At 33.1% G+C, this 72,089-nt stretch overlaps 2 pseudogenes; both read right to left on the bottom strand.

The window, feature by feature from the left end:
• Positions 1-3,465: 3,465 nt before the first annotated feature.
• Positions 3,466-4,587, bottom strand: LOC149563912 (protein BPS1, chloroplastic-like; annotated as a pseudogene).
• A 21,269-nt stretch (positions 4,588-25,856) lies between these two features.
• LOC149563911 (floricaula/leafy-like protein pseudogene) lies at positions 25,857-36,652 on the bottom strand (annotated as a pseudogene).
• Positions 36,653-72,089: the final 35,437 nt, after the last annotated feature.

The following is a 72,089-nucleotide window of genomic DNA, read 5'->3' as shown; positions in this document are numbered from 1 at the left end:
GAATCATAAGGTGCATTGGACTTCTCCACTTGGAGTTCTAAAAGATAACACTAGTGGTTCTTCAAGGAGAATCTTGGTTCTGCTAGCATTGAGGGAGTGACTTGTTGCAATTTTGGTGAAGTATGCTTTATAGTATTAATTAAGGAAGGAGAATCTATGGAGTTGTTATAAAAACTATGCTTATTTTTGGAATGAGGGGTCCTATGGCGATTTAAAAGTTATGATAGAATCTTGTACATGAAAATAGGAATAAGTTTAATTATAAATAAATATAATTATTAATTCAATTTAATTATAATATTTAAATTTATTGATTACCATAATTTATTATTTTCACTATCAATTCCTTTATTTATTTAAAAAATCATTTACTATGTTATGACTCATACAATTGACTAAGGAGAGTTGAATCTAGTAGAACTATTATAAGAATTAATTTTGTGTAAAAAGGGGTTCCATAAAAAGTTAAACAATATGATACTATGCAATAAAATAAGAATCACTTTAATTAGAAATAATAATAAAAATCACAATTCAATTTAACTATAATATTGAGTTATATTTTTTATGAAAAAATACTTTTAGAGTATTTGTATAAGATCCAACCTAAAAGTAATCATACACTAGCTAGACTATGATTAGAAAAATTACATGCTTGATATTTTTAGTATACTAATTGTACAATCTCTTTGTTATTAACATACATACATACATACATACATACATACACACATACACATACACATACACATACACATACACATACACATACACATACACATACACACACACACACACACATAATAAAATAATCATTTTTACTTGAAGTAGATCAACTCAAATAATAAGGGTGTTATCCAAATGTGTGGAACACCATCTCCATCTAACTAGAAAATCCTTCAAAGTTTGAATATCAAAACCTAGGAAAAGCATTAGAAAAAACTAGGCTTCACTATACATATCCTATTTTCCAACCCCCACCCACTAGGGCTAACTAGGATAATTGGAAGATTTATCCTTTTCCAACACTCTCCCAAACAATGGAGAGCCCTTAAAACAATTAACAAAAGATCCTACTCACCAAGAATTTCATAGTAAAATACATCTAGACTCCAAGCCTCTAAAGTTGAAACTGGTTCCCAAAAGGAACTATCTTCTATTGAAGGTAAACATACCCTCCCAAGCAAAACCCATCACACTCCCATTATGAGAATGTATCCAAGGAGACACCTCAAGGTGGCTTGTGATTACAACACAACTAAATATTTTATAGGTGATAAGAGACTAGAAAACCCACTTATAAGGGAGACCCGTACCCAAAAAAATAGCTTAGGACCCCATCAAGAACACCACGTAGCATAAGAACTATCTCAATTCCCTCATTGTCAAGCTCCATCTCCATGTTAAAGACTATATCTTCTAGAAAAATACAAACCAAAACTCTCCCCCAAAACTACCTTGATGAACAATTATTGAAGATGATACATATTTGAAATGAAAACTTTCTTTTCTCTCCTCCTTAAACACCACACACATTTCAAATGTTAATTTCTTTGTACAAAGGGGCCAAGGGAACAATCTTGTATATTATACCTTCTTGTTCAATAATCTATTGTACTAACCCTCCTCTACATTTAAAACAATGCTACATGTTTGAACTCTTTACATATATAATTCCTAATATAGTTCATACATAAAATAAATTTAAAACATTCTTTTCCTTTCTGTTAAATATAGAAGTCAAATCCCAATTTCTAAGCTCTTCAAAAAGGTCTATCAACATTTCATTCTAAAATTTACTAAATTTTCCTCATATATACTTGTGAACTCTTACTAAATTTTCTAATATACTTCTAAATTCTTTTCTAAAATTTAAACAACATTTACAATATTTTGGATTTATATTTATTTTTAATTTTTATAAATAAATATATGAATGTTAGAAACCTGCTTTACTAATTTAAAATATTGAGATGCAAAATATATATATATATATATATATATATATATATATATATATATATATATATATATTTATTTATTTATATTATTTATTATATATTTAAAAAAATTTAGAATCTTATAAAATAAGGCATATAAAATAAAAAACTTAATTATTAATTAGATATTTCTACATTTATTACTTATTTACAATTATTTTATAATTTTAAAATTACTTATTTGTATATTGAATCCTTAAGATTGATAATAATAGTGTTAACTAGGAGATTTTTTTATAAGTAATGGGTCAAAGCCTAGATTAGTTATTATAATTTTTTTTTATTATTATTTATCCATTAAGCTTGAGTAGAGTCAATCCCAAGACCTCCAAGATAAGAGGTTCGTAAGTTACCTATTGTGTTGTAGATTCTTACCTATTAACTAGGAGATATTTTACTTGCCATGTTAAACTAAAAAAAATCTATATGAATGCACCAATGTGCTATTAATTTTCTTTCCCTCACAATCCTCAACACATCCAAAATAAAATAATTTATACATCTTTAAGTTTTACTTTGTTTGGTGTGTTCTACTTTAGTGTTTTATTGTCCATAACATCATATATTATTTGTTAATAAAATGATTGTCCCCACATGTCCAAATCAATACATTGATATAGTGTGACAAAGATATAGGGATACACTATGTTGTGGTATAGAATTTTATAAGTGTTCAATCATCAATCCAAAACCTTATGGAACCCCTTTTGGTCTTATGTATCTAAAAGTAAAGGAGCTCTCAACAAACTCAAGCATTGGTCCTTAGTTTCCCAACATGAAGACCAGTTGTGGTGATCTTCCTAGGTTTGACTTACCTAACACTTGGAAAATTGCTAGACCTTAGGGATTTAGGGCCCATAAATCAAGTTACCGAAAGGATGTTTATAATTGATGTGATTTCTTAATAATCCTAAGGACCTAGAGATATTCTTCGGCAAGTGTCCATAAGGTTAGCAATTGCACCTAATAAGGTTCAAGTGATAAGACGATAGAAAATTATAGGCAAAACTTAAATGTAAAAAATTAGAAGAATTCTTATATAAAATGCCATAAAGGTCAAGTGACTATGATTCTCTCTCTTAACCACATCAAAAATGTCAAACATGAAGTATAACATACATGCACACCATACACATGCAAGTATGAGGTGAGTAACCATAGAAACTGCATATAAATAATCCATCTATCATCATAAGATAACTGAAAACATTGTACATAGTAGTATCATAATCAAAAGAGTAATCATGAACACATGGAATAGAGTATCAAGTAGCTTATCAAATTAATCAACTATATATGAAATAACATCTAATCAACCCGATAACCGAGTAACACTAATCATAAAACAGACTAAAAGAATTTGGCAATAAAACATGAAAAGTAAACTAGGGATAGGCATTACAGTAACTTGCAAGTCTAGAATACAGTTCTCTTCTAAAAGCATGAGTAGGAAAACTCTGTCAGTTCAATCTTGGCCAACCCCGTCTTAAAAAATTTCTCTGTCATCAGACGCCCGCAGGTTTTCAGCCAACGCATTTCTACCATTCCATACAATCTGGAAAAATTCATTGACCTCATTCTTTAAAGAGTCTAGCCCATTGGAAAGCATCTCTACATTGTACCTTAATTATTTAACACCCTCTTTGATGTGTGCCACCTCCTCCAATCCTTCAAGGACCTGCTCTGCTTTGCCTTTTCCTTTCAGAATGCCTAGGTATGAGGTTTGAATGACTGATTGAATGTTTTTAACTGATGCATCCAGGTCCTCCAATTCTTTCAAAACAAAAGCCTTGCTAACCCCACTCTTGATGTCCTCTTTTAACTCCTCCTCCAAACTCCTAAATGATGCTGACCACAAGAATCCTTCAAGAATGTCCAGTACTCCAAATGAATCATCACATCTTGACAAAGCAGATGTAAGAATACTGCATACAAATATGGTTATCACCTTTACTCCATACATTGCTCTCATGAGAAGCCTGCCCTTGCTGGAGCATTTCTTCTTCCCCAAGTGAAAACTTTGGTTCATGCTGTGTAAAATGGCAGTACAACTCTTAGCTTTAGAAATTACTTCGAACTTGCCACTTTTCCCCTCTACTTTGCTTTCTTCTATCAAGTCTTGTAGGGTGACTTTGGCACGAAACACTTTGTCATATGGTGGAACTCTAGCAGAGAAATCCAGCAGTTGTAATACATATTGTACCGAGAATTTATATGTTTCAAGCTTTAAGGTCTCAGCACTCAACAAATTACGAATGCCAGGCAATTTCAAACTATCATCCATATACTCATCGAAACATTTATTATCCCACTTTATTAAAGGAAATTGCAGATCAGCAATGAAGGACCTCAAATCCTTGTGTGTTGCACATAATACCGCAATGGCTTGTTCCATCCATGCCAAATTTATGAAGCCTTTTGGCTTCGACAACTGGAGTTGCTTTAATCTATCTGCCAAAGAGCTTTCAAAATCCTTCAATGCTTGACTGTGTCTTAAATTGAAGCTCTCTAAGAGTTTCCGTATGACAATACTGAAAGGGTTTCCAAAGAACTAGGAGAAGGAATGATCATCATGAGGTCGACTCATGTTCAGGCAATTTTGACCAGCACCAACAAAAATTACCGAGGGCACCGTCTTCACAAATATCAGTAAGACAAGGTCTGCCTCTTTACAAAATCAGAATATTAAAAACCCAATGCCTACCTCTTTACAAAAGCTTACAAGGAACAAGATTGCAACACCAACTCCAATTCCTGCAACCAAAAACAAACAAGAACGCTTTTTAACACAAAAGAAAACCAGGAAAACTACCTAATCAACAGCAAACCACATAAAAGAGAATCGCTTCTTAAGCAGCACCAACGTACTGGATACTAATGAGGAAAAACAATCATATCAAGTAATATATTCCCAAATCCGCATGATACACATTGGCCGTCAAGTAATATATTCCCAAACCAAGAAGCAGAGAGCACACCAAAATTGAATATTACACAATTCACTCTATTCCGTGTTCAAGAAACCCTTCTTTTACTTATCTTGAGCAGGATTTGTGGGAGCCATGAACTATCAGTCTCGCGCGTCTTAACTGGAATTCTTGAATTCAAAAACTCAAAGTACTAGAGTATTTAACACAAACGGTTTTTCTAATATTTGTGTGTATTTAATTTAATTTTTAACAAAAAAAAAAAAAAAAAAAAAAAGAGTTAAAAAAAAAAGAAGAATTAGTTAAATTAATTTTTAAATATTTTATTTGAATTGTGTTGTGATAGATCTTTTAATTCAAAAAATCAAATATACAAACTTTTATAATTTATTTGGAAAGATTTTCTGTTCTTAAAATTTTTAATTTAAATAAATTTTTTAATGATTTTTATAAAAAGAAAAATTGTATTAATCTTTCGGTGAAAGAAATGTTATTGTTTAAGACTCATTGATAAAAATCATAAAAAAATTATTTAATTTTAGATTTTTAAGAAAACAAAATCTTTGCAAATAAATTGTTAGAACTAAAATTCAATAAGAAAAGTTTGTATATTTGATTTTTTCAGTTAAAAGATCTATCACAACATAATTCAAATAAAATAATTATATATATATATATATATATATATATATATATATTAATTTGAATCAAACTAATTTAAATAATTTAAAAATAAATAATAATTTAACTCATAAATTTTTATATATATTCAATAAGTCAAATAAAATAATAATATATTTTTCAATTTGAATCAAACTATTTCAAATATTAATAATTTAACTAAGAAAAATATTATTGGAGAAACAATTTATGTGTTACAAATTAAATTAAATAAACACACAAAATATTATAAGTGAAAATTAATATAAACAATAAATTATTTTATACTCTTTAAAAATATTATATTATCAAAAATTCAAAGTACTGGAGTATAATATTTTTTAAGAATATAAAATAATTCATTGTTTATATTAATGCGGTAGTTAACTTAACCATTAATTAATTCATGTTCCAAAATCAAGGGTTGACCAAGTTGAACTTGATCGGGTCACCACATAAGCAAAGGCAAGGAAAGCCACAAAATGGGACTTGACACACATATCTATGTCTAGATTGATATGATAATTTCTTAAATTTGTAGATGGTTGTTCATTATCATCTTTAACAAGAGATGCAAAGTGTCAAGTTCCTGCATCTAGCATATTATGTTTGAAAAGATAGTTGCTAGTTATATAAGTCATAATAGAATGCAAAATGAAACAAAAATGTCCAAGAGGTTTAGCTTAGTTGGCTTAAGCAATGGGTTCTTATTGTGGAGACCATTGTTCAAATCCCAAGAGGGACATCTTTGTGGAATTCTAAGTTGTGCCTCTTGGTCTTCTATTGGTTGTATTTGTCTAATTGTAAAAGGTGGATTCTAAGTTGTGACTTTTGGTCTTCCAAACGTTGTTTCTAGTGTGGTTGCTCGAAAGAAATATGTTCTAATTTTCTATTTAGGCGTTCCCGCATTTTCCCAAAAATGGAAGAAAGCCCTAAATTGGGATTAGTTTGATTTTTCTTTAGAGATTAGCTTTCAATAAGTTTTCATCTATCAAAGGTAGCTTTATTAGTACATACCTTATATAAGGCAAGGAACTAATGTTCCTTGATTCCCATGTCTAATAATTTTGGGAGTCTAAAAATTCTACAACCTAAAAATTAAAATTAAGAATATCTAATGTAATAAATTTTTTAAAAATTTGATTTTATGTACACTAAAAAATATATATTTAATTAAGTTTAATCTATCAATTTTTTGGATGTAGAATCATATGTTTCTATTTTAAGATATTGATTATGACTTGGAAAAAGTACATATAAATAAAATTAAAAACATTCTTATATATTACTTTATGAACATTTAACTAGACTAATTTATATAATATCAAAATATCTATGTTTAAATTTTTTTTTAAATTAATATCATGGCTAATGTATGGACTCTAATTATGCAAACAATTTTCTCTTTTCAACCCTCCTCCCCACTGGTCACAAAGGCAAGGACTCCAGTTCCACCAAAGCACTTGTTTCTCATGAAGTCATTGAATTAACAAAGTTAAGCTTGAATTTAAAGTAAAAGTGTGGATTAATCATTTCCTACTTTCATTAAGCATGAAATTTTAGTCTTTTATGATAAGATTTGTGGATTTTGGCAATGAATGTTGTCATTTCATCCAAGTGTCTACAAGATGTCTATATTGACAAGGACTCTTTTATAAAGGAACCTCTAGAGTAGTTTCTTGGAAGCTCTCTCTTTATGGCTTTTCCCCTATTCCCTTGCCAGTAGTAAAATTCAATCAAGCCTTAAAAAATATCATTACAATATAAACATTAACTTCTAATTACAAAGACTTAGTAAATACCAATCAATCAACCGATCAAACCCATATTCTAAACTTTAAAAAAAACTATGATCTCAAATTAGATAATAACTTTTGAAACACTTTTCGTTTTGCATTGTTTATGTGTGGGGCCTTCTCTCAATGTATCTTAATTGTAATCTAATTTTAGCTTTAATTTAATGGAATCTAATTGCTCTCAAACTCTTCCTTCTTTAAAATGGTTTATATTTATAATTGTAATATTCAAAGTTGGTATAACGCCAGTGTACCTAATCTCTATACATTGATTGATAAGATCCATTGTTTATAGTAATGTTTAAATAGGTTAGGTAGTTTTTCCTCTTAGGGTTAGTAATCATACATGAGTACAAATATCTATAATCATCATAATTTATTAGATAAGTCATGTTGCATTTGTATTCATTGTTAACATTCAATCACAACAGGTTTTGAATGAGGGGGCATGATAGGTTTGCTCAAGAGCCGATTTTATACCACTTTTGCCCTTGAATGGCACACACATTGTGATTAGACTTCAATCAAGGGATGGTTTACCTAGTGGGATGCTCATCTCTGTCCTCCCTATTCATGTATCCTTATTCATCCTCTTATGACTATGATTGCTTCAATAATTAGCTAGTGTGGGGATGAAAATTAAATTGCAATAGTATAGTAGAAAAACCTCCTATCTAAACCCACGAGCAGACTTTATATCGACTTGGCCCTAAGTGATAGTTGTATTGGACATTTTCCATTGGGTGGTCCATTTAGATAGTGATCTCATATATGCTCCCCTTTCTTTCATTTCATTCTTCTCTCTACATTATTGTCTGATAGACTATAATTAGATTAATGTTTTAGGGTATGCATTTCATATTATCCCACAACAATTATTGGCTCTACTATTTCATACCTCTACACTTGTAGAATATATAAGATTATTGCACATTATGTGTTTAGTTTACTATTGTAAATTAAATAGATCTAATTTGATGTCATTTTCATTTTGGAAGCTAATTTTTTCCCTTTAAAGAAGTACATATGTTGATTGCTTCAATCTATATATTTTATTGATAAAGAGTGTTATGTTCTCTTCTAAAGAGAATAGAATGTTACTACCTACAATGAATATTCTAATATTGTTTGATATATGTGTTGAATTGCTGATATTTAGTGAATTTATCTTCTCCTTATTTATTTACTGATTACTACTTCAAGTGCCTTAATATTATTCATTAATTGTTGTTTAGTATAATTTAGATGTTGTTTCTTTGCCTTTATACCAATCATGGCTCCAATTAGAATCACAATTTATAATATATTGCCACACTTTAATGATTTCCTTTGCATCATCAATGTTCATTATTATCCTTAGTTAAACATTGTATTATCAGTCTTATAATCTTAGGCTTCCTATAGAAAATCAAATTAATTCTTATAACCAAGACGATTCACTTGGTCTTCAATATCTTCTCTATGGTGTGCCATATTTTCTAATTCAAGGCATATTAAACATTTTGTTTTTTAATAGATTAATATTCTTTATTTTCAATTTTGTCTGGGTTCTTCAGTTATAATCTAATAGTAAAAAAAAACCAGATATACTGTGAATATATGGTTTTCCCAAAGCCACTCCCAATCCCTATTCCATTTAGTAAAACAACATGATTGATTCTACATAAAATCCAATAACTTAGAATGGAGAGATGTATCCAAGGATTTCAAAGTTAAAATTGTGTAAAGAGTTGTTTCTAGCTTTGTGGTTTCTAACAATTGTTTCATCTTGTTCAACTATGATGTATAAACAAGAGTAAGTTTTTCGAATGGTAGATTCTGTAGAAAATGATTTTACCAATAGTTATTATATGTTACAATTTGATAAATGTTTATGCTGACTTTGTTATATTGTTAACATTTGTCAACTTAGGTAGTGCATGTTATCAAGTTGTTGTGGGTAGTTAGACCAATAGTTGTGTCTCAAATAGTTTCTTTGTTGTTGGCTTAAGGGAGCTAATGTATGATAGGTCCTCCTTGTACCAATAAGTATTGTATTGACTCTTGATCACTAATGACAAAATAAAAGAATAATTCTCTATATTCTTTGGGTAATTGTTCCTCACTATGAATTGTGAATCCAATCATCTTCTATACTACAACTTGTGGTTTGATAGTGTAGATTTTATAGTTACATGCCTCAATCATTTCAGATCTACTGTAAATGAGATCCACAAATTGCAATTGTTGTCACAAAAGTTTGCACCCTTTTCCAAAGTTTTTACCTAAGGATAACCTTGTGAAATATGAAAATAACCTCCAAGCCGTGGGACTTGAAGTGTGAGGTTGAGTCTTTGGAGAAGGCCGACTTCCTTTACTATTAGGGTGCACCTAACTATACTTGGAGAGGAAAAGGGAGAAGGAATGCATGAAAGAAAATCTACCTACTCTAACCTAAGGGGTGATGCACCAAAATAGAATGGTCAAACCAATCTCTACCCATACATGCACACTTAAACCATCATGACACCAAAAGATATACACATCCAAACTTTTTTTAATCTAACAATCACATGTAGATCAGAAAACCCAAATAAATGACACAAGAAAGAAGAGAATTCACTTATATATCATTCATAGGCCAAAAGGAGATACAGTCATGCAAGATTGTAGATATCCACAATACTCTAATGAGAGACAAATAGGTCTTGTACAATACATCAATGTCTAGAGGAGATAAAGTATAATTTCATATAGGTTCAGAGGCAAAGGGAATTTATAGTGAAATTGCAAAGCAATATCAAGAAAACAACCTTTACAAAGATTGCAAAATCTACCTTTATAACTTAGGCATAACTAAGATATTTTCTATCCTAAACCAAACTCAACCACTATCACTTAAGATTGTATAGAACAATTATATAGTTCTAGAGAAAATCTAATCTTGGCATAGATTCAAATGTAATGAAATCTAATATTTTTTCAAAAATAAAGCCTTAAGAAAACATAAATCACACCATTTAATCACTCTGACCAAGTAGATGAATAAAACAAGTGGTGGTGGAGTGTTTCCTTCATTTACTAGGCATGACATTCATTGGAGAGTGGTTGGAATCAATCATGAAGATTGGATCATGCAAGAAAACATCTCTTCCTCATAGTTGACTTGAAAAACCAACAAAGTCAATAAGTCAACAAAACCTTGCAACCAAGATGAGCCACATGGGCCAATAGTTCTATTTCTTTCACTACCATACAAAGTCTTCATGCATTTGACCACATATCTAACTGCACCAACTTTCCAACTTAACTGTGATGCCACATAATTGTCAACCTTAATTGTGACTGCCTTTCATTCAAACTGGGTCCACAAGGACACATGGCAATTAGGTGCATTCCCACATTGTCTAAAATCCTTGTAGCTTCAAAATGTAGGAAAGTGTGGATCGTTGATCTCCACAAGATCAATGATCATGGAAGATTCTAGTTATCGCAATATTCTCTTTTAAATTTTTTGGGCCCACCAGACACTCAGCATCCACCTCACCAAAACATCAGCCCTTGGTGAATCAAAATGAAGAAATTGGAATAGAATTCCACCTCAACACTTATTTAGAAACTATCTGGCACTAGCTTTTCAACCCTAGAAGCCCACATTGGAAGAATGAACCTATAGAGACATGCATTGATCATTCACTTCCCCACATTCTTTAACATTCTTGCATCTTCATAAAGCAGGTATGCAACAGTCATTGATCTAGAAAGATCTAATGGCACAGATAGAACTGAAAACATGTGGTCCTTGTAAGTACTTGCAACCAACTAGGAACCACCCATATACCAGCTCACCAGACACAATACCACAATCACATCATGGCCCACACAGTAAAACCTAACCCCACCAGTCGACATGGCATGATGTCACTTGTGTACATTGTCAAAAGGTTTGACAAAAGAGAGAATCCTAGAAAGTGACTACCAATAGAACCCTAGCCATATTCCAACTCAGGTTGGCATATCTTCATGGTGAAAAAGGTGACCTACAAGAAACAAGACCCATATGCCACATGGAAGTGAAGTCCTCCCCCGCATTGCTTAAAGTTCAAATAATTTTAGAATGTGAGAAATCACCTGCCATTGATCTATGTAGGATCTAATGGTTTGAAAAGTTGTGAGAGCCAAAAAGTAAACTTAGAAAAATAGAAAATACAATAAAGTTTATTTCATTTTTTTAATCTTGTATTCCCATGGAATTTGAATATTTAAATATGGAAGTGATCGTTAGGTGGGCTTTGGCATTAAAATTCAATTTTTGGTGAGAGGACATTTTTGGATAACAATTTTGGCAACTCGGAGGGGGTGCAAGCCTGCTATGCATAAGACTAGTAGCTTGAAGCACCCATTGGGCTATAGAGTCATAAAAATATGGGGATCCTATGTATTATGAAACCCTAACCCTACCTCTATGATAAAAAAACACTGAAAATCTTGCTTCCAACTATAAAACAAGAGCTCTATAGTTGAAACTAGGAACTAGAACTCTCTACAACTTCAAAACTTCAAAATTTCAAAAAGAAACTCAACCATCCCACAAAGAGACAACCTATGCTATTGCACTTCTTGGAAATTAGGGAAAAAAAGAAAACTACTCTACTATGTACATGATTTACAAGGAGAGGGGTCAAACAAACCCATTGACTAGTTTACTGAAATAGTTGTCTTTCCTTACCAACTGATTTCTTGTTCCATGCACATGGACAACTAAAAATAATAGCAAGCACAAAAATCATACTACTGCATGGAATACCTTCTTCCCAATACTAAAAAAAAGGAAGCTTTCTAGCACTGGGGCATTACCTTGTTGAGCAAGACATGTTTTCTCTTCCTTGTGAAAATCTTCTTCATGCTCTGGAATGAGCATGACTGAGGACAACTTGCTAATTTTTTGGAGAGCTAGTTTCCTTATGGGGCATCCTCTTGATAGTGTGGGGCCAAAGGAATCATCCTTGACCACTTGATTGTGCTCTACAATGGTAGCATCTTGCCAGTTCAAAAGTGGCTCCTCCTTCTATTAAGAAAGAATCTCCACATCTTTATCATGATGCTTATGAATCACTTTCTTGGGAACTACTAGTATGGTGTGACTCTCCCCTTAGTACTGCTACAACTCATGATCATTTGATGAAGAAGTGGACTATTTCATATCCAAGGATGAACAAAACATCTCTAGCTCATCCCAAAAAGTCTCCTCATCAGAATCTTCTTGCTCTATTGCATTTATATGCATAGGCTATGGGGCAACCTAATGCATATTAGCATGTTCCTCCTCAAGGATAGAGCTATCCTTAAGGCTCTAATTTCTATCTTCCACATCATAGAGGAATGTTGTTGTAGTGAATGATTCTCTTCTTGTTCAACTTGTAGTAGATCCTTATCTTCTTTTAAAGGCTCAAAAGCCATGACTTTTTCGTCAAAGGGAGGGACAACCTTTTCTTCTTGTTCTTCTTCAATAAAAGAGGGAAGCTCTTCAAATAAGAGGATTGAATCCTCTTCCTTCATTTCTTTAGCTACCTCCTTTACCTCCTTAGCAGGCTAAAACTCCTCCCCTTGTGGTTTTTCTTTCTTCATTTCATTCTCCCAAAACTCCCTGTTTGGACCATCAAGAGTCCATAAAATTGGTCCATCTTGAAATAAGGAAATAGTGATAGGTGTGGAAGGCTCATGACCTAGCCATTTTTCTTGCATAGGGAGTGGAGAAATTGCATTAGCAGGCTCTTGTAATGGAGGGGGCTTCTTGAAGCTTGGAATGACAAATTTTGAAGAAGGGGTTGACTCTACTTCCTTGGTCTGAAAATGACCCAACTATAGCATAATTTCCTCCTCTCTTGCTATAGCAACTTGCCTTGTAAGATTCTCCTCAAAATGTCTCTGTCTCTCCCTATCTTCTTCTTCTTGTTAGAGATAGGCTTGGTATGCCATCTCCTCCTATTGTCTCTCAAGTTCCTGCTACCTTCGAATCTCATCAAGCTACCTATCATAGGCCAGCAATAGCTCATGTTGCTCATGTAACCTCTAGTTTATCTTTCTACTACTCTTCTAGAACTTGCAAGAAATCTTCCTTTCGAACTCCAACATCATATCTTTAAGTAGCTCATATGGGGATGTTGAGACTGGTGGAGCAGGAGTAGGAGAATAGGAATAACCTTGAGCATACTAGCTATAACCAACTTGGTGTTGAGATTGGAATTTGCAATATGAGGGCTAAGGACTAAAATTTTCATGATATAGGGGGGAGTAGTAGTTATTTCTATGAAATGGGGCCATGACTAAAGCTTCATAAAAACTACAAACTCATAGAAAACTTAAACATCACAAAGATCAAGGGTGATCTTTCATATAGCAGCACTTTGTCTATATGAAACTAGAAGATATGCACTAGAGTCACCATGGTGTTTGATTGAATGCCTTCAAAGGATGATGACACTAAGAATAACACCCAAATTCTTATTGTATCTAGATCAACTAGCTAACCAATAGACTTATATAGTTGAATCTTCTTTGTCCCACTAGGCATGCCAAAAATTATTGTCACAAAAGTTTGTACCCTTGTCCAATGTTTTTACCTAAGGATAAACTTGTGAAATATGGAAACAACCTCCAAGTTGTGGGACTTGAATTGTGAGGTTGAGTCTCCAAAGAAGGCTAGCTTCCTTTACTACCAAGGAGCACCTAAGTACACTTGGGGAAGAAAAGGGAGAAGGAATGCATGAAAGAAAATCTACCTACTCTAACCTAAGGGGTGATGCACCAAAATAGAGTGTTCAAACTAATCTCTATTTATACGTGCACTTTTGAACCATCATGACACCAAAAGATATATGCATTAATACTTGTCTTAATCTAACAATCACATGTGTTAGAGTAAATAATTATTTATTAATTATTTATTCTATTGCTTAAGCTTACTTAGGTTAATGCATTTATTTAATATTTTTTATTTAATGCATGTAGTGGTTAGTTGTTGACAACACGGGAGTTTTTTCCCTTCTAGCATGTTCCACCTTTTGTGGATGTGTGCTGAGTTGTCATCCTTATCTTCTACCACCTTCCAGCTTGTTCTACAAGCTTTCATGAGCTCTTTATAAGCGGGCTCTCTCATTGTATTTTCATAAGGCATTGTGCATATTGTAAATACATTTTTTCTTGTGTTTTCATATTTGTCTCTCATGTCCATTTAGAATTTTTCCCTTGCTCCATGCTCTTCCTATCCTTGGCTTCTCTTTGATAGGTTCTCACATGCAGGTGATCTTGGGCATCTTCAGAGTTGGCTTTCATCAACTCCAACATGGTATTAGAGCCTTCCTGCTGCAGCTTCATTGAAGGATTTTTGAAGCTGTGATTTGAAGTCACAAACCCTAGTTTGTTTGTGCATTTTTTCTTCAAATCAGGGGATCATCAATTTTTTGGAGCACATTGGGGCCAAACGGACATCACCATTGGATCCGAAAGTCCATTTACAATTAGGATTCATATAAAGCTTATCGATTTTGGAGATAGAGCTCTGGGAGGCAAAAAAAATTTGTTGCAGGCCATTTTCGTACAGATCGTACAGATTTCTGAGCGAAAAAAATAAAAGTAATAATAAAAGGGTGCACCGCCTAGTGGCCACTGCCGCGCCACCACTGCGCAGCCCGCGCACCTTCGCCACCGGTGGCAGCACCGGCGAACCGCCGCAGCGCCACCCTCTAACAATTTTTCGGCCACCGGTAGCTCTACCACCTATTGTAGAACTCAGCCAGGAGTCCTCCACTCCGTCAGCACCAGCCACCTCCACCAGCACTACCCTCCTCCACCGGTTGTTCTACTTCGCTCTGCCATTACATTTTTTGACAACACTTTTGACCTCTGCCGCTGGTACAGTCTACGTCAAAATAGTCAACGCCACCTCTACAACACTTTTTGCATAGTTAGCAGGACATCTTAGTGCTGCATTAGCAACCCACATGAATTATTGAGGCCTAGTCAGCGTTTGCTGAACTGCCAACCACGTGACATGTGGCAGAGGTGTCACGTGGCACTTTGCACATGGACCCTACCACGTCAACCTTTTTTCCACATGGCACCTTTTTGCGGTGATGGCCTACAAGCTATCAAATTTAATGTTGTCATTTTCTGACATTAGCATGAGGTCAACGCTTACATCATCAGACCTTGCATGCACGTCTCCTAATTTTATTATGGACCTACTTGTGGTTTTTTATCCATAACTTTTGCATACAGAGGTATTTTTCCAATCTGAAAGAAGCGCTGAAAAGCTAGTTCTGAGACGGAGACATTGGTCTAGGTATTTTTAGGTTTTGATGACTTTTTATTTACCATTTTTTCAGTTGTAGTTTGAAGTCCTATTTTTGACTCCGACAAGCATATCTTTTGCATCCCATTCCCATTTTTTGAAAACTTTATATTTTTGGAAAGCTGGTTTTGTCACCTTTTCAGAAATGTGGTCCTTTTCTTTAGTTTTTGGCCCTTGCTCTTTCTATCATAGTTTTGAAATTTTTTCTATATGGTGGATATTTTGAGAGTTTTAGGTCCGAGGATCATTTTCCTAGCATGGTTTCTCTTGTTTTAGGATGTACTTTCTTTTGTATCAGCTTGTTTTCAATTTTGATCATTGTAGCTATCATTTTGAAGCACTTTTTTGTATCACACTAAGATAAAGTGCCACTTTTGCATTCCGAGAGTCATGAACTTTGTTTTGAGTCAGTTGTACATGCACTATTTTCATAAAGCACCATGAGTGGGATAGTTGTTTGTTGTTTTAGGCCTTCTCCCTTTGTCAAGTGAGTGTCCCTTCCATGACATTAGCCCCATGTAGAGTCAGTTTGACCGTGTCTTTATAGGTGTTTGTACCTCTTTCCCTCTCTTGTCGTTCTTGGTTCGTTTGCAGGAGACTTTGGCCCACCTTCTCAGTTGCTTGTCATCACACCCTGTCTGCATTAAGGGGAGGTTATGTTGTTGTTCTAATGCATCTGTGGTTTGATGGTTCGATAGTGTGAACTATGTATTCAGTGGTTGATCCTATATACAAGGCGATTGCAGTGGCTGGCTACCTATGCGTTTCGGTGAGATGGATCATCTACCATATAGACATGCTCGATTCGTGCCTTCTTCTTCCATGGAGGTTTTTCATATCAGCAATTTGGAAAATTTGCAGCTTCTTCTTGCTTCAGTGATGCTCTTCATGATCACTCCTTGTTCTTGTTTTAGGGGACATTTCCCTAGTTGGAGGCTTCTTCAGTTCTTCACTAGGTTCTTACCTCTTTTTGGGGGAGGGTTTTTCCCACGTGGTTTTCTCTATTTCGCCATTTACAGAGGTTGCATTTTCTTTGCATTGTTCATGGGTACCTAACATGGCCTAGTTGTCGGGATCCATTTTGCATTTCATCCTAGTTTTGTGAGCTTAAGGCATTTCCCTAAGTTTCACTTAAGGGGGGGTGTTAGAGTAAATAATTATTTATTAATTATTTATTCTATTACTTAAGATTACTTAGGTTAATGCATTTATTTAATATTTTGTATTTAATGCATGTAGTGGTTAGTTGTTGAAAACACGTGATTTTGTTCCCTTCTAGCATGTTCCACCTTTTGTGGATGTGTGTTGAGTTGTCATCCTTATCTTCTACCACCTTCCAGCTTGATCTACAAGCTTCCATGAGCTCTTTATAAGCAGGCTCTCTCACTGTATTTTCATAAGGCATTGTGCATATTATAAATACATTTCTTCTTGTGTTTGTATATTTGTCTCTCATGTTCATTTAGGGTTTTTCCCTTGCTCCATGCTCTTCCTCTCCTTGGATTCTCTTTGATAGGTTCTCGCATGCAGGTGATCTTGGGCATCTTCAAAGTTGGCTTTCATCAACTCCAACAATATGTAGATTAGAAAACCCAAGTAAATGACGCAAGGAAGAAGAGAATTCACTTATATATCATTCATAGGCCAAAAGGAGATACAATCATACAAGATTGTAGATATCCACAATACATTAATGAGAGGCAAATAGGTCTTGCACAATATATCAATTTCTAGAGGAGATAAAGTAGAATGTCATATAGGTTCAGAAGCAAAGGGAATTTACAGTGAACTTGTAGAGCAATATCAAGAAAATAGAGAAGAGTTGATCTTTACAAAGATTACAAAATATGTCTTTATAGCTCAAGCATAATTGAGATATTTTTTGTCCTAAACCAAACTCAACCACTACCACTTGAGATTGAAAAGAAAAATCATTTAGATCTGGAGAAAATCTAATCTTGGTATAGATTTAGATGTAGTGAAATCTAACATTTTGCCAAAAACAAAGACCTAAGAAGATAGAAACAATACCATTTAATCACTCTAACCAAGTAGATGGATAAAACTAGATGTGGTGGAGTTTTTTTCATTTATTAGGTATGAAATTCATTGAAGAGTGGTTGGAATCAATCATGAAGATTGGATCATGCAAGAAAACATCTCTTCCTCATAGTTGGCTTGACAAACTAGCAAAGTCAATAAATCAATAAAACCCTACAACCAAGATAAGCTATGTGGACCAATTTTTCTATTTCTTTCACCACCCTACAAAGTCTTCACGTATTTGGCCACATAACCTACTAACCACACCAAATTTCTAACTTAACCATGATGCCATATAACTATCAGCCTTAAGTGTGATTGCCTTTCTTTCAAACTGGCACCATAGGGACATGTGGTGATTAGGTGTATTTTCACATTGTCTATAATTCTCACATCTTCAAAATGTGGGAAAGTGTTGATCATTGATCTCCACAAGATCAATGATCATGGAATATCCTAGTTATTGCAGTGTTTTCTTTTAAAACTTTTGGGCCCAATAGACACTCAACATCTATCTCACTAGCACGTTAGCCCTCGATGAAACAAAATGATGCAATTGGAACAAAATTGCACCTCAGCACTTATTTGGCAATTATTTGGTGTTGTCTTTTCAACCCTGGTAATCCACGCTGGAAGAATGGTTCCATAGAGACACATGTTGACCATTTTCTTCACTACATTCTTTAACATCCTCACATCTTCATAAAGTGGGAATGCAATGACTATTGATCTAGGAAGATCTGACAACATATATAGAATTAAAAAACATGTGGTCCTTGTTAGTACTTGCAACCAACTAGGAACCACCTATATGCCAACTCACCAGAAACATCAACATAATCACACCATGACCCACATAATAAAACCTGACCCCACTAATCCATATGGCATGATGTCGCTTGTCCACATTGTCAGAAGGTTTGACAAAAGATGGAATGTGGGAAAGCAACTGCCAATATAACCCTAGTTATATTCCAACTCATACTAGCATATCATCATGGTCAAAAAGGTGACTCGCAAGAAATGAGACCCATATGCCACACAGCAATGAGGTGCCCACCCACATTGCTTAAAGTTTGAACAATTTCATAATGAGGGAAAGCATCTTCTATCGATCTATGCAAGATTTGATGGTCTGGAAAGTTGTGGGAGCTGAAAAGTAAACTTAGGAAAATAGGAAATACAATAAAGTTTATTTCATTTATTTATCTCATATTCCCATTGAATTTGAATATTTAAATATGGAAGTGATTGTTAGGTGGACCTTGGCATTAAAATTCAGTTTTTGGCGAGAGGGCATTTTTGGTTAACTGCAATCATAGTAATCCAGACAAGAAAATAGTATAGTTTTCAATGTACTCTTATCTACCATGTTTAGTATTAAGTTCCAAAAGATTAAATAAAATTAATTGTTGATTTCTCAAGCATAATTTTAAAACAAAAAAAAGCTATAATATATACTGTTCATTAATGTTAATATTAGAATGTATCAAAGAACAAAAACCTAGCAAATAAAGTGCATGTGAAAACCTCCAAAAATAAAATAGAATAATTTAAAACATACCATTGCTTTCATCTTCAAAGTGAATGTCTTGGAATCATATGGATTAGCCTTCATATTAGTAATGAGGTCAAGGAATGATTTGGGGATCATTAATCCTTCTAGAAGTGCTTCACTGTTTTCCTACAAGAGAAGTTGGTGTATGTCTCTTCCCATTCTCTACAAAATGCCACATGCTCTAGGTTTAGATTCTAATAAGTGTAGAAGTACCAAGATAAAAAAAAATTGATCATTCCTCATTACAGTTATTCTAATAGGGTTGGTATTTTAATTTTATCTTGATTTTCAATATTAATGGATCTTCTTAGCACATCTTAAGTAGTAAGGGAACTTAGAAAAATATTACCTACTCCAATGAACAAAAAGACTACCAAAAGCTAGTTAAGTCTAATGAAATTTAAGCATCTACCTAAAACAAAAGAATTGTTTGAGACTAAGGGCGCAAATAGTCAAATAACCTATTGACTAAAATATTTAATATCATGAGCATTTGCATCTTAATCTATTACTACTAAAGCTAATCAAAAGAAGCCATAAAGCACTTAGAGCATACCAATAATGAAATTCATAAATCATGAAAAACTTAATTAGTATCTATGTGTGCAACAGTCATAGTGGATAAGTGAAGAATAAAGAGATAATCCTATAGTTGTTAACAACTTTTTGAGGTGATGTATAACAATGGTAGTAGAAGATCAAAAGGATATGGTTACATGAAATTAGTCTAAGGGTGGTTTCAAAAGGAAGAACTTGGTCCAATAAATAAGAAAATAATGTCAAAAGCTATTCAAAGCCTAATAGTTTAAGCATCTAATTAGAATGAAAGCACTAGTATAGATATATTAAGACCACAATGGCATTAAGCATGATAGACTTAATTTTCTATGATAATTTACACATCTACCAAAATAAAAGATCTATTATAGATGACACATTGAGAGCATAGTTAGTGAGTTGTGTTTTGCCTAAAATATTTAATACTATGAACATTTTTTGCTTAGTCTATTCAAACTCTGATTATTGGATATAAAAAAGTATTAAAGAACCTAGAGCATGTTAGCAAGAGCAGTCATTAAGCATGAAAAAATTAATTTTTATGTGTGTGGTATAAAAGTCATAGTTGATAAATAAAGAGATACTCCCATGACTATCAACAACTTTTTTAAGTTATACATAACAGTGGTAGTTGAAGATCAAAAGGGGGCAGCAACTTGAAAAGGAAGAGTTTAATCCAATGTAGAAGAAGATTGCTAAAAGACATTTAGACTCATAATTTAAGCATCTCCCTATAATAAAAGCACTACTACATATATATTAAGAGTAGAATTAGTAAATGACCTTTAACCTAAAACATTTAATACCATGACCATTTGCTTCTTAATCCATTTAGAATGTAATAACCTACTAAACTTTATGCAACTACTACAAACATTATTCAATCATAGTGAATAAGTAAAGAGTAAAGTGATAGTCCTATGGATGTTGAAAACTTTTTATGCGATGCATAACCATAGTGGTAGAAGATAAAAAAGGTATGATGATATGAAATTAGTTTAAGGACATCTTCAAAAAGAAGAATTCAATCCAATGAACAAGAAGATTGCCAAAAGCTAGTTAAGTCTAACAAAATTTAGCCATCTACCTAAAACAAAAGAACCATTTGAGAGTAAGAGAAAAAATAGTCAAATGACCTCTATGAAAACTCATCTTCTCTGATGAATTCTATTGTGTTTGATTAATTTATTGTGACAACCATATTTTTTAACATCTATATATGAGCTACATTGATGTAGTTGTTCAGGTTATTTAATTTGTGAGGACATATTGTAATGATTTGGAGGAAATCATTTCAGTAATAGCTTTCCTTTAAAATTATTTGAAGTTCATGATATGTTAAGAAGAGTTTAAGAATTTCCCTTCACAGTATTAAGGTAAGTGATCTTAATTCTTAGGTTTTGCAAGAAAATTGTAATAGGTCTTCCATCTAATACTTGAGAAGGTTTCTCAGCTCTTGGATATATGCATGTATTGGTAGACAATATTTTGATTTCTCATGACATATCTAACAAGATTTTGCTATCATGTTTAAATATTGTCGAAAATAGGTCCATATACCATTTGGAATGGTAAGTGTATGGAAGTAAGCTGGTTTTCAAACAATCAAAAATAATTAGCCAAAATAAATCACAAATTAAAAATTTGGCATGCTTATAAACAAAGCATGTGGTTTAAATTTGTTGTAGGAATAAATACCTTGTATGGTGCTTTTCTTGTGCTCATTGCATCATTTTCATTGAAAATTGGAACTACGCATAGCTCTAGCAAAGAACCTATAGTTTCACTCAATTGTTTTTTGAAATCTAAATACTTGAATTCATTATCTATTACAAGAAGTTTAGATGATGCAACATCCAACTACATGATAGAAAGACATACTTTAATTTGTTTAATGTATTGAAATAAATTCTCTTTCCTATTTATCTCCTAAAAAAATGTTGGAGTTTTAAAACTACTGAGCAATAGAGAGCCTCAATACTAAAATGATAATACTCAAATAACCTAAGGATTAGCCAATTCCCATAGTAAATTACACAAGTAGATCACCTAGACCCAACATCAATGAAATCAAGGATGGTTTCCTACTCTTTAGGCTGTGCTAAACCAAGGCAGGTATACCTAGGGATGACTCTATTGCAAACTATGGTATGGAATTATTTTAGTTTCATTTTGATTCTCATCTTCTTCCCTCAAGCACATACACAGTTTGTCAATTTTCTTTAAAATTCTCAAATCTATATGTAGTCCAGATAAGTAGATCTGGTCATAATTCTCCTTGAGTTCACAAGCATTTCTGGGAACAACGGCTACCTAAAACCCAAAAAAATAAAAATACAAATGAGTGGTGACCAATATTAAAACTTTGAACCAAATAGAATAAGAATAATTTTGAATTTATAATTGATTTTTCATGTAGAAGCTAAATTTGATCTCAATTATTCTTGATTTGTATACCAGTGCCTTATCCATGGGGCAAGGAGTCAACTATTGGTAGGAGATCCTATTTCAAATAACTTGTAATGAAACTATCAACTATAGTCACCAACATCCATTCTTATGAAATATCCCCCTCATAAACTCATGAATTCTATCAATTTAATGAAGCACTTACATAATCCCTTGAATTATAAGCAACTATAAACCAATATACAACCCATCCAAACTACATTCAACCAATTGAACCTTATTCAAATGACTTCAAAATTTAAAAATTCATGAGATGGGAGACAAAAAATGGTGACACGGATATAATATGAATACCCTTTTGCATTATCCTTTTATATGACTAATACAATAACCAACAGTAACTCACTCAAAAACCCAGAATATCTTACTGATTCTACATTCCTTAATACTATCAGAAGATATATAATTAAAAATAAACTCAGAAGAACAACTACATGTATTGGACCGATTGTATTCTTTTGAAAGACTGAAAATTATACATGTCTCAGACCATCACATTGCCTTGAAAAATCATTTATATCGGAATGAGTTGCAACAAGCTAAGGGAAAATGTAATTTACAGGTGTCCTTTACACAAGGGCCCTAAAAACACATATTAGAAAAGACAAAATTGAAAACAACATAAAGATTTGTAGATCAAAAATTCCTTTGTGAGTCCCTTTCTATTACATTTTGATATTCTAATTTGGCTGCAACTTTGATTCCTTCATGTATGCAACAACTAAGTCCACCAATGATGAAATCTATTCTGAATATTGCAAACTAACCTCAAACCATGGGTTTCATTATCATTATACTGTACTGTGAGAGTCATTCTTACCTATCACTACTCCTTTGTTATACAAGTATCCTAGGGTAATGGGATTGTCACTTAATATGACACATCAGAGCTTTAGAGGCAATGAGGCTATCAAATATAACGAAATGAGCATTTCTTGCCTCTTCAGCCCTATCTACATTCAAAACCTTTCCTCTACCAAAACATGTCCCTCTTTTGCAAAGAAAGACATGCGTTAACAAAAAGCAAGAGTAGTTATACACATGAAACCCATGAGTATAAAATCTTCTTCACGCTCTTCAAAAACTTGGCATAGGACTCTATATATCTCTATTACCTTGGTATTGAAGTATGTTTTCTTGAAAATTTCTTTAAAGAATGATGTTGTTACTAATAGGATTCTAACTTTGCCAAGCTCACCCTTGGCTCTTTTCACTACCTTAGTGGCTCGATCACAACTCTTTATCACAGTCTCAGAGAGATCATAATCATTAAAAAACCTGGGATTACTAGTCTTCCTCAGTTACAATTCCATATACTGGCAAGTGGAATAAACAACTTTCTCTCTACAAACCATCTTTTGCACAAATTCAAATTAGTTTGTGAGGTATCAACATCCTTGACCCAATTGCTTTCGTTAAACAATCCCTCTACTATCCACAACCCAAGATTTGATGAGTCCATTGGAGGGATTCTTTGACTATACTTGTAGGACTGGATCACAATAGAAATTATAGTATAGTTACTTAACTGAAGTTCTATCTTATTTCTTTCTACAAATCTGCAACCTTTTCACAAGCAAATTACTTCACACACTTTCCAAATACAATCTTCTCATTAATTTCTTCTACTCATAAAAGGCTTGAAATCTTTATTTGGATAAGGTGGGACTATGAAAATATTCTGTATTATACTTTTTTTTGTTTTACACATGTGAAGCTTTCATATCAAATAAATACATAGAGCAACACCACCTTTTGTTTTTTTCTTTTAAAATCTATGCCGTCGATCTTAACAAATCTTGTGATTAAGGGATGCAGAAAAAGGTGACAAGTATTCCACTTGACAAGTTGGTTAGTTAATCCAATGAGAGTGAACCACATATATAGCTCCCTTCCTAGTGGCATCTCTGTTTGGACCTACTGGCAACCGAGGACACATGTTATCAAGTCACTACCTCACTATACATATCCTCCGAGAAACTCTTCCTAGTGAGATAGCGAAAACTCTTGATTTGAGATCAATCCAAAGGTTAAAAAACTGCACGAATTACACTGAAGAGTGGTGGGTCATAAACACTACACATCTTTCCATAGCGAGATAGTGAGGATCATTGATCTCAGCTTGATTTGATGATCAGAATCCCTCATGCATTTTATGAATGGGGCTTGGGCCCAGGATACTAATGACATAAAAATTTTGCACATCTGGCACAACAAAAACTTACTCTAATCCAAGTCACCTTTCTACATTTTTTTGAGGTTCCACCACATGTTCATTTCTTGGCAACTCGTCATGTCGTAGATGGTGAGATATTGAAATTTTTTGATAGCGAGGTAGCAAGCTTCGATGTCTTTAACAAAACTCAGTGTCAAAAGAATAGAAACAAATCAAGCCACCATCACCCATTTTAGCTGCTTCTGACAATGATAGTTATTACTCACCATGCCACTTGGACAAATTTATGGTCACTGAGAAGTTTGGAAGCCACAGCATCTTGTACTTATTGACTACTTGCTACTTTGCTAATGGTGAGATACTTAGTTTTTTTGATAGCGAGGTAGCGAGTCATCAGAAAAACCCTTATTCTAGTGACATCTTTTGGATGCCTTTTATTGGATTACTTTTACTGCTCTAACACTACCAACAAAGTGCATGTGATTGAAATTTTGGCCACAACCAAATCTTTGACTGCCGCACCTTCATTGTACAGTTCCATTTTCTAAATTTTTTGGTACTCACTACCTTGCTATACATATCCTCTACACACCTTTCCATAGTGAGATAATGAGAACTATAGATCTTTTCAAAATTGGATGGTGAGGAACATGGGAAGAAAGACTATTTGAGGGCACGTAAAAATTAAAAGAAGACAAAATATTCGCCAAAGTTCCTTTTTTCAAAAAGATTTCACACCTCAAGATTTGAAAGAAATGAACCATAGGGGTTTTAACAAAAAAAATTCAAAGGCTAACAAATAGATGATTTAAAAGAGAAACCCTATTCATCATTAATGGATCCAATCTGACCTTTTATAGTTGGGTAAAGGAAATTTTGTCATGCAAAAAATTAGACCAACAGAAAGTATATTGAGCATTTAAAATATGGAAATCATAAATAAGATTAAGGCTATTGAAAACTTGACTAAAAAAACTATCATATAGAGCCATGAGACCACTTTTCCCAACAACATCACATGGTTTTCCATTAGGTTCCACCTATGGTTTCTAGAGATCTACAAAATTGTTCAATATTATAGACATCAATGTCAATATAAGAAAGTATTATCAAGTCATGGGTAACAGGGATGCAAACACAACCAAATTAAATATGAAGATGAGCATTATATAGGAAAGGAAAGCATGTTGAACAAGATCAAACAAACATTTCAACACAATTCAAACATTTGTCTAAACATATAAGAAGAGTTACTACACTATTGATCAAAACATTTTTTTAACCAAGTAAATACACTTTGATCCATGTCACAAATAGTATCACTCTCTCTTGAAAATTTATCTAATCCTATTTGAATAAAAGAACCAAGATTTGGTTTTAAATTCTATGCAATATCTTTTTTGAGGTGATTGTAGAGCATTATTAATAAATAACTTTGTAGGGCATTCTTCCCCTCTTTCCTTAGTGATGTGTTGAACATCAAATAGAAACTTGTCACACTTCTCATAGAGATCAAACACATAGTAAAACTAGTTCTTTTTTCCTCTTGCAAGTTCTCTTGGTTTAGTTAGAATAAAACGGTGTTCTCTTTGCCAATCTTTACCATGTTCGCTAGACTCTTTTGTGTGCTTTCTCCTCTTCTTTTTGCAAGCTTTGAGTTGTTGATCACCATAGTAGTTGTTATTATCAAGTAGTGTCATTAGTCCACTCACTGCAGTACTCAAATGGTCATTATTTTGGAGCTACATCACATGATCATTGCCTATATTAAAGTTCAATAGATAATTATTCTGTGAAAGAATCATAGTGTTATCTCCATTAGGTTCTTCCACTGATAGACCTATATCAACAACCTAACTAAGTCATCATCATATGATCTAATAGACCCTTATAATCCATATATAGTCCATCTCTTCACCAAATATTAGAAAGAACCAATAAATCAAAGAATACATTTCATATAGAAATGATGAATCTTAGAAGCTATTGAATCTCACCCCCTTCACCACTAATCATTGATCATGTCATATATGTATTGGATTTAATTACTAAAGTGTATTAGATTTCCACAATCTATACCAGATAATTATTTTCTCTTCTTGAATAGATTGTGGGATAGTTTTTAGTATCAATGTTGATCATTGTACATGATTCATAATCAAAATGCCTTTGGTCATGATGCATAAGACATCCTAAAGTATGATCTGAAATGTCAATGTTAAAAACTATCACAAAATCGATCCTAGAAGAGAAAATTACCATATTTGAAACTATCAGAGAAGAAAAGTTTTAAAACTCATTAAAGGTTTGAAGCATAAAAAAAAATTGCATCTTTATAAACAATGAAACAATGGTACTCAAAATAATATGAACAATGAAATAGTTCTCAGTTCTCATTTTAATGGAAGAGTGATTACAATAAATTTTGTCTACACAAAGGTATATATAATGCTACAAGTATTTACTATTTATATAGCTTTAGATGCTACCTACTAATATGATCTAAATTATGTGACTTTGTGAGGAGAATATCTAGAGACAAACATGAGGAAAATATGGACACTAGAGTATGGAACAAGCAAAAAATAGAGTAAGAAAGCATCTATATGTGCACACAAAATCCAATTATAATGATAACTCTTCCATTCAAACATATGTAGCAATGGATAGGCACAAATTACCTTCCTAAGATAGTGTGTCTAAGGCATTATCATTGCTCTTGTGTTGTTTTCCATCCATGACAGCAAAGAGTTCCATATGCTTCTTCCTCTTTGCTTCATCAAGCCTTCTCCTTTCTACCCTAATTGCAAATTTAATGCCATATTTTTCTCCAACAAGAAGATCAAGGATGTATATTTCAGCCATGATCCTAACAACATCATCTAGCTCTTGCTCAATTAGATTAACCAACGTGTTAGTAGTAAAACCCATCTCAACCATCTTGCTTAGTGTTATGGTTATGAATCTCAATCGATTGACTTGCTTCAAGGACTCAATGATAACCTATTGTCAATCAATATCTGCTAGAACAGAGAGATGAAAAAGAACTATTTATGTAATTTCTTCTGATAATAGACGGATCAAAAAAATTTGGTGTGAAATACTCTGTTGTTGTAGAGACAAGAATATAAGCATTTGATACCATTTATTTACTATTCCATGCATATGTTAGTCAGTGTATTTCTTACAGGTTAGATTAGAAATCTAAAGACAAATAGAGCTTTGTTTATCTTTTTTATTTAACGAACTGACAAAGTAATTAGAGAATTACTAAAGTTAGAAGGAATATTTTTGTTGTGGCTTCATATCAATTCATCCTACATTTTATTCATACTAAAAGTTTTCATAACTGCATAATCAATTATGTGGATTCATAAGATGTCTGAATTTTTGGAGTTGATCTCATTTCAAGACTAACCCATTGCCTAAGCTATTCTTTCCTAGGTCTAACTTTATTTACCTCTTGTGTTCTCTGGTCAAGAACATGAAATAGTAGGATTAGAAACAAAAAAATTCTTGAAAGATCACCTACAAGGGAGCTATACCTATAATTCAAAGGGAAATTAGTTATCAAGTAACATTTTCCCAATTGTTGTATTCAGTTGTTCTTCAAACATTTGGACAATTTGAGAGTTATTAAAGAAAGAACAATCTTTTTAACAACATTATGGTAATATAAATGGTAGGCTTGGAAGTAGCCTAGTTATAGAGTTTGGTAATATGAATGTATTAACACCTCCTCCTTACATCAAATATCAAGGCATGTTAAAAATTGGTTACCAAAAAATATGTTTCTTTTACTGCAAAAATATGTCTCTTTAAGAGATTATAACTTTATTTTCCAAGCCTTGAGTCTACAAATTTTTTGGGTCACCATCTCCAAGGGTGTAATATAAGACATTGTCACTAAGTTCCTTAATATGATTGATTGAAAGAAAGAATTGCATTGTAGTGCTTATTAGTTAGTTTCCTAGCTCTGACCAACATCAAAATATTAAAATTTTGTGTTTTGAAAAAAAAAAAAGGGATTTCTCAATAGAAATAGAAATCTTACTAGAGTTTTCTTGTATGTATGAAGCTGGTATAGAAGCTAATACATTGTATAGATAACCTTAATCCACCAACAGAAAATGCTCACCTAGTTCCCTATAGGAAGGCTAATGCAAGCATGATGTAGAGCCCTCTATATTTACCTTCAAGGAATCTTAGTTCAACTCAAGGGATTAAAAATAGGCTGGTAAACCCTCAAGGAACCAAGAACATCTCAAAGATTACAACAAAGAACCCTAACATTATACACCAATAAAGACAACATCTTCATTCAGACAATCAGATTTCTATGTCTAATTACATTATTTATAACTTTCATTCCTAAACATTTCTTGCCAAACCATTTGAATTAATTTTTGAAAATTAGGAATAATAAAACATATTCAAATATTATACCAATCCAATAAACCAATTACAAGTTATGGTCTTTGTATCAAGACCTATTTTCTCTGTCATAAACCAAAAGTAAAAACAATATCCATGTCTAGGGCATAAAATACATTTCACAAAACAAATTCAAATAAAACCAAACCAGTCTAGTTTCCAAATATGTAATCCATTTATTTTTCCTGTTCATAAATCATTATACCATCACAACTCTTTGCCTGCAACTCCATTGAAGAGGTTTTAAAACTAGTCTTCATTAAAACTGTCATAAATTCCACAAATTATCATAAAATTGAACCAAACTAAAAGGAAATAAAATTTTACTCAAATATAATTCTAATTAATATTATTAGAGTTCTTAACTCTTCCATATTCATTTTTACCACTCATTTTAATATGACTGTTCTCAGAAATCCTAAATCTGCAAATACTAACTTCCACCAAAAACCTCATAACTTCCTCCAAAGTTAATAAAAATTGATCAAACCAAAAGAATAAGAAAGATGATTAATTTTACTATCTAAAAATTATAAAAATATAGGGTTTCCAAGCCATAAATTTCCATACAAGGCCTCAAAACAGAAACTTAACAAAAAAAACCAATCAAAATGAGAGATTCAAACTCACTTAATTGCTCCAAAATGTTCTCCCCTTTCTCTATTCTCTCCAAAATGATTTGGTTCGACCAATAGATCATATTTATACATATTTAGGTAGCTAGAAACTGCTTAACTACCCTTATGATCTTTCATCTTCCTTTTGACAACTTTTAATGTATTTTTGCATTGTTTCATGCTTTACAACTTTTATGCATTTTGACAATTTTTGTGGAACTTAATAAAAAATGACTCCAAAATTTGTAAAAACACCTTAAACATGTTCAAATAACATATTTAAGACTTTCTACATGATTTCTATCATTTTCATGGCCTTTTATACAAATTTGACCTTTTGACCAATCTAGGTCTGGAATGACAACTAAATGACAACTTCACAATTTTATTGCCCTTAGGCATTACAATTTATTTTATTACATGGAATACCACATCCAAACATATGGATTTACATTAAATCATTAAAATATCCTTTGGGATCATCTTCAATGTCCTAATGCCTAGGTGCTCCTGCACCAAAGCATGTGTTGCACATGATTTTATTTTTTAACAAAAATATTGCAAGTTTTAAGTTTAATGCTATAATGAATTCAATGCTATGATGAATTCAGATTTGTATTATAGGTGGTGAATTCAATTCTATAATGAATACTAGAGAAAAATAGTGGAGAATCACCAAACAATCTCAATAACAATTGATTTTAATATATTGTCTTAGCCCATATACTCTCTCATTATAATTCAAAACACTTTGCAATTTAGCTAAATATCATTAAGTATTCACTCCCTAAACAATGTCCTTTTATGTTTGAAAAAATGTTGGTGAGGGATGAAAACCTAATGAATACAATAGAACAATAGTTGAATGAAGCAAAGGTATCAGGATCAAAATTATATTGCTTGGTAACTAGGCTAAAGATGATCAAGAATAAATTGCTACTTTGGTAATAGTTTTGAAGAAAAATAAAGAATAGAGTAGGAAATTAAGGAGCCTAAAAGCATAGTGATTGATAAAGGAATGGACACAGAACTCTATCTCAAAGAAAAGAAACTATTAGCTGGTTAGGAAGATATCCTTGTTATGTTAGTTTGAGCTTCACTTGGTTTTGAGAATACTTTAATATTCTCTACTTAACAAGGGCAACCACATGAAAGTAGAAGCTCATGTGGCCTCATCCCCCTCCCCCAAACATCAATCTAAATTCCCCATTATCATCTAATTACATACTTCATTCATTCATTCATCCATTTATGAACTATAACATTCAATCAATAGAATCACATAACATTCATTAATATGATATAAAATTCATTAATACACAATACTAATCAAGACTTTATTAACACATAACAATATTCATTAACATGAAATAAAAATCAATATTAATACACAACATTCATAGATAATTACTTAAAACAACATTCTTTCATTATCCAACAAAGTTTATCAAAAAACATTTTAAAAAAAATATTTCTTCTTTTTATTTTTCTTAACTCTCTTAAGAAAAAGGTTGATAGGAGCATCAATATCTTCCTCATTCTCCTCCTCTTGTGGCACATTTAATGTCAAATTATGATGCCTCCTCCTTTTTTGAGGAGCAGGAGGCTACTGCACTAAAGGGGGCTCTATTTCAAGAACAAGTAAATGGATTAAATTGGCATACTCTTTTTCTTTTTTTAACTGTTACAAGTATTTAATTAACCAATACAACATAACATATATTTTTCTTACTAGACAATATCACATCATATACATTAACATTTTGATCCACTGCTATGTCAACATGTTGAATGCTTGGAACATGCTCCACTCCTTTACCATGATGTTCAACATGCTCTAAAATATTCAAAAAAAGGTTACACATCAAATTTCAATTGAAGATGTTAAATTGTATTCATAATTGTGTAATTAATTTCCAATAGCACCACTATGATGCACATCATGGCCTTCATCACACATAGGTTCTATGATAGGATATGAAGGCTATAGTGAAATATTATGCACATTGTTATGCAATCAATTTATGTTGGAAATTAACACCAAAAAAGAAATTTCTCAACTATTCAATTTGATTTACTTTTCATTTGACCAACTTATGTGTGTCTCATTTGGCGCACCAGATTCTTGGGTATGGCTTTCAGATTCATGGCATAGACGTGCATCCATGACTTTGTAGCCTTCCTTTAAGGCAATTTTTTAATCTTGATCGATGAGATTTGCATTGAATTTTGTGCCCTATATTTTTTGCTTAATATCGTCAATTTTGCATGTATGATTTGATTAAAAAAAATTGTTTGCAACATTATATTAAAAAAATTATATGAAATTCCATTGCTGCTACTTATAAGTTTAGATTGAAGATTCATATAGCCACTAGAGCCAAGTTTGAGTGGGCCAACCTTTTCTACTCTCACTTTTGTAGCCACTAATGTGTTGTGTAGTCTATGAATAGTTTAAAACATGTTAGATTATGTATTTACAAAGATCACTAATTAGTGCATGATTGCATTCTACTTAATAATGTCATGACATATGTTCTTTTTCCCTCTTCTAGTTCATTTCCTTTATCATGTAGCCTTTTCCCTTTTGCATCTTCTATTATTTCATTCAACTCCATCAGTGGAATCATAAGAGGATGGTCATACTTTGGATTCTCCTTTGGATGCATTCTATATTGGTCCCTTGTAGTCTTTATATGTTTTGATGCACTTTTGAGAAGTAGGGAAGTGTCAAAAATGTTTTTTTCCAAAAAGGTCCTCAAAAGATGTAATGAGTCAACTTTTTAATTCAGGACCCTGGTCATTCCACCTTTTTAAAAATAAAAAATTGTTACATCAATAACTTTAATATAGTACAATAAATGGAAGAAAATAAAAATATTGTAGTAATGATATGAAACTATGTACCTTTTATGTATGGTGGGTCCAAATAGCCTCAATGTCATATCAAAAAGATGATCAAAGAAAACATTATTTCCTACAAAAACATCATGGGATTATTAGTCCAAAACAAGTTATGTATAAGTAAACTAAAATTACACTATAAATAATAACAATTTTAAAGCACCTAGAAGCTTTCATAATTTTAATTGAAATATAGTTTTCTTGTTAAGCAACAATGTTCTCGCAAATGAACTAGTACTAGTGGCACGTGCTACTCCAAGAAATGGATAAGCTTCAATAGTACTAGTCTCTGTTGCTCTATCAATTGAAGGTCTATCTATTAGTGCATGAAATAGGTACATGAGTATAAAATCCACCCAAAAAAAAAAACAATGCATGACTAGCACATTACAAAATATAGCAAAACTTGTATTTGGCATAGTCAAGGATGTTTCCATGCTCCTTGTTGCCAATATTGCAATTGGAAATATTGGAGTGACAATTGAAGGAGGCCTCCGCACTTCATCATGAGCTAAAGAGTACAATATTGTTATCAAAAACATTTGCAATGGATAAATATCAAATAGGATAATAGCTAGAAGCATTCGAAAATAAAAGTTAAGTGTTATAACGTTGATGAAAATAGACAATGTTGCACCAGTTTCACTTTCAACATTAGATGTCCTATTTCAACACTAAGTATGATGGATTAAACAATCAAATAAATATACCCATAATAGTTATAAGGTTACTAACACAAACACAAGGACCAGGTTAGGTAAGATGGCCAAGCAAAATCCATGTCATTCTTCTCTACATACCTTTCATTTGTGAAATGGCTATAAATTTCTTACATACTCAATTTAAACATTTCTTGTATCTGTTTAGTACATAACAAATGATTAAGAGAATGATAAATTATTAATTATCCAATATTATAAGATTCACTTTTAACAATCATATTTCATTTGAATACAATCACCATAGAATAAATCATTTATTTAAACAGGATAGAGAAGGAAAAATAGGTTAACCTATAGTGTAATCTTGTTGTTAATCTATCAAAAAAGGCACTTAATGTACTAGTTAATAGTAGAGGAAACATAAAATCAACATCAATTTATTTTCCACTACATTCAAAATGGTGCACCTACTAATGCCAACAAACATAATTGACCTTGCTCATGTACCTAACTTTCAAAACACATTAGTGCATTGAATAAATTTTATTTGTCTTAATATATTGTTGTTACCTACCTCTAATGTTACTTTTATATTAGAATTTTAAAATTTTATGAGACAAATTATACCTCTAATATTACTTCTATATTAGAATTACAAACTTTTATGAGACATCTTATACGTCTATTTCTTTACTTATTGTCACTTACAATATTGTTCAAAGCATATTAGATATATTCAAATTCTAAGGAATTCAAATTTAGGTCACTTAGTTGACTCAAATATTTTAACTCTAAATGCATTATTTTATTAAAATTAATAGAATAGGTGAAGTGGTATTATTCAAAAAAAGAAACATTGATTTTTCTTGTAACAACAATCTAGATTTATCTAGAACTAGTTAAGATGTGTACATTATTCTTGTGACTTTTGAAGAATAGTCTGAAGAAGGTTGAAAGAAGATAATATGTGATATGATATGTATTTCACTAGTCTAACATTTATTTTAAAATAGTGGGAGTTTTCAATTAGTGAATTCTAAATTAAGATAATTATATTATTTCAAAAAAGGAGGATTCGGATAGTGATGCTTTAATCCTCTTTTTATCCCATGTGAATCTTGTGTTGCTGCATTTTAAGAAATCAAACATACCATGAATTAGCAACCATGAAAGTCTAACTAAATACCAAAATTTTCCAAGGAGCTAGAATGTGCAAGGCATATTGCAATGTTTGGAAACTCCATGTCTAATTTAGTAGATTACCATTGATTTAACTAGTGTAATCTTGAATAAGTTCTTAGTTGAACTTGTTGGTTATAACACTCTCACCTTTCATAGTCAAGCACAACCTAAATTAGTTTAAATAGAGACCCAAGTATGGATTAGCACTCAGTCATAACTGAATTTTCTTTAAATAAACTCAATGGTGTAATAATACTATAATTTTTAGTAATGATGTAAAAAGAAAGAGTTACATACACCAAGGTTGTGCGCTACAACCCTTACCATTTCACCATGTGGTCTCGCAGGTGTCACAAATTACTATAGAAGAACACATAATATTTTAGATCATGATACATAAGATGCTATAAAATATAAAAATCTATTGAAATTATATTATTGCTTGAGATTAATTATTGGTTACCTTCAAAGAACCGGCACTATGTATCAATTCTTCTTTCAATGCCTTTGTCTCCTCACTTATGTCATCATTGAGGATAATGTTAAGAATTTCATCACTGTATCTTTATATGAGTTTGTGGGCTATGAATATGGGGTCAACACTAAGGGTTATTTCATCTAGAAATGACACCTGTGTTTTAAATTGCATTTGATCTACTATCATTTTAGCTTTTTCCTATCAATAAGTATCAAGTTGTAACATCAATATCAGTAAAATTCCATCAAAATAATTCCAAAGCCATAAAGAAAAGAACATAATAATATGACTTTTGTTTCTATATAATTTGAACAATTACAATAATTAAGGTTTACCTTCACTAAAGAAGGTGTGTGAGATGGTGCATTCCCACCTATTGGTGGTGGTCTATCCATGTCACCCTGTGAAAAAGATTAGTAATTCTTAGCAATTAGCAGCAAAATGAAAGTAATAGACTTACCAAAATAATTATTCATAAAATAGTAGATTATATATTGGAGTCAATATTAATTGGAGGCAATTGGTTTAAATGTTATACTTACCAGTCCCATAATAGGGATTTTTTTTTTTAATCTACATGATTCAAATTGTAATCTATCATAAGCTCTTCCCCTGCACTTATTGATTTTATCACACATACAAAAATATGATTTCTCTCATGTGTCTCAAATATACAATATGGCCACTTATTAGCTAACACAACTCAAGAACGTGTTATAAATCCTACAATGTTCCCTATTACTTTTGGCCTTCCGTCAATATACATAGCAAACCTTTTACTTTGATCATTTTCTTTGCATTTTATATAATTTGGTGATGATGTATATCTATGCATACTATTTTTATATTGCACAATTCACATCCAATTGTTGTAATTGTAACAAGGTCCTACATACTCCATCAATTCTACCACTTTATTGTAATAGACCTTTATGCCATCCATGGAAAATAGGCTGAAACCATGTAATGAAGATGGAGTTATGTGATATATCCTTTTATTAAAAGAAAAATCAATGTTAACTGGAGGTAGTTCCTTGGGTACCCATTCTTTCTAAATATGTGTGTACCTTGTTGGGACTCAAAATTGAAGCCTTGATTTTGAGTACCATTCAAAAAATCAAGCCTTATAAGTGCTTTTTAATGCATGTGTACATAGCTATCCTTTTGAAGCCTAAGAGGTGTTTAATGTTTCTAACACCTTGCATTCTATATAACTATGTGTTCCATGAAGATAAACTGCCATTCTGAGTCATTCTATGAAGTTTCATTTTGAGCAATGTCTAAATATGCACTTTTGCCCAAGTGTCAAACAAAAATAAGAGGCCTTATTTTCATTTGAATATCTCACACCCAGTTATGTTTCATGATTCGCCACTTTGGGAATGTTTAATATCCATATCAGAGAACTTATTTTTTAGATTTCATGTTGTTTTGACATGTTTTGACTAGGTTTTAAATTCCTCAAAGTCGGTCATTTAATGTTGTCATGCTGATGTAAGTTGTTCAAAATTTTGGAGGCCCTATTTGACCTATTATAACTTTGACCTAGTTGACTAAAATGAGATAATTCCTTTTGTATTTCATTCTAGAGGTTAGAGACTTAAAATATTTTTGATTTGAGCTTTAAAAAAATCTGTCTGATCAATTTTCTAATGTGATTCCAAACATAATTTATGAAATTTTACTAGTGTCAATAAGTGCAAATTAGTTGGTACCTCTATTCAGGATGTCATAGCTCTTAATCCATGATAGATGAGATCAAATGGATTGTACCATTTTGTTCTACTCTAAAAATTCTTTAAATGTACCAATTTACAAGTCTTGATGAGTTCATCTGCACACTTGCCGAGGTCCATTCCGTTTGTGAAAACCACCTTTTTGCCAATGTTTCCAGTTCTGCAAATCTGAGTAGTCCACTTTGACCACTTGCCAAATCTACCTAATTATTTTTCATGAGACCTAATCCTAGATTTATCTTTTCCTTGTGAAAATGAACCAACGCCCCAATTTCCATGCCCCCAAGTGTCAGCGTGCCCAATTTTTGAAGCCAAATCTAAACATGTTTTATGGGTTTTCTAACATGTTTGCTTGCAGACAATTCTGAGATAGAAACTTTGATAATCAATAGCTTTTGAACATGAACTTTTCATAAGATAAGATTTGATGGGGTAAGAGTATGTAGAACATAGAATTAGTTTGTCTAGTTTTTGATCCTAGTCAGGTGTTTTGGTCAGTTTTTAGAGCCAGCCGGATAACCCCTTGGCCTAAAAGTTACAATTTGTAGAAAATTGTAAATTGAGTTTTAATTTCTATTTTAGTGGTTGAATTTAGTCTTGATTAGTACTAGGTTTTTATTAGATAAATTTGAGATGTTAGTTGTTCGAGAATGAAAATTATTTTTATCTAGATCCACTTGGGGCCCAACTAATTTCACCTAGCTACTATGGCACTTAAATTATTTCAAATATGGATCAGTTTTAAGTGGCATTTTTAGGGTTATATGAAATGTTCAATCGTTTCCTTATGGAGACACATAAGGATGAAAGCATTGCCAACTTCAAAACATCATAACATTATGGATCTTATAGTGATGCTCAAATTAATAGTAACAATAGATACTTGGAGGAACTTAAGGATGTGGCTTGCAGTACAAGTTTGGAAGATGAAATGATACAAGGATTAGCACTCAAGTTAATACGCTTTCAAATATGGCATAGTCTTACTTATGATCATTTTTTAGATAGGGTATTGCCTGTATCCTTAGCTGATAAAAGATGGAGGAATATGGTCAAGGTTTTTTCTTTTCAAAATGTGGCAGTGAAACGCTTTCCAAATGTCAATGTATATGACACCTCACCGAGTGTAGAGAGTCATCATGTACCCAAAGAAGGAAATTTTAAGAAAATAAAAGATATATCATATAAGAGACAAGATCACTATTTGAATACATTACTCCCCAATTCACAATTGACCATTTATAGGATCATTTTGGTAACTGCATATCCAAGCTTATACACATATAAATGCAAGGAGTAAGGGAGCCTCTCAGCTACTCAACCACCCACCAACTCTACTTATCCTTTGTTCCAAATGATACGTTGAGCACCATATTTTAAAGGAGCCACAATGTGAAAATTTTGGAGTAGAGCATGTAAATTGAGATGCCCATTTTTGTTAGGAAGCATGCTACTCAAAATGTGAGAGGAGGGAGGATAACATTGAAAGAGGGAAGCAATGAGTCTTCTTCATTATTTTCTCCTTGTCATTGCAAAGAATTTTTGTTTTCAAAGGGGTCAACATTTTCCCTAAAGGATTACTATGTATGCAAGTACATGTTTTTCCATGTGTTTGGAGTATGAGCAAGGAGTCACATAGGGGTAGAGACTAGTGAGGCCTAGAAATGACACTTGCCAATGAGTGGTTTTATCAAATAAAATGACGCTCTTCTAATTTTATTAATCGCATAAGTCAAGACCCATATTTTAAAAAATTTCTTTGACCAATTTTCTCTAGAATGAAGGTTTTGACACTCATTTTGGTGCATAGGAGAATGTTTGCTATTATGTGATCCATGGTTTTAAAGGGGAATTGATTCACAAAAATGTATCCAAAGCTCAGGAGTGAGGAACATGCATCACACATAGAGAGGTACTAGATGGTATCATCACATTGTAATATCCCACTTTACTCCCACATTAAGTTTTAATGTCTTTATATATCCCATCACTCACAAAATCTAATGTCGTGAAGACAAAGGCTTTTGGAAGCCAAGTCATGCATGTTGGGTCTGAATAGTTTGGCAACCATAAAGAAATTTTGAATAAGCATATCACCAAAGATGATGACATCAGCTGATGATGTGGATCTAGTGACCAACCAAATGATGACAAGTGGAAGTGCATGGAATGAGGTGGATGAACTGGGAGGTGACACATGTCAAAGGACTTTCCAACTTGGCACAAATTCTAAGGTGTCACCATGTCACAATGTTCCATGTGTCTCAAGGGAATATTCCTACATATGGCATGGAAACTACTAATTATGCATGCGGGGATGCACCTAGTCAAAACATAGTAGCAAGCCCCAATCGATAGTGACGTGGCAGGTACAAATAGAGGGTGATGTGGTGATGATGGGGTAGTCAAGAGGCCTAATCAAAATTTGACACTTGGAAGCACTTCAAGGACCAATCAAAGGGTACCACATGACACCTAGGTGTAGGTGACATGGTAAACATGATCAATCACATGCTACCATGTGGCATAGAAAGTCAAACTCAATCGACTCAGATGGAAAAAATGAGAAAACATTCAAAAATGTAGAAATTTAATACATACATACATACATACATACATACATACATACATACATATATATATATATATATTCCAAAAAATCACATGTAGAATATTTTTAAATTAAAAGGGGATATACCCTTAAATTTTGACTTTGGGAAATATTATATTTTTGCATTTAAAATTGAAAATGAGATGAAGTTTCAGAGCCATTTCAGGAGCTAGATTTTCAAAATGGTATTCTAGGTATTTTTGGTATGCGAATATAGCATATTATATATCGCCAGAATTAGGAGAGAATGAACTTTCCATTTTTGGAGTTTGTTTTTGTGCATGAATCCAACGGTTAAAGTTATGTGAGGATTTGTCTTAGGTGTTCGTTTTCTAGTTTCATTTAGTTGGGACAGTTCAGATTTGATTTCCAGAGAAATGGTAAACTGAATGAACATAAGAGGTAGTAAAAACACAGTTAGGGGAAAACTTTATTACCTCCAAGCTAGTTGAATCAAGGTATTATCAGTATTTTAGATACATTTCAGATATTTTGGCAACAAAAGGGTTTTCATCATTCATAAGAGATATTTCCAAGTTTGTTACAAATAATGATGAAAACCATATTAGATTTCATGGGTAGAAAGAGGAGAGATGTTTTACAACAACAGGAAATGAGGATTCAAGTAGACACATGTCACTTCCAGATCAAATCTAGTATTTCATTCCTTTCCTATATCTTTTTCTATCTCATTCATTGTAAGGGTTCCGATTTTGAAGAAAATTTATCATTGTTGTGATACCAGGTTGGTTCTAGTTTGTTTGTGAGACTACATTGTTGAGTCTAGAGTTGTGATTCCACCACATTCTTTAGTATATTTCTCTTGTATGAATAGTAGTATTTAAGCTAATATAACTAGTTCTGATATATTTAGTGGTTTTATTAATTGTTTTACATGCATCCGAATGTATAGTTTCAAAAAAATGAATACAAATGTGCAGGAACATCTTAGTTTCATTCTAATTCTCATCTCTTATCTCTATAATCTATAATGTTTTGAGGTTAGGGACAAAGAACTAAGAGCTATTTGCATCCCCTTAAGGTTTTATGTTTGATATGTTTTGTTGTTGGAACAAAGGGCCAAATAAATTCTTGATGTATTTGATAGGGTTGTTGGTTATTCAAGAAGGATATTTCATGAGAATGAGGTCTTTATGAATGCTGATGTCTGATTCAAAAAATGATAAGATAGATTTGATATCTTGAATGTATGGAACATGTCAATGGTATCATAGATATATGTATGTAATACATGGAATTGCCCAATAGATAAGGCAATGACCCCAACTTTTTCTTATGATTGCATATTTGGGGATTTTCTGAAATCAACATTATAATCATCCATTTCCCTTTCCATTTAAGAGCTGAAAGGATTCCCTCACTTAGTTTATCAATTTTTTTAGCCATCTTATTAGCTATTCCATGTCTAAGATCTTTGCATAAGTGTTAGTAGAATAAGGGTTTTATCTTCTTTTTTTAGATTCAGTCCATGCTTTGAATACTAGTACCATATGAAGAATCTAATAGGTCCACCCACCTAGGTTTTGCAAAGATTGAAGTAGAAGAAGGGTCTAGCCTTATAGTTGGCCTAATGTCTGAAAGGGTATGTTGGTAAGTAGCTTCCCCTAGATGTATCTTGTTCTCATCGGGGTAATTTGAAATTGAGATGTTTCAAAACACCAACATACATTAACAAAACCTTTTTGTCACCCTAACTCTCATTATCGTAAGAACATGACCCCACCCCATTAGCAAGAAAAAAATTGCATTTTTTTATTGAATTTTCTTCTAGTCTTTTGACCTCTAGTTTATCTCCCTATTTTAGACCTACTAGATGTCTCAATTTTGTCTTCTATTCCCACATTTTCCTCACTTAACAAAGACTAATCAAACAAATACCTATTTGGTGATACCTAAAATCCATATAATGAGAGACATACTAGGACTAAAGTTGATGTTGACAGTAAAGAGAAGATATGCAAATAGAAAATTGTAACTATAGGGTCTATTGACTTATACCTATTGATCCATGTGACTGTGCAAGATCTTGGTCACAAGCATTCAATAGCCTGCATATGTAAATCATTTATCTTAAGTTAGAAAAAAAAAATTTCTAAGTACTTAATATTTGTATCTGCATATATGGTTTTGAAAGAAAAATTTGGTCATCTCACTCATCAAATTCACCCATATTATAATGAATGAAATGTTGTGCACTTACAATGCTCTATATACTAAAAATTATGTAAGAGAAAAAAATTACATGATGCATTCATCAAAATAATTATATATTTTATAATTCCTTACATGTACTTTATGTGTGGTAGCAATACAATATCATTGTATATACTCCATGACAGTAGAGTTCAACACATAATAACTTTATAACAACATACAAGTCAAACAAATTTCTATAAATAAATCATGACCCCATCATACTTAGAATTGATTGTATGTTGACAGACATTTCATTGATCATGCCATTGATCATCATCTTCATCCATGTAATCATCATCATCACCATCAATGTACATGTCACATTACTCATCATTGTCACCACCACCATCTTCATCACCATCATCATCATCATCTTCATCACCACTATCATCACCATCATCACTATGAGCATCATCACCATCTTCATGAGCATGACCATGATCATCATCATTGTCATCATCATCACCATCATTGTTAGCATCACTAGAATCATCATCTTCTTCTTCTCCTTAATCATTGTGTAACAATTGTTCATTTACTTCATCTTTTAATTTTTCAATATCTTCATCTTCCATCATATTATACTTTAACATCCTTCCTCTTGGATCATGTCTAATAATAGATGAGTAACATGGTTTGTGTGGAATGCCAAAGTAAAACACTTTCTTTCATTTCCTTGGAAGAACATAGGGCTCATCTCCAACTAGCTCAAATGACCTTGTATTAATCATTTTAAATCCACTATCATGTTCAATAATAGTCCTATTATGATTATTTTGATTTAGCCATAGCTTGTATCATTTGACGACAAATAGAACTAATTTGAATGAATTAAAGTTGCATTCAAGTATATCATCCAAAATTCCATAGTACCAATTTTTAGATTGTTGAGGATGTATGTCATTTATAGACAAAATATTGGTGACCTCAAAGACTGCACTTATCCTAGAATCACAAGTTTTATTCATTTTGTTTGACTTTTTTATGAAAAATTTACAACCATGGTAGTACATAGCTTTTTGGTGTTTGATCTATAATTATTCAAATATATCAAGATTATTTGCATTGATCTATGAGTTGATATTAAACTTATGGGTCATGATTAGTAATCTTCTACGAACATTTCTATCTCTTAAGCCATATGCTAGATCAAGTAGCATTGACATAACATTGGGATCTCCATTACGATGAAATTCTTTACCCAACAATGCAACATTGTCCCATGTTAATGAGTGACCATTTTCTTGAAACTTTTGAATCCATATCATCATCCAATCAAGATTATTTGTAATATTCAAATGTAGTGCATCCCACTTATGACCAACTACAAAGAAAATAACTAGACTAGTTAGAAACAACTTATATTGATGATGGATAATAATTAATTAACTATAATAAAAATATTATAATTACCTCTCACTCTCCTCAATCTACCTTTCCCCTTTAGGTAATCCCCTTTGATTGTTTTAATAAGGTTGGGATCCCAAATGTGATTTGCATGGATATTTGTTGCAAACTTTCGAAGATATTCACTAATGTACACCATGGTCTGGTATAGCATATTTCCCTCTACTATAGAACCCTCAAGATGTGCTCTTTGTTGAACCAAGCCCTTCATAAATTTCAAGTGCCTCTCAACATCCACATTGACCTAGTTTGTACAGGTCTACACAACTCAATCTCCTCAACTTGATGTATGAGGTAGTGTTCTTGAGTATTGAAAAAACTTGAAGGTAGACACTTTTTCATTTCATAGATAAGTTGTAGAGTTTTTCTCTTCCAATATTTTATATCTTTTTTACTATCAATTTCTTTAGATGATAATGTTGAAAATATAAGAGGAATAACTAAGAGGGGAGGGGTGAATCAATTACCACTAAAATGAATCCTAGATCCATTACATGTTAGTACAAAATAAACTCTAAAAATTGAACTCTACTAATACTCAACAAACACACAAAAAAAATGTTGTAACTCGGTAAACATTAAAATGCTCAGAAAATAGTTAACATGAAAACATTAAGATGTTGTATGTGATTACTTATTCCTTTAATTTAGTTGCAAACAAATAAGAGAAATAACATAGACACATTTGACACTAGAATTTAATGTGGAAACCCAATTTGGAAAAATCACCAATTGTAACTAGTTACTAATTTTCACTCTTCTGAAGTGAGCCCTATTAGGAGCCAACCTTGTTAAAGGTTACAAAACATATTGTTAGATGTGACCTTGTTAGATTATTTAATCACCCTATTAGTAATGACCCACTTAGAGGTCTTTGGAAAATTCAATAGAAATACCACCTTGTTAGAGGATTTACAAATAGTTGTTAAGCCAACTCTATTAAGAGATTTCGATCAATGCTACAATGGTTAGACAGTAACAATGAGATTACCTGATTTATGATGCAACTAAATTGCTGATTATAGATCTCAATTCTAGCTTGTATACATGATCCTTCTTGATTGAATATATCTTTTTAGCTTCACAAGGATATTCTTCTTTATCCTTCTAATTTGCTTCCCTTAGCGTCATTAAATCTTCAATTATCATCTATACATTCACACACTTTCAAAATCTCACCTTGACGTTATATTTATATCTTTTATATAATCAAGTCAGCTAGAATATAACTTAGAATAATTAATATTTATTTCCTAAGTCAGCTAGAACCAATAGACAATTTGTACTCAATATGCCAAAACAAGAAAATCCTTTGTTAGCTGACCCTCCTCAATAGACACTAACTCAGAAAGAATTTTTTTGTGTTAACCAAGTGAACTCAATCAACATTTCATACTCACAAAGTTCCTTTGATAACTAAGTGAGCTTGGTTAACACTGATTTTATCCAACATTTCTTTGATTAACTAAGTGAGCTCAGTTAACACTCAACTTCTACAAGCCTTTTCTTTGATGACCAAGTTAACTCGATAGATACTATCTTCTAAACTAGGAAAGCTTTGGAATGCTTGATAGACATAAAAAACTATCTTCGATGCTTGAGTGAGCTCAACATACACTAACTAGTAATGATATGAAATTTTGTGTAACATCAAAGACAATGCATAATTAATCAATTGTTCCAACAATCTCCCTCTTTGGCATTGATGGCAACACAACATGACATAATACAACAAAAAATTTGGAGCAAGAATACAGTAAGGAACATCTCCTTAGTTTCATTCAGATTCTCATCCATGGGAACTCCCTTTATTAGTGTCAACTCTTTCTTCCTTTAGTTTCTCCCTCTGTTAGAAAACTATTTTGTGCTACAACTTTTTCTAATAGAAAACTCTGCCTTTAATATTAGACCAAGTTCATTCTTCCTCTTTGACATCTCTTTTTCTATACAAAATTCTATGTGATATGACAAAAAACTTCTCCCTCTTTGACATCTCATGCCAAAAACAATAATAAATGAATATCAATATACCTCAAGTACTGATTCATTTGCAATATGCTCTTGTCAATATTGTACCAAGTGAATGATCTTCAACATGTGCTAGTTGATGCATCACTAAACTTCATTTTAGTGAGCTTTAGATTAGGGAATGACCCCTAGCTTACCTATGAGATAGAGAAATACATCCTTAGGTAATGGCTTGGTGAATATGTCTATAATTTTTTCTTCAGTAGTTACATATTCCAATTTGACTTCTTTATCTTGAACTAGTTCTCTCAAGAAATGATATTTTATAGCAATGTGTTTTGTTTTGGTATGCATCACTGGATTCTTTGATATATTAATTACACTAGTGTTATCAGAATATATGACTACTAGATCCTTGATCTCTATCTTCATACTTGCCAATAGTTGTTTGAATCAAACAATATTAGAATAATTGACTGTTGCTGCCAAATATTCTGCCTCTACTATGGATTGAGGGATACAATTATTTTCTTGCTTGTCCAAGACACTAGTATTTTACCAAGAAAGAATGCTCCACCACTAGTGCTTTTTCTTTCATCAATACTTCTTGTCCAATCAACATTTATAAATATTTTTAAGTCCAAAATGCCTCCTATTTTGTACCATAAACCATATTCTTTAGTACCTTTCAAATATCTCATGATTCTTTTAATTTCCATCATGTGATTTTCTTGGGGATTTGTTAAGAATCTTGCCACCATGCTAACTACTAATGCAATATCAGGCCTTGTGTGCACTACAAACTGCAACTTTCCAATCATTAATCTATATGTGATCTAATCTACCTCTTTAGAATCATCAATTTTGGAAAGCTTATGTCTAGTAGACATAGGGGTTCCAACTAGTAAATAATCTTCCATTCCAAATTTTTTTAGTATTTCTTTGATATATTTAGATTGGGTAATGTAGATACCATCTTTCTTCTTCTAGATATGTAATCCAATAAAGAATGTTATATCTCCAAACATAGAAATCTCAAATTCTTTGCTCATTTCTTCTAAAAATACCTTCCACAATTCACCATTTCCTATGAAAAAAGTTATCATCAATGAATATTTTTGCTAACACAATCTTCTTATATGATCCTTCTTGTTGGAATGTTCAAAATGGGAAGAGTACTTCTTTTGGGGGGGGGGGGGGGGGGGGGGGGTGGGTGAATCAAAAGTACCACACTTTTCTACCTTTTTCTATCCTTTAAACATATAATTAAGAAACAAATTGCATGCATGTAAACATATAAACAAACATGAAATGAAAGCATGCATCAACACATAACACCTAAATTGATAACCCAAAAACCCTCTAAGAATAAGAAGGTAAAACTAGGGTGGGGATGACACGCACAAAAAATTACTGCAGAAATATATATTCAACCACTTCTAATGGTCTTCCCTGTGAAAGGCCTTCCCTATTAAAGGCTTTTCACTATGTCAATAGTGACCTAGTTAAAGGATTTACAAACACTTACATGAAGTGTCACCCTATTAAAAGATTTACAATAGGTTGTTAAACCCACCTAATACATAGGATTTTCAACCACCTTCTCCAAAGATTCTCCTACCTAGTTGTTAAGCTAACTAATCAATATAGGATTTCAACATCTAAAAAAATTGTGAGAAAGTATTAGAACATTTGACCTTATTAAATGTAATCTCTGATTGTTGGGTTCAGGTACTAGATCTACTCTTCTCATTCTGATCCTTGCTTGATCTGATCTTTCTATGCGTTCCTTATCCCTTGCACTATTTTGATCAACTTGATATGAACTTGTTGCTCTGTTTCTCTAAGTCTTTCCTTCTTCTCACTAAAATTTTGCTATAATCTCCCCTTAAACTGTTCTCTTCCACACATGAAATGATGCATTTGACCTCCTTATAAATAATGTGAAGACTTAGGGTTAGGTGTGGATCTATGATCCATATTGAATCTCAAATTCCTGCTCATAACTTGGATTTTTCTCATTGGTTGCATGCCTTCTCCATTTTTTTGATTGGTTGCATGCAGATTGCATAGGGAATGTAAATATTTCGTCCTTATCCTTTTTCTCCTTCAAAATTTCTCTAGGTCAGCTCCAAAAATGTTTTACATCTTATTCTGTGAAAGCACAAACTATTATGCCTATCCTAAGTTACTCGACACTCATTACAATACTGACGCTCGACATGAATTGATTCCTAGATTTCTTGGCATCTATTACTTTCTAGGTTCACTTAGCACCTATTAAACACTATATTTCTTGGCACATGTATTTTCTGTATTGCTCAGCATCTGAACATTTCTGAATTACTCAACACATAAACTTTTTTGGTTTACTCGACACCAACTATGGATCAACACCTATTAAAAATTTGGCTTGGCATATATTGTGTACTCAGCATATATAGTGAACATGGTTAAGTGTGTTAACACACAATTGTCAAGACTATTCTTTTGACCAACAATCTCCCCCTTTGACATGAGTGTCAAAAACACTTAACTAAGCATTTATGAACTTTAACATTATTGAGTACATTCATTATTTTCTTGGTATTCATGCAAAATTTCAAAAAAAAAAATTATGAGTAACAATATACCTTATGAATCCCCCTAAGTTGATTATGCCTTATCCATTCTTGAGACTAAAATTATGTGCTAATGTGCCTAATTCTCTCTATCCTTTGTCCTATTTCTGCATTTTGAGCCTGTGTGTTCTATCTGATCTGTTGAAGTTCAAAATTTTGCATCTCCCCCTTTTTGGCTATTTACAAACTTTCCACATTATCCTCAAAATGAATGAAAGAATGTAATAAAAAAATGATTCAAAATTTGATATTCTTTTCTACCTTTTTCTATCATTTAAACATAGAACTAAAAAACAAATTGCATCCATGTAAACATATAAACAAACATGAAATGAAAGCATGGATCAATGCATAACACTAGAATTGATAACCTAGAAACCCTATAGGAATAAGAAGGTAAAACTAAGGTGGGGATGACACCCACAAAAATTATTGTAGCAATATATATTGAACCACTTTTGATGGTCTGCCCTATGAAAGGCCTACCCTGTTAAAGGCTTTACACTATGTCAATAGTGACTTGGTTAAAGGATTTACAAACACTTACATGAAGTGTCACCTTGTTAAAGGATTTACAATAGGTCGTTAAACCCACCTAATACATAGGATTTTTAGTCACCTTCTCCAAAGGTTCTCCTACCTAGCTATTAAGCTAACCTATCAATATAGGATCTCAACATCTAATACAATTGTGAGAAAGTATTAGAACATTTGACCTGATTGAATGTAATCTCTGATTGCTGGGTTCAGGTACTAGATCTACTCTTCTCATTCTGATCCTTGCTTGATCTAATTTTTTTATGTGTTCCTTATCCCTTGCACTATTTTGATCAACTTGATATGAACTTGTTTCTCTGTTCCTCTAAGTCTTTCCTTCTTCTCACTGAAATTTTGCTATAATCTCCCCTTAAACTGTTCTCTTCCACACATGAAATGATGCATTTGACATCCTTATAAAGAATGTGAAGGCTTAGGGTTAGGTGTGGATCTATGATCCATATTGAGTCTCAAATTCCTACTCATACCTTGGATTTTTCTCATTGGTTGCATGCCTTCTCCATTTTTTTGATTGATTGCATGCATATTGCATAGGGAATGTAAATGATTTGTCCTTATCCTTTTTCTCCTTCAAAATTTCTCTAGGTCAGCTCTAAAAATGTTTTACATCTTAGTTTGTGAAAGCACAAACTCTTATGCTAATCTTGAGTCACTCAGCACTCATTACATTACTGATGTTGGGCATAAATTGATTCTTGGATTGCTCGACATCTATCACTTTCCTAGTTCACTTGGCACCTATTAAAAACTGTATTGCTTGGCACATGTATGTTCTGTATTGATCAACATCTAAACATTTCTGAATTACTCGACACATAAAATTTCCTAGTTTACTCGGCACGTACTATGTTTAGACTTGCTCGGCACCAACTATGGCTCAACACCTATTGAAATTTTGGCTCATCATAAATTGTGTACTCAACATATATAGTGAAAATAGTTAAGTGTGTTGACACTCAATTGTCAAGGCTATTCTTTTTACCAACAATCTCCCCCTTTGACGTGAGTGTCAAAAACACTTAACTAAGCATGTATGAACTTAACCTTATTGAGTACATTCTTTATTTGCTTGGTATTCATGCAAAATTTCAAAAGAAATATTGTGAGTAACAATATACCTTATGACTCCCTCTGAGTTAATTATGCCTTGTCCATTCTTGAGACTAAAATTCTATGCTAATGTGTCTGATTCTCTTTGTCCTTTGTCCTACTTCTGCATTATGAGCCTATGTGTTGTATCTGATTTGTTGAAGTTCAAAATTTTGCATCTCCTCCTTTCTCCTTTATTACTAGTCTCCCCCTTTTTTTCTATTTACAAACTTTCCACATTATTCTCAAAATGAATGAAAGAATGTAATCAAAAAATGATTCAAAATTTGATATTCTCCCATAGTATCTACATATATACATATCTCCCTTTATACATATATCTCCCTCTTACTTTATCTCCCCCTTTTTGACACTAATGTTAAAGGGTTCTATGGATTAATACCATGCTTAGCCAAAAATGTGCTATTTACCTCCAAGAGTATTTTTAGAGCTACATCCCAATTTTCTAGTGCAATGTCCAGTGACTTATGTTGGATGACAACCTCTACTACTAGATGTACAAGTTCAATCAAGATACAAAGATTTGAATCTTTCTTGAGGACTATTTTTTCATACATGTGCTCCTTATGGAGTACCTCCAAGTGAGGGGTTATAGAAGACTACATTTGCATCAACTTAGCTTTTGTATTAGCCTCCTCTACTATTAATACAACTAATTCTCTTAAAGTGTGAAGCGTTTGAGAAAAATGCTTCTCACTTTGAGCTGGATTGGTGGGGAGTTGCATGCTAGAAATCTTTAGATTTCTCTCCAAACTTAGTATCTTCTAGCTAGTCTCTTGTGTGAAGTTGGAAAAAAATCGCACAACTTGTTGTATAGGGAGAATCTATTCCCAAGTACAATCTTTACTCTTTCTAATTTCTTAGCCAGCACAAATTGAGATAGTGCTATATCACCAGATATTTTCCTCATTTACCTTTCCTTGGAACTTCCTCTCTGACCATTCCATTAATTTTGCATTTGTATCATGGTCTTCATTTGTTACCTGATCAACTATGTTAGATAGTTGTTCTACTATTGGCCTTGACTCATCGAGTGTCTACAAGCTAATGGCATCCATGAAGATGTCCTTTATCTCATTTAGTGCTTGCCTATATTTATATTCTTTTCTCAATACCTCTTGTCTCCTTCTATCCAGTGCACTCTATATTTCATTAATCTTCTCTTCAATGAGGGTAATAGATTCATAGTAAGGTATTGTGATTTCCTCATCAAGCTCAAGAATTCCATACTAAAGTTTCCTAGCTACTTTTGTTGAGCTCGAGCCTGGTGTATGAATTTGCAATGCTAGAATTTTAGTGCTCAACTTCTAAAGAGTTTGAGTGGGAGTACCTATTTTGGGTAGTTCAACCAATGTTTGTATTGTAGATTCCTCATCATCTCTTGTCTCTTCCTTCTCTTTAGCTTATTTCTCCTTTTTACTATCAATGGCTAGGGGTGTGCTTGTTGTCTGTATTAATTTTTCTTTGTCTTCCCCTACTACTACACTCGGCACTTGAAGTGCATCTATGACTACTTTTAATGGAGATGGTGGAGGAAGGAATAGGATTCCAATAGTTTGAGTGGTCGAAGGTGGTTCTTGTGTTTGCACCTTGACTTCCTTTGATTTTATTATTGCCTTTTGCAACTCATCAACACTAACTAGTATTGGGCTTGTACGTAATATAGCTGCTTGTGTTGATTGATCAAGGATCTTTGTTAGATCCTCTATAGTTAATGGATTGATGTTTTGACCATAAGTGTCAATAACATCCTTAATGTTGATAATCTCTGTAGGTGTGATGGTGGCATGATGAGGGCTAGGAGCTGATAGTTTTTTGTCTTGCACACTTTTCTCTTGCTGCTCATCTGTACCCTTTTCTTCCTCTTTCTCCTCTTTATTCTCCTCTTCATCTTTATTTTCTTCTTCCACTTTCTTCTCTTCTTCCTTCTTCCCTATTTCTTTCATTTCCTTTTTCTTGGCACTTGCTTCTACCTTGTATTCCTCATCAAAAACATCATCAATTTTCTTATAAATTATTTTCCATAGTCTTGTGGATTTTCTGACTACATCTTCAATTTTATTTTGAAAAACACAAAATGCTCTATACTTAGGAGTAAATCTACTATTGTGCCTCTTGACTATATTAGTTATTTGACCCTTAGTCAAACTAGGCAACAATCTAGCTAAAGTAGATTCCCTTATTTCCTTTTCCATTTGTAGACAAAAATGCTATTTATCTTCAAGAATTTTATACAACTCCTTGGGCATTGAGCCATCTAGCTCTAGAGGTGTGTGCTTGTACTTGGCCATCATAGCATACACAGATTCCTGTATTTTATTTTTCTCTTCCTTAGTGAGCTTATTAAAATCTAAATTCTTTAAATCTTTTAAGTCTCCATTTCTAATTTTTGCACATAATTTATCAATTGAAGACTTAGGTGGATGACTTACCACTTTGAACTGACTATTATCATCTATCTCTATCTTTTCTTCATCTAAGTCAGGTTAAGCTACATTTTTTCTTCTCTTTCTTGGCTCCTCATTAGTCTTCTTGGTAGTTTTCTATAGGATTTGAGCAAAAGTGCACAACAAATCCATGAAGCCCAAGAAAACTTGCATGCAGAAAACCTATCACAGAGAAGAAAAAGACAAGAAGAGGCAAGGTTTTGATCTGAAAAACTCAGATGAAGAAAATATTTTTCAACGAATCTTCATAATGAAAAATACAAAGAGATAAACTCTTATAAAGGAGATCAAAACCTGAAAAGGGTGACCTAAAGCCTAAAAAAGCTAGGTTGCATAGTATAATTAATAAAATATGAATTATATGCACTTACAAGATAGCTTAAGAAAAATAGAGTAATAGGCAACTTAATTAATTAAATCAAAGTGATTTAATTAATAAGTGAAAAAAACTAATTACTCTTACACACCCCCTTAAGTGAAGCTTAGGAGGTAAGCTAAACTAGCATAGCTATGAAAGTAGAAAATTGGGTCCCGGCAACAAGGCCTGATCAGGTACCCAACCACAACAAAATCTCTATAAAGAGGAGAAATAGAGAAACCACATGGGAAAAACCCTACTCCAAAAAGAGATAGAAAAGAATGTTCTAGAAGAACGAACAAAGAGATCAGAAGAGAATCACTAAAGCATGAAGAACCACAAAACTCTGTCAAAATGTTGATCTGTAGAACCTCCATGGAAATAGAAGGCACAAACTGAGCATGTCTATATGGTAGATGATCAATCTCATTGAAATGCATAGGTAGCCAACCACTGCAATCGCCTATTATGTAGGATCAAGTACTAAATACATAGCTCACACCAATGAACCATCAACCAAAGAAGCATAGAATAACAATATAACCCCACCTTAATGTAGGTGAGGTGACAGGCAGCTGAAAAGGTGGGCCAAAGAATCTCCTACAACATAGGAACTAGACAGATCGAGAGTAAGGTACGGACACCCATAAAGGCACATGTCATCAACACTACATGAGGCAAAAGAGAAAGAGGGCTTATAAGCAGCAAACAACTATCCCCCCATGAAATTTTATAAAATAGTGCGAGTAAAACAAATCACAATGATGAAAAGGATCTCGAAATGCAAGAGTGGCACTTTATCTCAGTGTGTTGCATAAAGATGCTTACAATGAATATCAATAATGATAAAAAAAAATAAGGATGAAACAATAGAAGGTAGAGCCCAAAATGAAGCAACTGAAGCAACAAAATCAATCCCCAAACTTGAAACAAACAGGATATCCACCAGAATGCTAAAATGAAAAAGACTAAATAGGATGTACCTGGAAAAAAATCTAGAAAAACAACTAGCATCATTGGAAAGAGCACAGAAAGAGCTTTCCAGTGATATAAAGAAGTCCAAAAATGAAGATCGGATGCTCAAGATATGCCTCCCAGAGTGCAAAATAGAACATCTAGCTTTGACTACCAAAATAGGCAACCAAACTACATCAAAACTCAAAAAAGCCTAGACAAATATCTTTGTCTTGGAACCAACTTTTGGACACATTTTTTGGATTGAAAAAATACATCTGTATGCTCAAGTTATAGAGAAAAAACCACCAGGCCCTCTGAAATGCAAGAAAAAATTATTATTTTTTTAATAAAAATAAATAAAAAACAAAAAAAGGGTGCCACCCCTACACCACCGGTGGAGCGGTGGCCAAGGTAGCAGGAGGGTAGAGGGTTTTTGTGGGGCAGCTCCACTGTGGGCTGTTGGCGGACTGCCTGTGGTTTTTGCCAATGGTGACTGCAACGGTTAACCGCTAGCAGTTCTGCTGCAGTTAACTAACTGCCACGGGCTAAAAAATGCCTACGCAATTTTTTTTGCAATTTTTTAAATTTTTCTATATCTTGGATTGTGTGTAGAGGTCGTACGACCCTGTACGAGAAAAAAATTTGCCTCCCAGATCAACATTGTCCAAATTGGAAAATTTTTATATCAAAATGGGGGTTTTAACGCCTTTTGAATCCATCCGTGAGGTTTTTTTGGCCTCAAACTACTCTAAAAATTAGTGACCCCCCAATTTTCTTAGAAAAAGCCTAAAAAAAGCTAGATCTGATCTGCCAAACCCTTGTTCTCCCTTTTTCTTGAAACACTAAACAAGCTACAATAGATTTGGCTCTGATACCATGTAGGATTTGAGCAAAAGCACACAACAAATCCATGAAGCCCAAGAAAACCTGCATGCAGAAAACCTGTCACAGAGAAGAAAAAGACAAGAAGAGGTAAGGGTTTGATCTAAAAAACTTAGACGAAGAAAATATTATTCAACAGATCTTCATAATGAAAAATACAAAGAGATCAATCCTTATAAAGGAGATCAAAACCCAAAAAGGGTAACCTAAAGCCTAAAAAAGCTAGGTTGCATAATATAACTAATAAAATATTAATTATATGCACCTACAAAATAGCTTAAGAAAAATAGAGTAATAGGCAACTTAATTAATTAAATCAAAGTGATTTAATTAATAAGTGAAAACAACTAATTACTCTAACATTTTCTTCTTCTTTTTTGCCTCTTCTTTGGCCATTTGTGTTGTAGCTCTAGTGGTGGCTCTGGTAGTAGGCTTCATTGGTCCAAGTTTTGTCCCTTTCTTTGCTTTGGGTTGAGGAGCATGTGGAGTTTTAGCCTTCCTCTTGGTGACTTTAGTTCTGATAGGTGCTTCCTCAACTTCTTTTTCCTCTGCACCTTCCTCTTTATCCTCACCTAGGCCTTGTGTTAGTTGTAGAGGCTCATCTTCTTCATTTTCATTGTCATCCTCTTCTTCATTTTCTTCCTCTTCCTCTATTGTGTTTACTTCTTCAACTCCAAATGTCTTCTTGATCTTCTTGATCAATTTGTCCTTTTCTTCACTACTATGGTTTTCTTAAGGTCTATCACCACCCTTGATTTGACAATATCATAAGTTCCAAAATGTTTTGCAGCCTTGTCAATGTCTTCTACAAGTAGAGCTATTATTGCTGCTAAGGCTTGATCAAGATCAAGTTCATAACCTAATGGCCTAAGCCATCTCACTCTAGGTATGACTACTTGTATTTACATGTGATCAATATCCACAAGAAAGCAAATGTCATTTTCATGCTGCTCAACCAGTGAGACTGGTATCCTCATCCTCTATTTCATGGACTTTTTGAAGTCCTCAAAATAGCTAGTCATTTGGGCATCAAAATTCTCACTCATTTGCTCAATGAATCCATTGATTTTCTCAACAATGGTCTTATTCCAATCCCATTTCACCTTGCCTACTGAAGGGAATTCTTTCATAATATAGAAAAATATACAAACCAAAACTAAGCCAAATTTGCATTGAGCTCCCTTAGACTTCCTTATAGCTCCCAAATTCTCATTGATCTGTTGTAACATAAGCTCTGCAAGATCATATGTATAATATTTCTTCACCAATTTATATGCTACATCTACTGCAATACATGGTACACTATTTAGTCTACTTGACTAGTAGAATTTTTGGGATATGACTCTTATAAAAAAATATAGTAGGAGTTCTATAATGGTCTCTATTGTCATTCCCCTATTATTCCATTTTGCACCAGTATTCTTCTGTATGGCCTCCTTTTTGTCACTTCTCAAGGTCTTTGGCCAATCTAGGGTTGGAATACTAGTAACCCTATGGACAGTTCTCTTTGAAAACATTACTGGCCCTGTCTCTAATGAAAAGGATCCATTGTGGATTATGCTCAACACTATGTGTATCCATTGCATTTTGAAAACAATAGTCAATACTAAGGTTTTGGTTAGACCCTTCTTCTCAACTATGGAGAATTCATCTTTAAGTTTTCCATTATCACACAGTTTATCAAATGCATTAAAAATCTCCAAATCTCCTATGGCTCCAACTTTACAGTTATAAAACTTTCAAATGTCTTGGACCATAACAACTTTATCAGGTATTATAGATAGGGCACTAGTGGGATCATTCTTATAGGCAACTTCAAGAATGGGCCTAAACTCTAGATGTTTGACTTCATTACTAACTAGTTGAATTTCAAGACCTTCCTTTCCTTTGGTAGATTTTGACCCAAATGCCATCTTTTATCGAACTAGGATTTAAAAATAAATAAGCTTTCAAACTCTACATAGCTTGGCACTTGAATAAAATACTTGTGAATTGATGAAATCAAGTTGAAACATTATTGGAATCACTGCAAATCATTGTTTGATAATTGTAGAATCACTTCTTCACTCTCCTCAACTTCACTTTGTGTTTGAATATTCAAAAATGAATGATTTTCAACTTTATTAGGTTAAAAACCTAGCATTTATTGCATTTGTGATGATAGTTGTACACTCAAATTCCAAAGATTTTATTGACTTGGCTTCCACTGAAGTTCATCTACTTGGCAACTACTAACATGTCTTACTCGACATCCACTAGTCTGTTCAACTTAGCATATACTGGAATTTTACTCAACAACCAAAGATAGCTTGGCATCATCTTCTAACTTTTAACTTGACATCTTTTCTCATGCATATTTCTTCTTTGTAGTACTTCTATATTTTCTTGGGTTGATGTATGATACATCTTTGTATGTATCAGCCCTATGTATCTATCTTGTGCTTAATCGGATGAGGTGTGATCACTTGACTTCTTGGGTGAAGTTATCTCTTCATTTGATGTGCTGCATTCACCTTTCTTCTTCCATTTCTTGTTCATTTTTCCTCTTATTGGTTCAACATCAATCTTCTCTTTTCTTTTATCGACTTCAATCTTTGGTGCTTTTGTCTTTGTAGGACAATTTCTGTTGATGTGACCAGTCTTCGAGCAACTAAAGTGTGTAGTTTTGTTTAGCCACCTATTATAACTTCCTTTGAAATGTTTCCTTATGCTATTTTTAGGAATGTGTCCATACTCTTGACAATAGTGTCAGATATACTTGGTATTGTAATCCCAATTGTAGTGATGTGGATAATTGATTCCTCTCACAAGCTGATTAGGTGTCCATATAGGCTTTGATCTAAATTCAAATGCTCTATGTCCATAATTTTTGCAATTTTAGTAGTTACCTTTAAATCTTGGTGTCCTCATGGTCTTGGTTCTGCAATCTTGTGTTGAATGTCCTTGCTTTTTGCACTTGTGACAAAAGTTTGCATTTGTGGGGTTTTCATGTTGATGACTATTCTTGCTTCTACACACATTAGAGGTATGTATCTTTTTACCATAGAAATAAAAAGTAGGTTTAGTGTTCTTACCTTTGTTGCTTCTTTCTTTTGCAATCTTGGATGATTCTCCTTGTTCAGTGCTGATGTAGCCAAGTCTTGAAGTATCATTACTGGCCCTTGGTGATTTTAGCAATTTCTCAAAGTACTTGATGGCCTCATTTGGTTTGTTGTAACTTTTTGTTATTTCTTTTTCTCTTTTTTGTTGTAACTTGAAATCTCAATGTCCTTCATGTTTAGCTCATGATGAACATTCATCATCTAGCTTAAGGTGTCTAGTTGCATGTTTGAGATCTTTTCAAATTCAATTGTCTTCTCTTCTAGCCTATTGATGAGATTTCTCTTTTCATCTTCTATCATGGCCTTGTCTTCAATAGATCTTTTATTTTGTTTATTAATCTCACATAGCATCATGGCTTGTGATTCTTGTTCCATCTTAATAGATCTTATCTCTTCTTCTTGAGACCTATTTTTCTCCATTAATTCTGCTATTATTGCATCAAATTTCTTGAAATCTCCATTGGAAAACACTTGTGTGGTGTCAATATCCTTGTAGTGTATGTCATTTTTAGCTATGGCTATCTCCTTCCTTCTTTTCAAGGATTTTCTCAGTTCCTCCCTAGCTTCCTCTACTTTGTGTAGAGCTAGTTGCACATCAATCACTTGATTGTCAATGATCTTTCCAAGTTTGAAGACTTCCATCTTCTGACCTTTTTCTCCAAGATATTAGGCATCTCCTTGTGAGAACCAATTCTTTGATACCAATTGTTGGAATGTTCAAAATGGGAAGAGTACTTCTGAGAGGTAGGGGGGTGAATCAAAAGTACCACACTTTTCTACATTTTTCTATCCTTTAAACATATAACTAAAAAATAAATTGCATGCATCAATGCATAACACTAGAATTGATAACCTAGAAACCCTCCCGGAATAAGAAGGTAAAACTAAGGTGGGGATGACACACAGAAAAATTACTATAGAAATATATATTCAACCACTTCTGATGGTCTACCCTATGAAATGCCTACCCTATTAAAGGCTTTACACTATGTTAATAGTGACCTGGTTAAAGTATTTAAAAACACTTACATGAAGTGTCACCCTATTAAAATATTTAATATTGGTTGTTAAACCCACCTAATACATAGGATTTTCAATCACCTTCTCCAAAGGTTCTCCTCCCTAGCTATTAAGCTAACCTATCAATATAGGATTTCAACATCTAATACAACTATGAGAAAGTATTAGAACATTTGACCTGAATGAATGCAATCTCAAATTGTTGGGTTTAGGTACTAGATCTACTCTTCTCATTCTGATCCTTGCTTGATCTGATCTTTGTATGTGTTCCTTATCCCTTGTACTATTCTGATCAACTTGATATGAACTTACTGCTCTATTCCTCTAAGTCTTTCCTTCTTCTCACTAAAATTTTTCCATAATCTCCCCTTGCACTATTCTCTTCCACACATGCAATGATGCATTTGACCTCCTTATAAAGAATGTGAAGAATTAGGGTTAGGTAGATATGCTCTTCTCATTCTGATCCTTACTTGATCTGATCTTTGGATGTGTTCCTTATCCCCTATACTATTATGATCAACTTGATATGAACTTGTTGCTCTATTCCTCTAAGTCTTTCCTTCTCCTCACTAAAATTTTTCTATAATCTCCCCTTATAATATTCTCTTCCACACATGCAATGATGCATCCAACCTCTTTATAAAGAATGTGAAGACTTAGGGTTAGATATGGATCTACAATCCATATTGAGTCTCAAATTCTTGCTCATACTTTGCATTTTTCTCATTGGTTGCATGCCTTCTCCATTTTTCTGATTGGTTGCATGCAAATTGCATAGGGAATGTAAATGATTCGTCCTTATCCTTTTTCTCCTTCAAAATTTCTCTAGATCAGCTCCAAAAATGTTTTACATCTTAGTTTGTGAAAGCACAAACTCTTATGATGATCTTGAGTTACTCAGCACTCATTACATTACTGATGCTTGACATGAACTGATTCCTAGATTTTTTGGCATCTATTACTTTGCTGGTTCACTCGGCACCTGTTAAACACTATATTTCTCAACACATTTTTGTTCTATATTGCTTGGCATCTAAACATTTCTGAATTACTCGGCACATAAACTTTCCTATTTTTACTAGACACATACTATGCTTAGACTTTCTTAGCACTAACTATGGCTCAACACCTATTGAAATTCTAGCTCGGCATACATTGTGTACTCAACATATATAGTGAAAATGGTTAAGTGTGTTGACACTCAATTGTCAAGACTATTCTTTTGACCAACACTTCTTTGTTATATAGACTATTGTTGTCATTTTCTCTTTGAAAACCAATCTATACCAAGTAGTTGTGGAGTCTTTCATACCAATCTTTAGGAGCTTGCATGAGACCATGTATCTTTTGCTAGGATCTACAAAACCTTTGGGTTGTTCAATGTAGACTTCCTCATCAAGAATTTCATTTAAGAATATAGATTTTACATCCTTTTCATAAACTTTAAATCCTTGGTGATTTGCATATGCTAGTAAAGTTCTAACACCTTCTAATCTTATAACAGGAGAAAAAGTTTCACCATGATCAATACCTTCTTCTTGAGAATAACCTTTACATACTAACCTTGCTTTGATTCTAGAAACTTTTCCATCTTCATTTAGGTTGCTTCTGAATACCCACTTTGTGCCAATTACATTTTTATCCTTGGGTCTAGGAACAAGAGTCCAAGTTTTTTTCTTCTCTATCTATTTTGTTTCTTCATTCATTGGTTCAATCCAACTTTCATTATCCAAAGCATCTTTAACATTTCTACATTCAAATTCAACAAGTAAACATGTACCTTTCAATTTTTTTCTTTTCATTATTCCATTTGATTTGTCTCCAATGATCTAATCTTATGCATGATGCCTTCTAAGATATCTTTCTAACATAGGTTCTTTAGATTTGGAGTGTGTTTCACTAATTTCATCATGAACTTCAATATTAAGTTTGGGTCCCACTAATTGTGACTCAGGTCCATTAGACTCGGTTTGCTCTTGTAGTAGCTTGGTAGCTTCTTACTGTGGCTCAAGTCATTCAGACTGTGACTTGAGTTGCATTGTCTATAACACAATGGATATTGGAGATTTTGGGGATTGAGAGATGAAGCCTTCTTTCTTCTAGATAGATTTGGCAAGGTATCAAATTCATAGTAAACAAATATTTTGTAATCCTTTGGCTCTTTGTTGCTTTTTTCTTCACTCTTTTCTACAAACTCATCAATTCTCATATGTGCACTTTCTATGATTTTATGAGTAGACAAACTTAAACATTTGTATGCTTTACTTCTATAGAAGTATCCTAGGAATATGCCTTCATCACCTTTTTCATCAAATTTACCTTTCCTCTTCAAGATATAACATTTTCTACCAAATACTTTCAATTAACTTACATTATATTTGTAGCCATACCATAATTCATAAGGAGTTTTATTTGAGTCTTTCTTCAACTATACTTTATTCAAGGTATGTACTGCAATTTTGATTACTTCCTTCCAATATTTAATTGCAACATTCATTTCTATCATTAGTGTTCTTGCACAATCCATGATGAATTTGTTCCTTCTTTCAACTATGCAATTCTACTGAGGTGTACTAGGGGCTGATACTTGTCTTTTAATTACTTTTTCAATGAAAAATTCATTGGAGATGAATTTACCACCTTTATCTGATCTTAAAAATTTCAACTTCTTTCTAGTTTCTTTTGCTACCCTTGCCATATACCACTTCAATTTTTGAAAAGCTTCAGATTTTTCTTTTAGATACATTACCATCATCATTCTAGAATAATCATCAACAAAAAGAATGAATAACTCATCCCCACTATAACTATCTATTCTAATAGGTCCACATAAGTCTATATGTAGAAGCTCTAAGGCTTCTTTAGAATGATAGTTCTTGCTTTCGATACTAGTCTTTCCCATATTACCAATATGACAATTTTTGCATGGACCCATATCAAGTTTCCTCAAGCTAGGAATACCTCATACTCTTTGTGTTTTCTTATCTTAACTAGGTTATCAAAGTTTACATGACATAATATTTTGTTCCATAACTAGCTTTCTTCTAATTGAGTAGTAAAACATGAACTTTCACTTAGATCTAGATAGAATATATTACCTTTAGTTTGCTTGCTAGATCCAACTAGATTTCCTTTTCTATCCAATAGTTTGGCCTTCCCATTCATAAATTCCACCTTGAATCCAATGTTGTTCAACTATGCCACTCTCATTAGACTATGCTTTATTGCTTCAACCTAATAAGAATTATCACATATAAGTTCATTGGTCAATGAGATACATCCTTTTCCTTTATGCAACAAGGTTCATTATTTCTAAATCTCACACTACCACCATCGCAATATTCCATGTGCTCAAACTTTTTTTTGTCTCCAATCATATGATGTGAGTAGCCACTTTCAATAATCCATGTATCATTTTGCTAACATGAGAGATAAGTCATCTTATCTCCTTCATCATCAAATTTATCTTTTAGAACAATATATACCATTTCATCTTCACTATTATCAGAATATTTAGCCATAAAACAAGATTTCTTACCTTTTTTCTTGTAATCCTCATAGTTTTTGAATTCTTTCTTTCCTTTGTACTTATTGTTTTTATTTTCATCCTTGTTTTCTCTATTTGAGCACCTTGCAAAAATGTGACCAACTTCTTCACACGAAAAAAGATTAGAGGAATCTTACATTTGTACTTTCCTCTTCCTTTGGAATATTTCCTTGCAAGTAGGGCTTCAATAGCTTCAAGATCACTGTCATAACTTTCTTCTTCTTCTTCTTAACTTCTCGATTGATTGGCCTTTGACTTCTTACTCTTTTTCTTGAGTGAAAGATTGGTTTCAAATACAAACTCAACTCCTTTGGGACTAGGAACATAGTTAGCATAGTTATCGAACTCAAAAGCTATCAATATTCCAACTAAAGCATCCAAAGTTATTTTTCTATTTGGATCACATCTCATTTCTTGAATAGTTGATACTCTAATTGCATAGATATGATGAAGGGTTTTGAGTATCTTTCTTATGACTTTTTTTTCATCAATGTCTCCTCCAGATGTTTTGATTACACTTACACTTGCTTTGATTCTCTCAACATATTTTACAATATTTTCATCTTCTCTTGTCTTCATCTAATCAAATTGTCCTCTGAGACTTTCAGCTATGGATCTTCTTACATTGTAATTTCCTCCATAGATTTCTCTTAGTTTGATCCACATTTCATGAGCTATATCACAACTTTTGACTTCATCAAATTTAGCATAATTTAGAGTAGATGCAATGTAAATCATCATGATGTTATGAATTTTAGCAACATCTTCAACTCATAATGTTCCAGTAAGATTTTTGTATTCAGTATCAAGATACTTACAACCTGAATCATAGATAATTTTTAGATGTAACCTCATAAGTCTTTTCCATGCTATAAAGTTGTCTCAGTTCAACCTGGGAATCTCTCTTCTATAAGACATCTTGTTCTTTAGCTTAGGTCTTTGAAACCTTCTCTACAAGCACCAAAAGTTTTGATACCAATTGTTGAAAATATAACAGGAGGAACTAAGAGGGGAAGGGTGAATTAGTTACTACTAAAATAAATCTCAAATCCCTTAGATTTCATTACAAAATAAACTATAAAAATTGAACTCTATTGATACTCGAAAAACACACAGAAAAAATGTTGTAACTTGGTAAACACTAAAAATTCTTGGCAAATACTTAGCATGAAAATATTAAGATGTTATCTATGATTACTTATTCCTTTAATTTAGTTGCAAACACATAAGAGAAATAGAATGAATACATTTGACACTAGGTTTTAAGGTGGAAACCTAATTTGGGAAAAACCACCAATTGCAACTAGTTACTGATTTTCACTCTTTTGCAATGAGCCCTGTTGGGAGCCAAACTTGTTAAAGGTTACAAAACAAATTATTAGATGTGATCTTATTAGAGGATTTAATCATCCTATTAAGAGTGGCCTTTTTAGTGGTCTTTGGAAAATCTAATAGAAACACCATCTTGTTAGAGGATTTACAAACAGTTGTTAAGCCAACTCTGTTAAGAGATTTAGATCAGTGCTACAATGGTTAGAGAGTAACAATGAGATGACTTGATTTCTGATGCAACTGAATTGTTGATTAGAGATCTCAATTCTGGCTTGTATACCTGATCCTTCTTGATCAAATATATATTTTTAGCTTCATGAGAATATTATGCTTTATCCTTCTAATTCACTTCTTCTTAGCATTATAAAATCTCCAGTTATCATCCATGCATTCACACACTTTCTAAATCAAAACTTGACCTTATATTTATATCTTTCATATTATCAAGTCAGCTAGAATATAACTTAGAATAATTAATATTCATTTCCTCAGTTGGTTAGAAACTATGGGTCTGATTTTTTTGCATGATGAAATTTCCCTAATATAGGTACTAAAAAAATTCAGATTGAATCCATCATTGGTGAATAGTGTTTCTTGTTTAGTCTTCCAGATTTTGTTTGCCTTTGAAAATCCTATTAAACCTTATGTCTCTTCCCTTTTAAATTCTTGGGCATGAAATCTTTTAAACTTTGGCAAATATTCTATTTTCATTTTAAATTTTCTGCACCCACAAGTAGTCTTGTTCTCTTATGTCTCTCATTGTCTAATTCTAATGAGATCTATGGCATTCACTACTTTGCTATGGTGAGTTGCACACTTCTTATGTATAGCAAGGTATCAAATGGTGTGAAACTAAAGAATGACACCATAAAATGGAGATGCAGTAGTTGGAAAATATGTTGCAGCCAAAATTTCAATCACATGCATTTTTATAGAGCTATCGGAGTAGGAAAAGGAACCCAGTAAAAGGCAGGTAGAGGATATAACCAAAATATTGATTTTTCTGATGATTTTCTACTTTACTATCTAAAAGCTAAGCATCTCATCATTAGCAACATAGAAAGTAGCTGAGAAATGTATTACATGATGGTCACCAAACTTCTTGGTGACCATAAATTTTTTCAAGTGGCACGGTGGGTAATAACTATTATTGTCAGAAGCATTTAATAAGGACGATGGTGACTTGACTTGCTTTTATTCTTTTGGCACCGAGTTTTTTTTAAGACACCAAAGCTTGCTACCTTGCTATCAAAAAATTTAGGCATCTTGTTGTTAGCGACATAGTGAGTTGTTGTGAAATGAATATATGGTGGGACCCAAGCAATGTGGAAAGGTGATTGGGATAAAAATGTGATTTTATTATGCTAGATGTGGAGTATTATCACATCATCAATATCCTAGACCCATGCCCAATTCATAAAACACAAGAGGGATTTTGATTGTCAGATCAATTCAAGATCGATGATTCTTGCTATCTTGCCATAGAAAGATGTGCATTGTTTACTCTATGCGACATAGAAAATATGGGACCCACCTCATCTTAAGAAGTTTGTGCAGTTTCTTTACCCTTGGATTGATCTCAGATCAATGGCTGTCACTATCTCACTATAAAGAGTTGTTCAGAGGATATGTATAGTGACATAGTGAATATGGGGCCCACCACTATTCTTTTAAGGAATGTAGTAATGTGTCATCCACAAGATCAAGATCGAATAAATGGCTATCACTACTTTGCTATGGCAAGGTGCTCATTCTTTAGGTATAGTGAGGTAGTGACCTGTCAACATGTGTCCTTAGTTGCCAGTAGGTACAGATGGAAATGACATCAAAGAAGGAGCTATATACGTGATTAGTTCTCATTTTATTGATTGGCCAACTTGTCAAGTGGAATGCTAGTCACTTTTTTCTGCATCCCTTGATCATAGGATTTTTAAAGATCAACAATGCAGATTTAAATGAAGAAGGTGGTGCCACACTATATATTAATTAGACATGGAAGCTTTAGGTGTGAGGAAAAATAGAGTATAACATAGAAGATTTTCTCAATTCCACCTTATGTGACCAAAGATTTTGAGCCTTTTCTAAGCTGAAACAATTACTGAGAAGATCATGCTGAATTCAGCGAGATTGTGAAGCAGCTCATTCATGGAGAAATTGCAAAAATATAGAGAGGAATGAGAATAAAATTCAAGTAAGTAATTACACTGTAATGTCTATAAGTGTTTAATTTTGCAAAGCATAATCAAAGATGCCTCCAAAGAAGGAATTTTTAGGTCAGGAAAATTATTTGAATAGAAATGTACATGATGATTTTCTTTAGTTGCTTCTTGAGTCTACTACTGAGATAGTACAAGTTAAGAAATTGACCTCATTAAACCCTAGGTTGAAGATAGTAGATGGATTGTTTGATAAGGGTAACTAGGTTCAGGATGCTCATACCTCACAAATTGGTTTAAACTTGTTCAAGAAATGCTTTGCAGAGAGGAAATTGTTTGCTCCACATGCTAATATATGGAATTTTGATCTAGGAAAGCTAGTAGTCATCAATGGTTTTATGGATTATGATCTCCTTGAGGCCATGGCAAAAAGCTATGATCAAGCCACTAGGGTAGTAAGAAGAATAGATGATGAAATTCTAAAAACCATTAGCCCAAAGGAAATTAGAGAAGTTTTTCCTTTGGGACCTCTCACTAGGTATCATGTGCCCATTAATTTGAAAGATTTAGAAAAAGAATATATATCTAAGACGGATATAGTTAGAGAAGGTGCACTAAAGGCCCATATTGGAAAAATTGGAACCCTACCAACAATAACATCATCCTCTAAAGAACCTTTCAAGAAAGAATACTTCAATGCCAAGGTAGTAGAGATATATAGGACCATGTGCAGAGTTTTCGGAAAGGATGAAGAAGATTTTATGCCTGTGATTTTCATGTATGTGATTACTCGAATCTCCTCTTTTGGTGTGGAAATAATTTTTGATTTTGCTTCTTACTTATGTGATGAGATTCACAATGGATTGGTTGGGATTGCTAAGGAAAAGGTGGAGAAGGTTTGGGGCCATTACTCTCTATTGATGCACATGTTTATATTTAAGGGCATGACATACTTTGGCAAAGAAATGATTTTGAATAGATAACAAGAGGGGTAAGCACTGCCAGTTTGGTTGTGGAGTGCAGACATGACTGGGGAAGCAGAAAATGCTAGTTTTGTTAGATTTGATAGGTAATTTTCCTCCAAGCTGAGATGCCTCATATTGAGTGACAATCCTAAGATCCCTAAGGCACTAATGCACCTCGTTAGGCCTATGGATAAACCCCATAATTTTAAATTTTCACATAATTGGGGAGATATCTTCCCATATTTAGTTTCAATTGTTATCAAAATTTATGGATTCAAAGGAATACCCCCTGTACTACCTTACCAGGTACCCTTAAAGGTAGGAGTAGCTGAATTCTTGTGGCAATTGGGAGGAGTAGAAGAAGCTTTTTGTACAAGAAGAGGACAAGATCATTTTTTCCCTCTTGCACAGTAGCCCACCAATTTGTAATAACCAAGGAATGGTGGGTTTTCCTTTACAAATTTTTGGATTAGTATAAGATCGTTGTCTCTCACCATCATTTATGTGATGCAGAGGGTTTCTTTCATTTGGCTCTTAGGCATAGGATCAAGTTTGGTCCAATTGAACATGAGTTCTATTTCCATGAAGATGTAATAAGGAATGAGTACTCTCTATAGGAGCAAGAGACAAAGAAAGAAAAATGGGGAGTCTTCTCTAAAGTTTTTAATTTTATTAATTTTTTTGATGAAGATTATAGCCCTCTAAGTAATGCTATAAGTACATTAGATAAAATTAATAAGGTTATGAATACATTCCTTGAAATAATGGAGGCAATGAATGAAAAGAAACAATTCTTTATTATATTTTACTTGGATAAGGCCAGGGAAATAATGAGGAGATTGGGTTTCACTCCCAATATAGGGGTAGGTCCATTAATTGTTCAAAGGAGGCTAGGATATACTATCATTTAGAATCAAAGGCCCATTATAGATAAAGGAAAATAAATAGTTGAATCTACTAGTGTTATTCTTGAAGAAAGGCCTCATGAACCTTCTCCTAAGAGGAGAAAGATAATAAGGGAAAAGGAACCTTAGGATGAGGAGTACTCACCTTCCCAAACGACCATGAGAATTGAGGAGGAGCAGCTCACTGATGAGAAAATTGAGTAAATTGGATCACAAGGGGGAGTTTTTGTTACCCAAGAAGAGATTAATGAAGGGAACCCCCAGGAGCCTCCAGTACCAAGTTTTGAGCTGACTGTACTAGATTACAGGGAAGGGAATTGGATCCTATTTTGGAACAAGCTAGTCAGAAATTTTTGTTTGATGATAGTTTTGTAAAGTCTAGGGCTTCCACCAGCTTGCTTGTAGGGCAATCATGAACAATTTTGAAGAAAGATGTAAGAATTTAAAAATAGAGCATCTAGAAATGGATGAAGCATCCATTCAAAATCAAATAAAGGAACATATGATTCAAGAGTTCCAAAGGATAACCCCTAAAGAGGGGAGAAAGATGGTAAAAGCTTCAAATATTTTATTATTTTCCAATTGGGACATTGCTGATGCATTAATTTTTAATTCTGTATCAAATAATTTGGGATTGCAAGATCCAAATAAAAAGGAGTTCTTGGGAACTGCATTTAGTAATGACCAAGCTGCTCTTATCATGTGGTCACTGAGAAGAGGATCCAAGGTTGTTCCATCACAACCTAATGATTCAGGATTGATAGGGAATATCATTGGATAGAGAGTTGCTAACACCTCACATGTACAAGAAACCCATATGAATGTGGATTATTCTCAATTTTCCTTGGCTACTGCAGAAAGGGAGGAAAAAGAAATGATTGAATTGTAGAGCAAGTATGAGGCAATTGTGGATGCCTGTAATAAAGAGGTAAAGAGGAGAATTGAACTTGAGAAAAATTTATTGGGGAGGTCTACAAGGCTAAGAAGAACATACCCTCACCCCCCAGTTGAACATTTCAAATCCACCCCCCTCATAGAAGTACCAGATACACCCAAAGACCAGAATACTACATAGCAGAGACTTTGAAGAGAAAAAAGAAAGTTGTGGGCATTAAATGTGGAGTTGGAAGTGAAATATGAAGATAAATTAAGAAATGCTCTCACATACTTGGGGGAAAAAATTGAATGGCCACTAGTCTATGACCAATTGGCTAGGGTGGTAAACATCTAGAATGAATTGAAAGAAAATAATGAGGCTTTAAAGCTTATTATGAAAAAATGGGGAAAGAAACTAAGGAGGAGAGAGGTGACCTTTTTGTGTTACTCTACTATAAGGTCATCACATGATGAAATTGAGAGAACCTATGTCATGGTTGTTGATCTCCTAGAGTTTGATGAAAAGAGAATTCATTTATAGAGAATAATTGTTGGTTACTTAGATAAATATAAGAGCCAAAGGTTTAGCTTATTCCTTCATACCCTAGATAGAAAAATAAATTGAAAAGTAAAGATGAATGGACCAAGGAGTTAGGTCATTTATTTTATCTTAGAATGAATAAAGTTATCAATGAAAAAGGGCATGCATGGTGGGCTACAACTACTGAAGAAATGGTAAAAGTTCAATTATTCTTTGATTCTTTGAAACAAGAATTCATTGATATTGACAATAAGGTAGAGTTTTTTTATCAAGAAGAAACAAGATATTATGTGGTTTGATTGGATAGATGACACACTATTTGACAAGTGGATGATAGAAATAGCTCTTGATGAATAGTTTGGGGAAGTTGAAATTGACAGTGATGAGGTGCAGGGTGATGAGATCCAAATCATTGACACTACAACTATAGAAGGCCAATGGGAAGAAGAAGACAAGAATGATTAGTCAATTTTAGTTGTAGGCCTAGACCCACTGAATGCTAACACAATAGAAGAAAATGGAAAGCTAGAAGTTGCTCCAATAGTACAAGATGAAGATTGTGAAAACCCATGAGTGGATATTAACCTGAAATCATCAAAAAAAAACTTCATCATTGGTTAGCTTGGCAGTTGCATACACAGAGGAATCAGAATAGCAGCCAAATCAACAATATCAAAGGATGTAATAGAAGGTGACCCACCAAAAGGAAAGTTTGATCTAGAGAACTTTCTCTTACTCACATTTTTGTCATTTTGTGATAGATGTTTGTAAATATTTCTTGTAAAGGACACATGTCAATTTTCTATGCCTAAAGCTTGTTACATCTCACATTATATAAGTGAGATTTTAGGGCTAGAGAAGAGGCCAATTTCTAATGTTTTTAGTCATATACTTAGCTTAATTTTGGTCTAGTAATTTGAGCATATTTTATGATGTATCTTCTCTGTACATTTTTTAGAATACATTTATATAGGATGATCTCTATATTTCTTCCTAAGGTCATTCTGAGTTTATTGCAAGTGTATACAATTTTCAAAGAAAATAAATACAAATTATGAGTTGTTCCCATATCAGTTCTTTTTGAATTTCGTCTCCTTTTGGTTACTTAGTTATCTTGATGTTGTATGAGTAAAAGCTGCAATTGAATGCAATCCATTTAGGTTGTATATCTATTCATCACTATTATTAGTTCAATGGATTAAGTAAAATATTTGATGAATTTGATAAGGTTACTATAGTAATAGGAAGGATTTTTTGAATGATAAATTCTAGTAAGAATTACTGATGATATTTGTTGTAAGATAAAAAATCAAATCTATAGATTTGTAGTAGTCTCTGAACCCTAATGGATTAGGCACTAGTCAAATTGATTCAGCTGGAAGAGAAATCGATCATAAATGGGTATCAAATGAAAAATTACAATCAAGTTTTCTTTCTTGAAGATTTTCAAAGTTGGTCAATACTTGTTTTCCTGGAACACTTCAGCCTTAGCTAGCCACTATTGTTGATAGTGTCTGCAAATCTATAGAAGACTTTATGACCAAATCTGCTATATGGGATGTATCTTGTTTGAAAAGTCAAAACCATGCATGTATTTGAGATTTGAGATGAAAATTAGAATGAAACTAATATAATTCTCATACAGTATTTTCCAGTCTTGAATTATCCCTAGGTATACCCACCATGGTTTTGTAGAGCCTAAAGAGCAGAAAACCACCCTTGGTTTTGTTGAAGTTGGGTTTGAATGGTTTACACATGTAATTGCTAACAGGAATTGGCTAATCCTTAGGTTATGTGAGTACTATTAATTTTGTATTGAACATTTGTTGTTCAGTAGTTTTATAACACCAACAAAATGGTGACTCTACTGGGGTGTTTTCCAACACATCTGTAAATTATATTGCAGTTTCTTTGGTCCTATTGTGTACATGGGTGTTAGGTTGTTTGATTTTTCCTATGGTTATAAGGGGATGTTTTAGTCACAAACCTTGAGAATTTAAAAAGAAAGAAAGAAAAACCCAAATGCTAGAAAGATACACTAATGTATGTAGCCTTTCCAGGTGTCTTATCTAACAAGCAAGAGTTGTAGTCTTATAATTTCAATGATTGGTCCATCTATGTCAAATATTTCTATTTCCATTTGTGTTCTTTCCTTGAAGTTAGGAATAATTATAATTTTGTATTTTCCCAAGAAAAGGGTGGCAACTTAGTCAAGGTTTTGAAGCTAGTGCTTATTTAGTATATAGTGAAATGGTTGACAAAAGAAAAAACACAAGAGCTTACACAAGAGCCCATCCTGATGAACCAATGTATATTGATTTACCTAAAGGTGGTAGAAAGAACCTAAATAAGAAAAGGACAAATCCAAATCCCACTTGGAAACCCAAAGGTAGTGTATCAGTCAATTCCCTGTATCAACCAGTGATAGGGAGAGAGTCTTCTTCACTTAGCTCTGAATTAGAAAGCACAAGACTCCTAGGAGGGATATTTACCACCCCAATATAAGATGAAATAACATATCAAGATAAGGATATGTCACTAGTAGGGAATATATCCCCTAGACTAGATCGCATAGCTGAAATGCATTGTAGGTTAGGACTCAGCAGTTCTTTTGGAGATCCTTCTAATCCTAAAATAGTCCCATATACAAAACCAAATCTTATAAATGTGGATGACCCTTTTGATTTAGAAGCTACTTCTATAGATCCTATAGAAGTATAATCAAAGATATAATTTTTGAAGAAATGGGTTGCTGAGGAAGAAGCTAAGTGCATTCATCTTGAAAAAGAGAAGGAGAAAACTACATTGGATGCTATAATAGAAAGAGATGCTCTGCTAAGAAGGATGGCTGCCTTGAAAGAACAGAATAAAAAGTTAGAAGAGAAAACTATGACTCTCCATACTGATGTTTTTGGAGACATAGACAGTCTGAGAGCTAAAGTTAAAGAACAAGAAAAATGCCTGAATCAAAAGCAAGAACTAGTTATTGCTCAAGTCCAAGACTATAAACGTGTACAAGAAAATCCTATAGAACCCATTGTGAAAGTTGCAGACAAAGGAAAGGGTAAAGCTATAGGAGTCCAAATAAATGAACCTAAAGCTCAACCAAGAAAACCTATAAATCCTTCCATGTCAAAATTAGCTCTAGATTTGGAGAAGGCTAGAAAGGAGAAGGAAAATCTTGCAAAAGAGCTTGAAAAGGTGGAGAATGATGAAAAGGTGGAGAATGAAGCTCAAGCTACAGAAACTAGGAGGAAAATCCAGTTCATTAAGTCTAATTCTACATTAGCCTCATGGCCAAATTTATCCATCCCAACTTCATTTTTTGTACCTCCTTGTGGACCAGTAGTTTCAATTCAAGGAATATCTTAGTCTACTCCTACCTCATCATCCACCACTTACACTCAAGCCCCTATTGTCCAACCTCAACAATCCCAAAGTGTTCCTCTAAACCAAGCTAACATAGCAAGTACCTCAAATGTTCCTAATTTTTAGAAGAAACCTATATATATGGAAAAGTATAGACAAATATCATTTGTAGGTATTCTTGGTGCTCCACATCCTATATATTTTGATTTAAGAGATAAAGTGGTTAAGTTTTCTGGAAATAATGCTATTACTGGTGAAGAACATTTGAGAATTTTCATAGACATGTTAAATCATGATGAAGTTGAACATGAAGATGTGGTCATGAAGTTGTTTGTACATTCACTAACTGAGGATGCAAGGGATTGGTTTAAAAGGCTACCTGATGACAGTATTAGTTTGTGGAGTGATTTAGAGAAGGTATTCAAAGAACAATATGGAGACAACACTAATTTTGGATTCAAGTTAAATGAATTCAACAATATCAAGAAGAATCCTAATGAGTTTGCATTTGATTTCAATGTATGATTCTAGAAAGGTATGTACAAATTGTTTTAATTTATGAGGTTGAATGAGGATGTTTGTCTCACAACATATTTTAATGCTTTT

This window comes from Cupressus sempervirens, chromosome 4 (assembly GCF_028749045.1).
Source record: "Cupressus sempervirens isolate cs-2001-9-10 chromosome 4, ASM2874904v1, whole genome shotgun sequence".
Classification (NCBI taxonomy): domain Eukaryota; kingdom Viridiplantae; phylum Streptophyta; class Pinopsida; order Cupressales; family Cupressaceae; genus Cupressus; species Cupressus sempervirens.
This window is presented reverse-complemented; position numbering and strand designations above follow the sequence as displayed.